This window comes from Rattus rattus, chromosome 9 (assembly GCF_011064425.1).
Source record: "Rattus rattus isolate New Zealand chromosome 9, Rrattus_CSIRO_v1, whole genome shotgun sequence".
Taxonomy (NCBI): domain Eukaryota; kingdom Metazoa; phylum Chordata; class Mammalia; order Rodentia; family Muridae; genus Rattus; species Rattus rattus.
This window is the reverse complement of record NC_046162.1, coordinates 43694280-43765896: the sequence shown is the minus strand read 5'-3', so window position 1 is coordinate 43765896 and position 71617 is coordinate 43694280. Positions and strand designations below refer to the sequence as shown.

The 71617-nt window shown below is 49.2% G+C and overlaps 1 protein-coding gene across 1 annotated transcript; it reads left to right on the top strand.

The window, feature by feature from the left end:
• The first annotated feature begins 25035 nt into the window (after nucleotides 1–25035).
• Wscd1 (WSC domain containing 1) lies at nucleotides 25036–55703 on the top strand. Its single transcript, XM_032911774.1, has 8 exons — nucleotides 25036–25609; nucleotides 31965–32079; nucleotides 33910–34094; nucleotides 37045–37166; nucleotides 48592–48751; nucleotides 49548–49712; nucleotides 52496–52696; nucleotides 53898–55703. The coding sequence occupies exons 1-8, from the start codon at nucleotides 25192–25194 to the stop codon at nucleotides 54248–54250; spliced, it is 1719 nt and encodes a 572-aa protein (XP_032767665.1). The 5' UTR covers nucleotides 25036–25191; the 3' UTR covers nucleotides 54251–55703.
• Nucleotides 55704–71617: the final 15914 nt, after the last annotated feature.

The window sequence follows — 71617 nt, the reverse complement described above, 5'->3', positions numbered from 1 at the left end:
AGGTCATCAGGAACCTCTCTGAAGAGGCTGAGGAACCAAGCACAGTCCTCCAGCATCCTTCTGGTGACCTGCTACCTCGGAGGCTTTTATTCCTGCACAGCCTCGTGCACTGCATTCCCACAAGAAGCACAATACCTAGGAGCTCAAGTTGTGTTCCAGGTTAGAAGTCAGGCCCTCCTCCATCATTAACGGCTTCCCATATTCGAAGCCAATTTATAGTCTAGGCATGGGGTGGATATTGTAGGAGGCAAAGATGAGGGTTTGTGGTTCTTTAGGCGAAGGTAGATTGGTGCGGAGAGCAGCAGGGAGAGTAGGATTGGCTGGCTGGCAACATTGGCAACACTGAGGTCTAAGCCAGGGGAATCCTTTAGACCTTTGCGGGAGACTGAATCAGGAGTGGCCCAGCTTTGCAGTGCCTAGAATCAGGAAGCAAAGCCAGAAGGCTGTGAAAAGGCAACTGACGGGAGGGGTAGGGACAGAGGAAGGAAGCCAAGAGGCCGAGGATAGGAGAGAAGAAGAGGGCAGAGGGGGAGGAGGAAGGGAGACAGGAAGAAGACTGAGTACAAGATTCTACACGCAAATAAAATTAGACAGAGGCAGATACATCCTGCACTTCTGGAGTCTTCCAGACTTTCATGTCAAGGCTCAGTAAGGCCAAACAATATTCTCACCCTGCCTTCTATGAGACGCCCTTCTTTCTAAGGAGGTTCTCTCTGCCCAAGTCTGAACGAGCTCCTGGCACTCACAAACAGAAATGATCTTAAGCTCTCCTGACAGACAGTAGTGACACAGCAGTGTAATTGTAGTTCTAACAGGAAAGGAGACTGGGGAACAGAAACAGGAGCCAGCTACCTGGAAGGGAAGGAGTCCAGACAGCTAAGAAAGGCCTCATAAAGAGTCAGTATGAAATCGGTCCTGAAGGGACAGTAACAGTGCCAGTCAGTGTCAGCCAGTCCTCCTGTGCCAGAGACGCTTCCATGCACTCTCTATTGTTCCTCAGACTTTGCAACAACTTAGCAAGTGGGGAGAAGATGTCTGTGTTACTTTTCAGGTGGACTTTTTGGTTGTCCATGCTTAAGTCGATGCTCTGGTCTCTGACGTCATTCAGGCCCTTCTCTCCTGTTCACCACTACATCCTTCCCAAAGTACCGTGTGAACTACAAACAATAGAGCTGGGCTTTGCCTATACAAATGGAGGAAAGTGGGCAGTGTGGAGAACCCTGAGCCTGGCCATGAGCAGCTACGTAATATGCAGAACCCAGTGTAGATTGAGAATGTGGGGCTTCATTCACTAACCCATGAGAGTTTGAAGATGGGAGCAGTTGTAGGCCTCTTGGTGCCACACAAGTCCCACTTTTAAAGACAGACCGGGGTTTGGAGCACTTTCAACACCACATCTTTCTCATCTGGAACTTGAGAGGTGCTGTAGTGAGAAGCATTGTCTAAGGAAAAAGAGGCCGGGGCTTTGTCCACGGGCTCAATGGCTTGGACATAAACCTATAGGGATGCTCAGCCAAGGGAATCCTATCTCACCTTGTACCGCCAGGTAGCAAAGCACAAACGGCTGTAACCAATAGAAAGAGGAGACAGTGGCCATCGCCCGTGCTCCAGGGATTTCCCATAGAAAGTGTTTTCACGTGGCCTGCTTGGTACTCTCTTATTACTGGAGACGATCTGTCCAAGAAAGTTCAGAGGCCACAGTGGGGAAATCCTCATTTAGGGAATGTTGAATCCATTAACACCATATATTTTTTAAAGTGTCTCAGCTGGAGGAAAATATTTAAATAGAAGTCATTAGCGAGCACACTTTTGAAGCCAACAGTGCCTAATAAGTCAAAACTGCTTTCCCTAAAAATGAAACCTATTGAAAATCTTCAATGCCCCCCCCTTCTGAAGTGCTCGATTAGGGTGAAAAAAAAAAAAAAAAACAATCCACAGAGCTGCCTGGATTGAAGCTGTTGAGAAGCCAGAGTGCTTTCTGGTTAGGCGCCATCCAACCACAGTGATACAAATCGGGCCTTTAAGGTAATTTATGTCAGGGGCAAGAGTTTGGAAGTGGGTCCGCGTGGAGCTAAAAGCATCGTAAATAAGCTGGGTCGGGAGACAGAGGTGTGCTGGCTGTGGGGAGAATTAGCGTGGTCTGTGACTGCCCCCTCCAGATGCACAGAGCCTACTCCCCATGGGATCTCAAGGGCTCAGAGATGGCAGCACCTGCCCTTGCTGGTTCACACCTACTGTGTTCTGGGGGATGCTGAGTTCCAGAGAGAAGCAGAGCCCCGGCCATGTCCTGTGGCTCAGCAGCGGCTGAGTCAGCATTAGGTCTTGCTTCCTCCCTGATTATAGAGCCCACTAGTGTTGCAACTAGGTGCTGTGACTGCCTCTACCCTGAGGGCCCAGGACTTGAGTTGAGGAGGGAAAGACCAAAACCAGAGGATCCCTAACCACTGTAGCAAGAAAAAAAAATGTTGCATACAGTAGCGTCAGGATGAAAATGAGCACATAAGCACAGGAGCATGTACACGCATGTGTGTCTTCATGCGTGCGAGCCTGTAGGGGTGCATGGTACCTTTATATACCATGCACATGGGTATGTGCATAGCTTGTGGGCTCCTGTTCAACCACCGAGCAGCTTCAACATGCATATGTGTGCGTTGTTTATACATGCATGTGTGCCCATGCTTGTGTGCATATACAGGGTGTGTCTGCACATGTATGCATGATACAGCATGTGCGCGTGCCTGTGTGTATATGCACTTACACCTCTATCTGATTAGATTGAAAATCTCATTCCAGTCTGAGGTTTTCAGCAAATTTAGTGCAGGGCTGAGAGTCATGTCTTGAGTAGAGGTAGCAAAAACATTGGGGATGAGTTGGGCTGTAGCAGGAAAGGACTATTGCAAATGCCTACACACAGGATGAAATTCTTTTTCTCCAATGTCTCCCTCTGGAACATTTCCTTCCCAGGTCTGTCATGTAACAAGCAGGGCACTGTCTAGCCAGTTTCAGAAAGCGACACAATGCTGTGTGGAGAGAGATGCTGCAGCCCGAAAACCTCTCAATCTGTCAGAGAAAATAAAAGGCAACAAAGACATCGAACACAGATGGAGTAATTCATTATTCCTGGGAGTCTGACCCTATAATTGTTAGATGTTATTATAAGCCAGCTCTGTAAAGGTTATCTTTTAAAAAAACACACTGAAGAGTTATTTATTCCTAGGAGACTGGTCCTCAAGATGGGTAAAAGGGTATTTGGGGTTTGCCACAGAAAATCCAGGTGTTTTTATGGACAATAAAAGGGTTCTGGTGGGATTTAAGGGATTTCTGAAGATATATAGGAGGCCATGACTGCACAGGGCAGCAGCGGCGGGGTGGGGGTGGGGTGTTCCGGGGAAACAGCTGAGCTGGTCGAGGACAGTACACAGGGACAGGTGAGAGGAGTGGGTGGCACAGAGACAGAGTAGGGACTTGAACCATAGTCTGGCTTGTCCTAGGCAGATCCTTTAGGGACGCAGAGTCTCTGAAGTGCCTTACTCACTAAGAGCAGTTCTGTCTGCCTGCAAATCGAGGTGACAGAGTCTTGGTGATTTCTGGCACCTTCTGTCACTCCCACTTCCCTGCTCCTTGCAGGGCAGATAGAACTGGGTAGAGGCTGGCCAGAGAGTCTGACCTTACACCAACCCCATCATTCCTGACCTATACCAGGTAGGGCCCTGTGCTTTGCCAATGGAATGTTGAAACTGCTCCTAACCCAAGGGACCCTTCAAGGGGGAAAGTGGGAACCTCAGACATTGGTCCCAAACTCAGTCTGAAACTGTGAGAATCACCCTCATACAAAAGCGAAAGGTATTTCTCCATGTGCCCCACAACTGGTTGTCATGGCAACAGTCAGACAGGCCCAGGAATGATAGTCAGGACCCACCATCCTTCCCTTCTTCAGATCATGGCTCCTGTCCACGAACAAAAGACGTGCTGAGACTCTGAGCTCGGGGAGAAACTCTAATTCCCTAGCATTTCCTAGTCTGTCGCCAGGCTGCCCCGTCCTCCCCTGAGAACACGGTAAATTTTTTCCCACTTCTAACGGACCCACACCTTCCTTGAATCATTCTAGAATGTTGTTCATGAGCCAGGGAGATGGTCAGCAGTAAGGACTCTTGCCACCAGCAGGATGACTCAACTCAATCCCCAGGACCCATGTGGCAGAGAGAATTGACTCCCACAAATCACACATTATCTTCTGACATACACACACACACACACACACACACACACACACACACACACACACACACACAAAGGGAGGGGGGGTACCCATATACACACACAATAAAAATGCAAAAATTTTGTTTTTCAGACAGTTTTTACTTTAAACGTTCTTCTCAAAAATCTGTTTTTCCTTTAAAACATGATTCTTTCTCTTCTGGGGCTGCCTGGGCCAATGAAAGCAAGACCAGAAGGCTCTCCTGAATTACACAGACACGTTCTGTGTCCCCAGGTCCCTTGCCTGCCACCAGCCGTCGCCCCACTGTCAGTTCAGAACCCAGCAGGTGCTCAAATCTCACAGCAGCACAGAGAACCCATCTCTGCCTCATACATAATCCTGTGTGGGCAGAAATATAGCGAGGAGAGATCCTTGCAGCACCAGCTATGGACAGACATGTTTTCCCTGTGTCCCATCTATGCAGATGCAGCCTTAGGTTGCAAGGGAGCAGGTGCTGTAAACCCAGCAAGCCTCTCCTGGGAAGGCAGCTTAAAGTCAAGTCGTAAGTAGATGTTAACTAGCAGGTTTCCGGATGCAAATAGAGCCATGAAGTCTGATAAAATGTCCACAAGAATAGAGATAAGCAAAGGCTGGTGACACAGTGAGTGCCAAGGACCCAACCAACCTCCTTCCATTTAATCTTCGTCTCCCCATCTCTCAGGTGAGGAGATCAAGTCTCTAGGAGAAGGGACTTGGAAGAGGACACACTGTCGTGTCGTGTCTGGAGTAGCAGAGTCACCAGGTCTACTGTAATCCTAGGGACTGCCTTCAGCCACCTCCTCTCCATTGGTCCTCACTGCCTTTCCCTCTTGTTCTAGGAAAAAGCAGGGAGAACACAGAGGAGTCACAGGGGAAAAGGAGGGGCAGGCTTTCCCTTGGGCGAGTATCTTGTGTCCAGCTGTGGGGTAGCTTCTGCTTGCCTGGGGTTAGGCACCTGATGCATATGAAGCAGGGGCTGCACGCATGCCTTCCTTCCACAGCTCCTGTCTCCTTCTTCCCAGAGAAAGAGCAGCTCAGTGACCTCTAAAAGACCCGTAGCTCCCTCCTCCAGGTCCCCTGTACTCAGGCAGTGACATTACCATGCCCTTGGTAAGTAAGAACTCAGCAGTCCTTTGCCCTTGAGGTTCTTTCCCAATCTGAGAGATTGGCGGGGGATGGGGAGGGATATATTTGTGTTGCCTGGAAGCTAACTACACAGAGAATGAGCCCGAGGCTTCTCTGGAGTTGCCACAAGGATTCCTTTGTGCCCCAGTGGTGATGGCATGGATGTAAGTGTGTGGATAAACATAGTGACTAAAGTTGAGCGCATAGGGAAGGGACCCCCTTGGATCCAAATACACAAACTCTCTAGCCCCAGCATTTGTAGTCATAAGGTTTTTGTGTCATTAAAAACTAGCTAGGTTTAAGAAAAACGGCCATTGTATTAATTTCTTGCATAAATTTATAATAACACTAATTGTTACACAGCATTTCTAGTTTCTAGTTGTGCGGTCTTGGCTTAGTCACTTAGCCCCTCTCCTGTGAGCTGCAATTTTCTGCACAAAGGAACTCAAAAAGCTTGCATTGCGTAAAGCTTTGGGGAGAGTCAAAACAAATGACGTGAAAACACCTCCCATAGAACCCCGGCAATCCACGGATTTGTCTTAAGTAATAATGCACCCCCTATCCTCATGATTGAGGAGGAATCAGTATTTCTAGATAGTAAAGACCAGCACCAAGTACTACAATACACACACACTCACACACTCACACACACACTCACACACACACTCACACTCACACACACACACTCACGCACACACACACACATGCACTCACACACATGTACTCACATACTGAATACATACACACACACACACACACACACACACACACACACACACACACACACACACACACACACCTCATTTCTCCTTGCTTTGATACCTGTGTCTCTCCATTTTGGATTTTAGCCTAAGCAGAAAACTATTGATAGAGAGGCAGAGGTTTAATTGCAGGTCCGGAGTCTTGGAGGGATGATATATAAGATGGAGATAGAAATTTGTCCCAGGACTCTGAAAGATGAAAGTCTCAGAGATCAAGACAGTGTAGAAATGGGGTTTCAGGCAGAAGGAACAGGGGGTTAGAGTATGAGAAACAGATCGCATGCATCATGAGCTGTTTGAAAGAAAATGAGAAAAAGAACACAGGATTCTGGGGTGTAGGGACTAAAGAGGATGAGTTAACTTTAATTTTTTCAAATCCTATTTTTAATGATGGTTCTTAAGTGCTTTAACCTCCTTTGTAGCCCACCACCCACCAGAGGTAGTGGAAAAGAAACAATATGGGGGAAGTGGACCTGTATAGAAAGGGTTGGGTTTTTTGTTTTGTTTTGTTTTGTTTTTTCTGTAGCATTTCCCATTTGTGTTGTTTGGTAATCATCAGTTCAGTTCACAGGTTAGCAGGCTGCAGCAGCTCAATCCACTTGCAAACACCTACACCTCACTGATACACTAGCAGTCCAGTTCAGTAGAGTCAAGTTAACAACAGCGGTGACACCACCTAGCCGAGACAGCCAGGCCTCAGCCTCGCTTGAGTCATCAGGAGGGACCAGCTAAACGCCAGAAGTTCTCTGCTGTGCCTCTCTCGGTGAAGCAAAAATCAGTGAAGACTGGAGACCCACAAGCATTACACAGCTAGCTGTCCGTACCAGCAAGCCTGGCTCTGTCTGTCACTCCGTGGAGTCTTAGTTATACCCTCCAATGTCCTCTGTGTGCATCATCTCACACACTTGATGTACCTGAACATCCTCTCTCCTGGGCCTGCTTCAGCATGTGTCTTGCCTCAGCTTGTGCATCCAATCAGTCGGAGTCTGTGGAAGCGGCAACAGACTGCAGCACGCCACCAGAAGGTTTTTGGTGCGTTTCTCTCTGTGGTGAACCAAACGACAAAGCAGCTCAACTACACAATGTGAAGAGTTCCAATACATGAGTATTGTTAGCAAAGCATCCTTCATCATGTGTCATTTCGTGTGCTTGCTTTAGCAGGACATCCTCTCCCCCTGTGTCTGCTTCAGCCAAATGTTTCTTCAAGAGTCTTCCTTAGCCTTTTGCACCTGTGTCCACTTTAATGAAACGTTCCTTCACGTGTTTGTCTCAGCAAAACATCATCCAACTGGAAAATATCATCCTGAGTGAGCTAACCCAATCACAGAAAGACATACATGGTATGCACTCACTGATAAGTGGGTATTAGCCCAAATGCTTGAATTACCCTAGATGCCTAGAACAAATGAAACTCAAGACGGATGATCAAAATGTGAAGGCTTCACTCCTTCTTTAAAAGGGGAACAAGAATACCCTTGGCAGGGAATAGAGAGGCAAAGATTAAAACAGAGACTGAAGGAACACCCATTCAGAGCCTGCCCCACATGTGGCCCATACATATACAGCCACCCAATTAGACAAGATGGATGAAGCAAAGAAGTGCAGACCGACAGGAGCCGGATGTAGATCGATCCTGAGAGACACAGCCAGAATACAGCAAATACAGAGGCGAATGCCAGCAGCAAACCACTGAACTGAGAACGGGACCCCCGTTGAAGGAATCAGAGAAAGAACTGGAAGAGCTTGAAGGGGCTCGAGACCCCATATGTACAACAATGCCAAGCAACCAGAGCTTCCAGGGACTAAGCCACTACCTAAAGACTATACATGGACTGACCCTGGACTCTGACCTCATAGGTAGCAATGAATATCCTAGTAAGAGCACCAGTGGAAGGGGAAGCCCTGGGTCCTGCTAAGACTGAACCCCCAGTGAACTAGACTGTCGGGGGGGGGGGGGCAATGGGGGGAGGGGGGGGAGGGGAACACCCATAAGGAAGGGGGGAGGAGGGATGTTTGCCGAAACCGGAAAGGGAATAACACTAAATGTACATAAGAAATACTCAAGTTAATAAAAAAAAAAAAAAAAAAAAAAAAAAAACATCATCCAAACAGCTTTCCAAAGAACCCTTAAGTTTCAAATTCAGATGACCTTGGGGCCCCGCCCTGGAAGCTGAGCTTAACTGTGCACATCATGAACACCACAAGGGTGCATGGGAATTGACAAGTCCCCATCCATGTTGAACAGGCAGCACTGAGAGAGGGTCTGAGAAGGTGACAGGCATCCAAACAGGATTTAGGAGTCTGGTATGGATGAGGGAATGGATGAGATGATGGGCAAAAGAGGAGGAAATGTGGACGCTAACACTCGGGAGTTTACTTCAGGTCATTGGAGGATGGTAGAATCATGATTCCAGGGAGGTATTCAGGGGATAGAAGAGACCTGGGGACAGGAAAGGGAGGCTCAGTGCAAGGTTAGGGATGAGAGGTATTAGAAGCCAATGAGCCTTCTAGAAGAGACCCTGGGTAGACAGCTGTGGCTGAGGGTAGAGTCGAAGTAGAGAAAAGAATAGGTCTAGTGTAGAGAAGCAAACAGAAAAGAGGATCAGGGACAGAACTTTCAGGGTCATCCTTAGGGATGAGAAAGAGAAGAGGAACCAGCGGATGAGACAGGGAACAAGTCAGTAGTGGAGGATATCAGAGCCTTATGTGACTGCAGTGAGGAGTGACCCCACTACAGAGTGTGGGAAGGGACTGGGAAGCCTCCCTGGACTGGCATCAGAAAGGAGTGGCCAGCCTCTGACTGGCATTAAAGAAGAAGGGGGCAATTTCTGTCATAGTCAATTAGATGTCTGAGGGAAGGAGAAAGTGGGGAAAACTCCCTGGTCTACTAGGAGAAGTCTTCCATGGAGAGGAGACTTCAGGAAGAAGTATGTATGAAGGGATGACTGGAGATATAAGTGGATACACAGAGAAAACAAGAGGCCCCATCACTGAGGAAATGGATGGATCTTTTCACAGGGAGTAAAGGGTCAGAGTTAGACATGGAGGTTGGGAAGAGTTGATCTTTCTATCAAAGGCCCCACCAGTACCCTTGGGTCACCTAAGATACAGAGAGACAGGGAGAGAATGAGCATCCCTACCTGTGCCCTGAAGATGCCTGGGATACAGGAGGCATGGGGAATGAAGACATGGCCTGTTTCCTGGCTATATCTCTTGATTATCTGCCAGCGGCACATTCTGAACTTGATATCTCCAGAATATTATTTCAACCTCCAGCCCCCTGACAGCCCTGATTCTGTTAGAACCTCTTCCATCGAAGCATTTCTCCCCTGCTTTTCCTCCAGACATTGCCCTGCGAGTCTCCCTTCCTGGAGCCTGGGAGTCAGTGTCTATGGAAACATGATGCCAGGGGCTTCAACCACCACCGTAGTTTGAGATACCCAGTGATTTGGAATAAGCTTGGAGGAAATTCTGCCTGAACAGTGTGCTCTTTTGGCTGTCAAGGTCATGTAAAGCCCAGGCAGCATGAGAAACCATCAACCGAGGACACTGGGCAGACAGGACTACTCTTAGCATTCGGCAAACCCTTCATGGCACTCTGGGGCAGAAGAAGGATGTTAATGGGGAAACTGGTAAGATCCAAATTAAGTTCAGAGTTTAGCTACCAGCCATGTACCAATGTCAGCCAAGGTCTTAGTTCTGACAAAAGTAACCATAGAAATATAAGACGCTGGCCCCCAGGAAAAATGAATGGGGGTGTGGGGGGAATTCCATTCTCTTTGCAACTTGACTGTGAGGTTTAACTTATTCGAAATTGAAACATGGCCTTTTATACCGGTGCTATATTCGAGAAGTATGCCAGTAGCTTAATTGAGATCATTTTGCAGGTTCAAGACCTTTGGTGACAGACTTACAGGGAGATCCATAAAAGTGGGACAAAGCTGAGCTGCTTTTTCTTTAAGCATCAGTGTCTGATGGGTGCAGATGGGACAGGCAGAGAGAATAAAACAGGGTGGAGGCACGTGCCCTATCCTCTTGTACCCAGGGCTTGCTTGCTAGCACTGCCCCTTCTGGCTGACAGCTGACACCGCGGACTTCATTCTGACTCCAGCCCACGCTGGCACGTTCTTCATGGTTTTCCGTTCCTCTGAGTCACCCAGTTTCTGCCTTTATACCAACGGAAGATGGAACCAAATGTCTGTAACCCCCATCTAAGGACTCTCATTCCAGTACATGCTGTGCTGTTAGGTTCAGTGCTGGGATGAGGACTTGGAAGAATCATCAGGGGTTTCCTACTTCTGTACTCTTCTAGAAGTACAACCTGGGCATCAAACATTCTCCCATTTTGCAGCCTGCACCACGATGCTATAGTGTTTCCTCCATAGGAGAATTTCCCTCCAAAGCAGAGCGAACCCTCTCTCATCCCACCTCTGCCTGTCAGCCAAGGTAATGTGACATTCTAGACCCCTGGTCATTTTGGCAGGGATCACCTCATGGTCACCAGAGCAGATTCCATCTGGAGAAACTGCTTTGTTCATCATGAGACTGGAGCAATTCTGCCTCATCCTCGAGCTCCTTGCCCAGTTCTTGTTGCCCATCTCTGGCTTTTCCCACCATCACCACAGCCACTGTTGTCTTGAACTCCTCAAAGTCATCCACGAGATGTAGAACAGCTCCTTCCAAACTCTAGCCAATGTTACTATCCTGACCTCTTCTGTGAATCATTAACATTCTCAGTGGGACCTAGAACCACGAAAACTTTCTAGTTCTTGGTTGACTTTCCCTGGGTCCATCAGAGACAACACAGCTGGAGCAACCATAGCCTCACAGAAAAGTATTCTTAAATAGTAAGACTGAAAGTTGAAATTGCTCCAGGATCTTTGAGCTGCAGCCTAGATACTGTGCTAATGGGAATGAAATTAAAACAAAACTAAACCCAAATATTACCTCTGAGAGAAGTAAAGTGCTTTCCTCAGCTAGACACCAGGATCCCGAGGCATGAGCTTATACCAGGCACCACAGCCTTCTCAGATCATGCCAACAAAGGAAGTCTTGTCCTGGGAATCCAGCTTCTCTGAAGTCAGACTAACATTTAGGGAGGCTGCCTGGTCCCGGGCAAGCCCAGACTTGCTGCCCTGTTGCACACCCCCACAGCCCTGCATTCTGCAGGCCCCTCTCAGCAGGGGGTGCAACTGCCATCTGTGTGTAGCTGGTATCTTCGCGGAGGCACATTTAAGTCACTGCTGCACTCACAGGAGAAAGCAAATAAATACTTACAGCCCAGCAAAGTGTCGAAGCCAGCCTTGAAGCTCACTGTACACACAGACAAGAAGCATTCACGGCACCGTGCGAAAAACTAGGAGGAACAAAGGAAACTGTGTCCTCTCTTCGGAGATGTTGTCAAAGGTTCTCTCCATCCTTGAAGGTCACATCCACAGAAAATGTACAGGCCTGAAAGGCAACCTTTCCAGATGACTTGAGGACTAACAGTTCCCACATGACCTTAAAGGCTAGGTCAATAGGTCAATGGAGCAACAGCTGCATGGGGAAAGGGGGAAGCCTCAGGCATCTCGAAGCGCTAATGGACACTGGCTTGCTCATTTTGGCACAGCCTCCTTCCCAACAGGTAGATACCATAGAGCGAGCCACTTCCTTTTCTCCAGAGTCTCACTGGTGGTTAGATGATCCTGGTAGCCAATCACAAGATGGCTGGGAGTTAGTTGATTCTGGTAGCCAATCGCGAGAAGGCTAGGGGCCAACAGAGATGTCTTCAGCCAGAACAAGAGTAAGCAGTCTCTTCAGTTCTTCAGAAGAAATACAACATCCGTTAAGGACCTATCAGGGTTCCTGGAAAATGTCGCGTTACACACATTGAACCTTAGAAATTGATTGCGCTTGAGTTGGGCATGGTGGATGATCTTGCTGCTAAAACAAAATGTGGAACAAGCAACTCGATGAAGAAGGGTTTGTTTTGGCTCACGGGTTGGAGGCAGACAGTTCTTCACAGTGGAGACGCTATGGCAGCAGGAACCCGAAGCGGGTGGAGACTCTGTATGAGTTTTAGTTAACAGAGAACACTGAATACGGTGCTCAGATCACCCTTTCTTTTTTTTTTTTTTTTTTTGAGCTGGGGACCGAACCCAGGGCCTTGCGCTTGCTAGGCAAGCGCTCTACCATTGAGCTAAATCCCCAACCCCTCAGATCACCCCTTTCTTTATAGCTGTTCTGTCCAGTAGAATGGCATCACTCATACTGAGAATGTGTCTTCTCATCGCAAGATCATCTTGACAGTTGTTCACAGCCAGGTCCAGAGGATTACTTTAAATAATTCCCCCAGAGACACTGATGGGTGATTCTAGGGCTTATCAAATTTACGGTGTTAACCATCAAACTGGTTCAAACCTGTCACCTTTGCATAGTGGTTTTCAACACTCCCAGGGCTGTGACCCTTTAATACAGTTCCTCACATTGTGGTGACACCCCCAACCATAAAATTATTTCATTGCTACTTCATAATTATAATTTCGCTCCTGTTATGAATTGTAATGCAAATATCTGGTAAATATTGAAAGGGTGGTTCAACCCTCAAAGGGGTTGTGACCCATAGGTTGAGAACACTGCTTTAGCACTTGGGAGGCTGAGGTGGGAGATTTACTGGTGGGTTCGAGACTAACTTGGATTATATGGGGTGAGTTCCAAGCAAGTTTGGAATATGAAGTAAAACTGTCTCACAAGCCAAATGAATGAATGAATGAATGAATGAACGAACAAATAAGTCTTAATGAATATTGAGTGAGTATATGTATGCACTAAGGATTATGTGTGGAATAGCTCTATACGAGAGAGATTCCCCCTGGCTGTCTGGTGGGTCAAATTTTAGCTGTGGGGCCTTTGAAGGTTAAAAAAAAAGGACTATGAGCCTGCAAAGCCTTAAAGTGAAGTTAGTGGTCAATCTTGTGAGGACTGGGGAGGGGACAGTGGGCGGGTGCTCTAGCTGGACTTCCCTTGGCCTCCTGGGCAATGTGCCATTCGGAGAAGGAGAAGACACTACAGATCTGGAGGGCTTGGGTAGCACTGAACAGCACGTGGCATTTCTGGTCCTCAGGAAAAACCCCTGCATGGAATACTTACAAAAATAGATTGCATGCTGTGTCCGGTGGTGTTTTATTTACACACATATTGGTCCAGATATGGGGTTTGTTTCCTTGTCCAGCTGCCCATGCCGGATGTTTCTTTAGTGGACTGGCTCAACAGTGTCCAGTACTCAACAGGAATCTAACACAGGATGGGCGTCTCTCAGTGAGAAAAAGAAAGCACAACATGAAAGGAGAAAGGAGGGGAGGGCAGCTAAAGGAAGGGGAGGGAAGGGAAGGGAGGGAAAAGGAGGGAAGGAGAGGGAAAGGAGGGAAGGAAGGGAAGAGGAGGGGAGGGGAGGAGGGAAGGGGAGGAGAGGGGCAGCGGAGGAGGGGAGGGGAGAGGAAACCCCTGGCAGCTGGCTTTAACTTAGGAGACAAGATATATATATATATATATATATATATATATATATATATATATGAATCTAATGATTAAACCCACAAACAAGAGCAGATGGAATAAACAGGCAGACACAGAGAGACAGGAGTAGCGCGAGCTGAGACTATTTTAATTCTCAGTCTTAGCCTTGCAGGGGAAGCAGGGGTGACTGTATTCCTCTGGAATACCTGGATCTGTGTCAACACTGTGGTGGGACCACCATAGAAGTCCCTGGGGCATTAGAATGCCTTTGGCATATGGGGACAGGTGATATGGTACAGACGACCAGTGGATCTGAGCTGTGAAGCAAGGAGATCTAAGCACAGGGAGGGGCTTGGCATGGTTGGAAAGGGACATTGCTATCAGGGATTTCCAAGGTGACTTCTTGAACCTTTATCTGCAGCCAGTGCTAAAGAGGAGAGCTTCATCTCAGCACAGAAATACTCCTGCCCACTTGGACGCCCAAACTGCCTTTCCCACGCCCTTCTCAACTAACTACTCTATGTGTCCCTCCGTGCACCTCCTTTCTTAGTGCGTCTTGTCAGAGTCCGCAGGCATACCTACTGGACTCCACACACGGAGACCAGAAGGTGCTGCGGATTGCAGGTGCAGTCAGATCTGGAACTCGTCCCGTAAGATCCCATCCACCCTTCACAAACTCCACACAGACAACTCAGCTCAGTGCCTCGGGTGGCTGCTGTGCTAGGTGACATCTCCTCCCAAGTAGCAGCAGCTGCAAGGGAATGCCCAGAACCCTTACCTGGGGGTCCCCAGGGCCGACCTCGCTGCAACCCTTGGGCAGCCATCTTGTTTTGTGCACCAAGAACAACATCTTTGAAGTGGATGCATGTGAAGGTAGTTTGGTGAAACTATTACATGGGACTACGGATATACAAGGGCCATGGGTGACTTCATGGACCTAAGGCCTGTGCAAGACACAAGACTCTTTGTTTCCCAGTGACCTTAAACGTTGTTTAAAAGCTACACCTTTGTGTCTTGAAGTTCTAACCATTTTTAAGCACATTTCCCTTTTGCACTGGGCCCTATAAATTATGCAGTTGGTCCTGAAGAGGGTTCAAACACAAGACAACATTGTAAGAGGGCGCAGTGAGTTGCAGCTGATAACAATTAAAGGCTGTGGAGAGGGTGGGCAGAGCTGGAATGCTGAGATAACACAGAACCCCTCCCTCCCTCTGTTCCTACCCCAAACTCCCAAGGCTCCAGAGAATTCAGCCTTCATCCCCAGACCCAAGACTCTGCTGTGTAAACTCCACCAAGCCCTTTGCCCACCAGGGTGCCTTGCCACTGCCTGCCAAAAGCCTCCTACTGGTCCCCTTCCAGTCCCACTGCTGCCCTGCACCTGTTGAAAGCCCACTTCTCTGAGTGGCTGAGCAGCTCTGCCCCTAGCGGAAGTTGGCAGTAAGAAACTTCCATTCAAGGAAGTCGGTTAGAGCCACTGCTACCTGCTCCTGATGCCTCCTCTCATCCTGTTCTCAGCGTCCAGGAGCATCTCGGCTGTCAGTCCTGGGTGAGAACTAGGTCTACTGCTGTTCCTGGAAGAGCAGGGTAGATGCTGTGACTTGGGGGCTTTGAGAGGGGGAGCAGGGCTTCTTAGTGGAGTAAGCCTTTATTTAAAGAGAGGGGTTATATTGTTCTCTCTCTCTCTCTCTCTCTCTCTCTCTCTCTCTCTCTCTCTCTCTCTGTGTGTGTGTGTGTGTGTGTGTGTGTGTGTGTGTATACTACGTACTGGTGAGGTAGTGTCCTTTACACAGGATATCAAGAAGGTGTCGATGTGGGCAGGGTGATAAGCTACTGGCAGAACCCCAGGTGTGTAAGGAGATGGTGTGAGTATCTTTGCCATTGAGGTTGTAATTCTGTGGTACTGTCTCAAATTGTGTGTGTGTGTGTGTGTGTGTGTGTGTGTGTGACAAAGAGGGTTAAGTGAATGTGCCTAGCTCCCCCAGTTTGGGACAGCAATCCAGTGTGTGTCTGGGTATTTACATTACAGTGGTACAAACTGCGTGGCTGTGTACGTGTTTGCACCTGTCGGTGTCCTAGCTTGTTTCTGAGTGAGTGGAACAGAGCCACAGAGTGTGTGAGTGTGGGTGTCTGGTGATTCAGTATGTATCTGTATCAGCCACCGTGCGTCTGCCACCACGTCTGCATCTGAGTGTGGCGGCGTGCTGCGAGTGGCGATGCCCAGAGTATTCCTGTGTGCGGCTGGTGTGAGCACCATGGTGCGTGCTGGAGCCAGCTAGGCTGCAGTGGTAGGCAGTGGCTGTGAGGGTGCAACAGAGTGGCGTCTGCGTCTTGTCTTGGCGGTGGCGAGTAGTGTGTGTCACCCGCGGTGTATGCGTTGTCTCGCAAGATCACCCACACACCTCCCGCAAAGAAGCCAAGCTGCGACCCTTCCTAGGAGCCTAGCAGAGGGGGTGCGCGGAAGCCTCTAGGACCCGGCGGAGGCCGGCCGCTGTCCCCGGGCCGCGCGAGTGAGCATGTGCAGACCGGGCGCCCGCTCGCCCGCTCCGCGCCCGCCACTCGCTGCACTCCGCGCCCGCGGCTCAGCTCGGCGCCCGCCCGCTCCGCCACTGCTCAGCGCGGAAGTCCGCAGCCTCGGGGAACTGGGCGACGTGGGCCTGGGATCGCGGGTGCGCTTGCCACGGGCACCGGGAGCGTGCGGGCGTCTGAGCTTTGGGCACTGCGGGGCTGCGGGCTTGGCGCCCTGGAAGGCGGGTGCCCCAGCCGGCCGTGATCCCGGGGTGAGTCCTGTCTTCGGGGTCTCCCAGCCAGGACCCTAGCACAGGCTGCGAGCCGGATCTACCCCCGCCGCGGGCAAACAAGTTTGTATAGATGCGACTGGGAGCGCGCGCGGTTGCACCTGCTAGGGCGCGGGGCGCGGGGCGCGCTGGCGAGGCACCTTCCTGGGGCCGGCGCGCCAGGACCGTGGCGGATGTGTGGGGAGCACCTCACTACGTCTGGTCTTGGCTGCATGTACACAGGCAGTTGCACCAGCCGCTTCTCCTCCAGGAGACCGGGGACGCCGAGTCCAAGTCACCGGCTAGGCTGAGGGCAGAATTTGGGGTGCGCACTGCCTTCCTCCTAGGTGGAGACATTCGCCAGAAGCTGCTCCCCCTTCTCTCGTTCCGTTCCTAAGCCAGGCTTCCGGTCAGCGAAGGGTTTTCTCTTGATGAACTTGAATACAGGCTGAGACAAAACCGAAACGTATGTATTTTGTTGGGAGAATTACCCGGTGTTGCGCTTTGCTTCTTCCTAAGGAGTGGATGAAGGAGACTCGTGTCTGGATGCTGTGTGTGGTGTTTTTCTTTGCTAGTCAGAAGCATCCCTGGCTGGGTCAGCTGCTTCAGGGTAGCTTGTCTTAACTGTCTTTCTGGGTATCTGTACTCCGCTGATGTTCTTAGTCCTACCAGCTAATCCATGGGAAGTCAGAACCGGAAGAGGACCTCTGCCCCAGCTGCTTGAAGGCAGACTGGCAGTTTCCAGCCCCCACCGCCCTATCTTGGGACCCGGCCCTCACTCACTGTAGCGGACTACTTTCCAGACAGAATGGACAAACTCGGGACTCCACTGTACTTTTGTCACCTCTTCTCTCCTGTTGCCGGGACAGCATACTTAAGTCTAGGGAGACACTTGGGGCCAGCTTCTGTAGGAACCCATAGGTGGGGATCAAGATCCCAGCATCAGATAGGGGGGAGTGAGGGGTGTGGGGAGTGTAAGAATTAGAGTGCTGGGCTGGGTGGCTCTTTAGTCTACAGTGTCCTCACTTGGTGGCTATCTAACTGAATGGCTACACGTGCTGGGCAGAGAGCTAGGGAGAGCTTTCTTGGTATAGGAGCAGGTTTCGTTTCTTCCAAGCATGACCTCCTACCACACACACAGTCTTAACTGAAATCCCCTCCAAAGATGTCTGTGAGGAGGGGCTGTCAAGCCCCCAGGTTCACTGAAGAGCCAGGCATCTCCTTAGTAGTGGTTGAGGGCAGCTTGGCCAGCTGCCCACCTGGGAGTAGTGAGGACAACTGTCCCTTTATCCCCCGACACCATGACCACCCCAGCCATCCCAAAAGTGTCCCCATAGATCTTTAGAAGAAACTTATCTAGGGGTGAGGGGATCCCTCTTTTCGATGGGCATTGGAGTCCTGGCATAGGCAGTACTGTCCTATGTTCTGACCAGAAGTGGAGAGAACAACTTGGATTTAGACAGAAGATGAGACCCCTGTCCTTTTCTCCTAGCTGCCTCCCCCAGCAGGTGGCACCTTCTGGGCCATCACTTGGCCTGCTGCTCAATGTGAGCCTCAGCCTGGCCAGTTCAACCCAAAGACCGCAGCACACATCAGTGAGTCTCACCGATGGTTCTTGTAGAGTCGCTGAGCAGAGCCTGGGAACCCACAGCCTCCAGGACCAGGCTAAGCCATATGTGAGCAAGGTCTAACGGGAGAGAGAGAGAGACTTCCCTTTCCAGACACTCCCAGCTTGGACTCCCATCTGCCTCCATCCTGGCCGGTCTCCCTGAGACCAGCTCTCTGTGAAATCAAGACCAAGTACTTGCTGGCAGCGCAGCACTTCAACCTTGGGGTTCTATGTCCACACAGCAGGAGTGGCAGCCATACTCACAGGCTGGCGTCCCAGAGGTCAGCACTGCTTATTTGGGGGGCATGACCTAATCTTTCTCTGGACCTCTTAATTTTGCTTTCTCCCTCTCTTCCCTAATTTCTCCACACCTTGACTTAATAACCTCCATGTCGACCTGTATCTAAAACACAATCCCCATGGTGCCCCTTGAGTGGCCATGGTTAGGGAGAAACTCTACACGTGTACTTCGTTCCAGAGGGGATAGAAGTGGGTGGCAGTTGGACAGGATTCATTTTGTAAATCTTGCAATGCTGTGTGCTTCTGTATCGAGGCTCCTCCTCTCCATTAGGATGGGAGCTCCCTCCCGGAAGGTGATTGCCTTGATATGAAGTGGCCAAGAGTAAGGAAGGACAGGGATGTACAAGGTGTCTTGGACCTTCTCCCATAGCTTGAGTCTCTGTCCTTCGGCAGGAAAGGAGTCAGAGAAAGATAGGGCTAACTGGCTCATGTGTCCAGATTTATCCAAGCCTGAAATGTGCTGTAACACCCATTTAACCTGTTGCACTCTGCACAAGGCCCAAGACCACCCTCAGGGACTCACTGTCAACAGAAGCATGGAGGGAGATGAACAAATTAGGGTGCTGATTTGAAGGGGTTGTGATTGGCTGTGCCATGTGGCCCTGGGTCAACCAAATAGAGAGGAGAAAATCCCAGCTGCCCATGGCACTCCAGCACAATGCACAGAAGGGTCTCCATCTGACGCCGTGGAGGTGAAGGCTGGAGTTCCAACTAGCGCTGCCCGTTCATCTCTGTTCGAGTTAATTAGCCCCCGGCGTTTTACCTTTTGCTTCTATGTAACAGGGATCATGACTCATAAATTAACGTCATGAGCCTATGGGAAGATCACTCATTCATTTGTTTATCTGCTTATTCATGACACACTTGGGAAACCACGGATAACCTCTAATGTGACATCTAAAACTTTACTGCTCATAAGGACTTCAGCCTTGAGTCCCCTGAAGGTTATATACCCCACTTGCATTAAATGGAGGTTTAATGTTTGTGATTGACAAGTCATAATGGTACATTTTAGCAGGCTACCCTGTGACATTGGACCTATGTATATAATATGAAATGATTGATCTAAGTAACTATCACGTTTCATACTTTTAGGGAAACTTTGTATGTGGGTGTGCCCATCTGTGTGCACAAGCACCTGCAGAGGCCAGAGGTCAATGTTGGGCGGTCTTCTCTGTTGTTCTCTGCAGCATTGGTTTGTTTTGGTTGAGACAGGGTTTGCTACAACCCTGGCTGGCTGGAACTCATTTGGCAGACCAGGCTAGCCTCTGCCTCCAGAATGCTGAGATGAAAGGCGTGTGCCACCACCTCTGGCCTCTGTCTTACTTTGCAGGCCAGGTTACCTCACCGAGCTTGTTGCTTCAGCTGTACTGTCCAGTCAGCAAGTCTCTGGGATCCACCTATCTCCCCCTGTCCACCACTGGGGTTATAGAAACACTACCATGCCTGGTTTTTCCCGGAACGCTGGGGATCTGAACTCAGGAACTTATGCTTCCCGAGAGAGCACTTTGCTCACTGAGCTATCTCCCCAAGCCTCAAGAAACATTTTTATTTGAAATTTTTCTTGAGTTCTGAAGTTCAAAGAATTTTCGCCTCTTCAAAAATGGAATCCCTACCCCGTTTCAGTAAGGGCCTGCAGGTTTGTGTTTTGTGGGTATCTCAATCCCCCTCCCCCTTTCCAGCCTCAGACCCTGGAGCGAGGGCAGTATTCCCAGGAGCAGTCAGAGATACTGACTATGCCTGGGAGTGACTCGCAGGCTGGGAGAGGATGTAGAGATATTTACCAACAGGCAGACTCAAAGTAGAACGCAAGCCCAGTCACAGGTCACCATGCATCTAGCGTCTGTGTCAGTACTGAAGAACCAATCTGCTTTAGGGGTTGAGAAGGTTTTGAGGAGGAAGTGTTATTGAGCTGAGCCTTGAGGGTGGGGAAGTATTTCAGGCCTGTGATTTGGGAAGAGCATCCCGGACTGGTTGAATAATATGCACCTTAAGGAAGCTCGAAACCTCTCCGGCTGACCAGGAGCACTGGTTTGGACATAGGATTCTGTAACGAGTAGTCTGAGGGAGGGGGCTGGGAGCGAGACCAAGACAACACACTGAGCGACAGTGGAGGAGTGTGGGCCAGTTCCTCCTCGTCCTGTGGCCCCTGCAAGCTGTAGCATAATTAGTGCTATGCAGTAGGGTAGATGCTTTCTTGGGATGCTGGGAGGACACAGCTCTGAGCAATGGGCTTCAGATGACAAGCATTGAAGAGAGCAGCAGAGGATGGAGAAGGTGAACTGAGGGGTGAGAGAACACTGCGGCCCAGCCCCACTTACACCTTCCCTGAGGCCCTAAAGCACAGAGCTGCTAGCTTCTAGTTGGTCAGTGACCTGGGACTCTGAGCAGTTGTGGCATAGGTCCTTATCTTGCCTGAGAAGCAGCCTGCTGGACCTGTGTTTTGTCATTAGGATGCTGCCCTATGTGCAGACAGCTTTGAGTCACCCTTTCTTGGTGGCCACAGTGGCTGGGATCCATGTGGGGGGCACTGGTCATTTTCTCTCTTATTAATGCTATTCGTCGATAGCCAGAAGGTAGAAGGGAGGTGGAGTCACATGACTGAACCCTAGAGACCAGTCCTAGGGTGATCCCTACTCCTCTCTTTTCCCTTCCTCTTTCTCCTAGCACTCCTAGGGCTCCCACCCCAACCTGGCCCTCAGGTAGGTGCTACTCACCCTTTTCCAAAGCCCAGGTTTTCTGAGTCCCCCTTGCACTGGGAACTTGCTTTTCCTCTCTGAGACTCCTCGAAGCCTTGGCTCAATTATTCGTCTCTCATTCCTGGGCTATCTCAGGGACTCTTTCCCTAAGCCCTAAAATAACTCCAAGGATGTATAGAACACTGAGCAAGGTGGCAGATGGACATTCATCCCATCTGGACAGAGCCTCAAGTGGAGGTTTTGGGACAGGGGATGTGCTCGGTAGTCCTTCCCCGAGGGTTCCAGATCAGGGAAAGCAGCTGTGAAGCAAGACTTGGGGGATGTGGAAGACTTCCAGAAGAGGGGAAAGAGCTCAAAGGCAGCCTCAGAGCCTGCCCTTGGCAGTGCCTCTTAGGTTTGACTGGAAAGGCCCGAACGGGAGGAGCTTCTGCCTGGCACAGTCTCAAACCTGTGATGGAGACACACTAAGTTTTTAAGAATAAATCTTACCACGTGCAGAGCCAGAACTCAAGTGGGGAAAGGGGTAGTGAGATTTTTGGCCACAGGATGGCTCCAGGTATGGGGACAGTTCTCAGCTGATAGGAAGCAAGCTGTCTGCCTCCCATGAGGATCCAGGGGCCCGTGAGGTACACAGGCCATCTAATCTATTTATTCACACCGCAAGAGCCTAATAAACGGTGTCACTGAACATTAAGCAGTTGCCAACAGCGGTTAGCTCAACGTCAAGCAAGAGAAGGCTGTCGGACCCTCTGGGAATAGGAGGTCCAGGAGGAAGGAGACAGGTTCTTGGGAGCACCTGCTGTGGGTTTGTCCTCCAGCGGCTCCGGTGTGCCTCTTTGGCATTCATAACCGGTATCAGTCACAGTCCAGGCAACCAGAGTATGGTTCTACAACCATTCGCTTTTACCTATGCACAGACAAGGGGCCTGAGGTCCTGCCCTGGGATTAGGTTTGCTATAATGAAGGCCCAGTGACTTTGGGATACAGTGGGCCAGCAATGGACATCCACGTCCACTGCAGACGAAAAGTGGCCAGATTTCTGCTGGGTCTCAGCTTTCTCTGCTGTCTTACACCTCTAAGCTTGTCTGTGAGCTCTGTGCTGCAAATCTCCCTGACCCTGACTCTACTGCTTTCAAGTTCTGCTAACAAATTCTTGCTGATGCTACTCAACTAGCTGTATGCTGGGATCTGGGGAGATGGAGATGGGCCAGGTAGGATCTGTGACCTGGAGGGACCTCATCTGCCTAACAGATAAGCAGGGGTGGGCACTACATAAAGTGTGGTGGAGGATCAGGACGAGGCAAGTTCTTGATGCTTTGAGTATGTGGCCCCCTGCCAACCTGGGAATCAGCTTTGCCATTTTGAGACCTGAGAGTGAAAATCTGGTTCTGGGGCCCTGGGATGTGGAACTCTGGCCTGTAAGTGATGGTCACCGCCGCCTCTATTAGAAAAACCACTTCAAGAATGGGTCCAGCAGGCTCTAAGAGGACTTGCAGGACCTTGAAAAGCTTGGGTGATTTTGAGTCCTGATGGATCCATCTCTGATGCCTGACATCTCTCTCTCACCCCCTACCCTACTTGTAGACAAGGAGGCTACCCCACTTGTCTCATGTATACAGATCCAAGCTCTTAGGTAAGAGGGAGGTCACAGCGCAGGGGTGCAGCCGATGTGCTACCTTTCGCCTATTACTTAGCTTATAGGGTTTTACACTAGTAGGATCTCTTGCATCCAGAACCCTTCCACAAACACACCTGAGAACCTCCTTATAGCACAGGAGAGATCCAAGGCTGAGGGCTCCCTGATAACCCACATGCACCTTACACAGCAGCTTTGTGATCCTGAGACCGATGGTTGCCCACAGGTTGCTCAGAATCTGTCTAATTCAGGCTTCCTCTCAGCCATGGATGAATGGAGTTTGAGGTTTCGCTGCTCTCAGACTCCTCCTCAGGAACATGCTTCTGCTGTCAAGAGTTCTTCTGTCTCATATATATATGACACACACACACACACATATACATATATATACATACATATCTTCACTGGCAAAGACAACTGAGGTGTCACTTTGTGCAGGCTTCAGGCTGTGTGACAGTGACAAAAGTAAATAGGGGAATGACATCTTCTCAAATTGATCAGAGTCCTTTGGGGATGACCGAAAAGTGGATAATTGCACCAAAGTGCTGCACTCTGGGATGGGCTTAGCACAGGCTGTTGGGAACCAGAGAGTTCTCTCCTTCTCTCTGGGTGGATGTGATCAGGGAAAGCTTGGAGAAAGTGACATTTATGCTAAGCCTTAGGGGTCACGCAGAGATTAACCAGACAGAGGGGGGGAAATAGAGGCTGAGACACTGTGTGCAGGAGGCCCTGCTGCAATCCTAGAGAATGCATATGAATGCACGGTGGAGCTACTGAGGCATAGAGAATGGACCTCAGTGGGTTGGACCACAAGGAGACCTCGTGTGCCATGCTAAGACGCTTGCAGTTTATCCCCAAGCTCCAGGGAGCTATTGAAAAGAGGTTTTAAGCAGAACACCAGTCATGATCAGATTCGCGTGTTAAGGAGGCTCACCCTGGCAGCCTGTGTGCTGTGGATTGGAGGAGCCCAAGCTGGGGACAGACAGATCAGTCCGGATTTCGCGGGATTTTCTCTGTGGTTTTACAAATCTGAGGCTGGCAGGGGCGGGTCTGGCGACATACCAGCTTAGACAGAAAGGAAAATCTCCAAGACCATCTGCAAAGGCTTCCCCACTCAGCTGGATCCCACTGTCCTTTGCTGATGAGGACCTGTGTAACCATACCCCTATCCTCCTGGAGGTCTCAGCCCCCTTAGCTCTCAGAACTTAATCCGGAAGGCTCTGGCTGGTCTGGGCCCCCCTCGGACAGTCTGCTGGGCCCCCAGCCTCCTTACAGCCTGAAATGCTGGGCCCCAGAGCCAAAACATTGCCTTTCTTCTCACACCCAGCAGGCCGTGTCAGTGCACAGAACAGCCATTGAAACACTGCCCTTGCCGTGTTAGTTACGGCCAGCGGCTTAGTCACGCTTCCAGGGTCCTTTCTTCTGGGACAAGCCTGCCCTTGTGCTCAGAGCCCTCCTCACACAGCAGCCCAGCTCGCGGCAGCTGCAGAGCCCCCACCAACCCTAATAGCTACTTTAGAGATGCCGCCAGCGGGAACCACAGCTTAATGTCAACATGAACACCGCGCAAGCCTGCCTCTGCCTCCTGTGAGAGTCAGCGACCAGCCTCTGTAAAGGTGCTCCTGGAATACGGATCACAGCTTCACAGCATCACAGGGAGGTAGCCCGCTGTGTGCATTTATTAAGCACCTTCAGTATGCACCTGCCTGTGTGGGGCACACTTGCGTTCTATAGTAAAACTATGTTTCAGGCTGTGCTGTGCAGTAGTTGAGGCACGGATCTGGAGAGAAACATTGGAATGTTGGCTCTTGTGTTTGCCAGCTGTGGTGTTTCAGGAAATCACTCCTCCTTTCTTTTCTTTTCTTTTCTTTTTTTTCCCATCAGTATAATTGGGATGTTACAATATCTATCCCATTAGATTGGTGAGAGTACAGTGGCATGACTTCATAACTCACTTTGCTGAGTGCGTGGGGTCACTGGGGACTCAATGGAAGCCATGGTTGATTCCTTCCTTATTGCTGTTATCATTCCTGGACCGTCATTGCCACTGTCCAAACCAGTATCATCCTCACATCACAGATGGAGCTGAAGCCCAGAGAGGTTCAGCAATTTCTCCTGGGTCACACAGCTGGCCAGCAGCAGAAGTGGGATCTGAACCCTTTGTCCAGTGTTCCTGACACAGAGCTTACCCCTTTGGTAAATCAGTCACAAGGCCAGGGAGGACCCTGTCCCAGGAAGAGGGTAATGGATCCTGTTGCATCTTAATGTTCTTTCTCCACTTTTCTAGGTTCCTGAGACTGACGAGGGCAAGGAGAGCTAAGGGATGGGGGAAATGGTGGCCCCTGGGCAGAAGCTACCAACAAGGGGCTTGCAGCTGCCGGAAAGAAGTGATGGTGACATTTGAAACCCACAGGGACAGAAGCCCACCAGTGTGCTGACAGGTGTCAAGAGCCAGGATGCTGGGATGATGCCCTTGGAGGCCCTGGTGTCCCCCCTGCCCAGGTGCTAGGAGCCGTCCCCAGGCTCCAACTGGGAGCCCTGCTGCCCAGGGGCATGGCCAAACCTTTCTTCAGACTCCAGAAGTTTCTCCGCAGAACACAGTTCCTGCTTCTCTTCCTCACGGCCGCCTACCTGATGACCGGCAGCCTGCTGCTCCTGCAGCGGGCCAGAGTGGCCCTCCCACAGGCCCTCCGGGCTCCCAGCAGCCTGCAGGCCTTACCAGTGGCCACTGTGGCACTGGGTGTGGGTCTGCTGGACAGCAGGAGCCTTCATGACCCCCACAGTAGCCCTGACCTACTACTTGATGTGGACACACTAAGGAGTCCTCTGGCCCGAGTGCCACCTGGAATCCGCTGGCCCCGGAGAAACCGCAGCTCACTGCGGCGGCGCTGGCTCCACCACCTGACCAGTGACCCGCAGGGGCCACCCACCCTGGGCCCAGAGGCCTCTGGACCAGCCAGCCATAACCAAGGTAGGTTTCCTGCTGCTGCGACAAGCCCTGCTCAGGGTTATGTGTGTCATCATATTCTTGACCCTGTGGTAAGCCGAGAGGTGTGATATTGTCCCCTCAGAGCTCTGACTTTGATCGTGGCTCAGTCGCAGCTTCCTGGGTGACTTCGATTATGTCACTTGTCTCTGGTCCTCTCAGTAGAGACAGAGACACTGACCCCAGGGTTATTGTGCAAATGTATTAAAGTAGCTTGGAGCAGTGTGTCACGGGGTGTCAAGGGTGGTCCCAGAGCAGCAGCAGCTGCTGCCTGTGGGAGCTGGTGACAGTACAGTCCCAGGTTTTATACATTGAACAGAGCACAATCTCCTACTTTGGGTGCCACCAGCAATCCCTGGATCTGCTCTTCTCAACCTTCCTACTGCTGTGACCTTTAAAACAGTTCCTCACGGTGTGGTGACCCCTAGCCACAAAATTACCTCATTGCTACTTCCTGACTGTAATTTTAATACTCTTGTCAAGAGTAATGCTCATATCTGATAGGCAGGATATCTGGTATGTGACCCCTGTGAAAGGGTCATTCAAAAGGGTCTCGCCCCACACGTTGCAAACATGGCTCAAGGTCATCCTGGTGTACTCATAAACCAAGAACCACTAGGCAAGGGAACATCATGTATGACTTGGCCTCTGATATCACTGGGGTAAAGATGGCTTGTCTATACAGTGCTGCTCTGCTGTGAAGCTGCTGTGTCTGACCCAGTCACTGCCTCAGTTCACAAGGAAGACACTGAGGCATGGGAAGGCTAAGTGAAGGTCATTCTCACAGTTTGGGGTCTCTAGAACCTAACCCTGCAGCCAGAACTCAGGCAGAGTAGATCTGGGCGGTGACCCCAGGAAACCCTGGCTGGGGAGTAGCCGGGAGACCAGGAAGGAAGGCAGCCAGGAGAGGCGTACTATGGAGCAGGAGCAGGCGGAGGGAGCCTGCTTGAGTGGGAGGTGGGTGGAGCCAAAGCCGAACGCACCCAGGGCAGGAGTGGGGGGCCTGAGAGCGGGTGGTGATGGGAGCCATCATCATCCTGCTGGGACTCCCAAGTCAAGATGGCCTTCTCTGGCCTAGTGCTCTTTGCACTGAGTTCTGTAGATTCTCTCTACCAGGACCCGGGGAACATGCTGGGTGCCTGGGGAGCACACAGTAAGTGTTAAAGTTGTGCCTGGGTGGCAGCTGATCTCAGTCATCTCTGATCGTCCTCTTACCAACTTATTTGGTCCTGTGCCCTAAGTCATTAGAGGAGGTGGTGCTCCTGTCCCTAAAATAAAGTGCATGAATTGCTAAACAGAGTATCAAGCGTAGTCTATAGGGCACCTATCATAAGTAATAAGTATAGTGCATAGTGTACTTAGCATAGAGAACTAAACATAGCACACAGAATACTAAGCATAGCACACAGAGTACTGAGCATAGCACATAGAGTACTGAGCATAGCACACAGAGTACTAAGCATAGCACACAGAGTACTAAGCATAGCACACAGAGTACTAAGCATAGCACACAGAGTACTAAGCATAGCACATAGAGTACTGAGCATAGCACACAGAGTACTAAGTATAGAGTACAGAATACAGAGTTCGTAGCCCAGAGGACTAAGTGGAAGACTGTAGGAGATGAGGCAAGTAGAACATCAGACTTATGGTAGGGAAGGCATAAGAGAAAATGCCAGGCCTAAGATTTGGGATTGATTGGTTGGTTGATTGATTGACTGACTGATTGATCCGTGTGCTGCTGGAACTCAGATCTCAGACCTTAAGATACTAGGCACATCCTCCATGGCTGAATCACATCCCGAATCCTTGATTTATTCTGAGAATAATAAACTCAAGCTTCTCTTGCCTCAGGGAAATGCCTTAGTAGGTCCATCAAAGGAAAGACTAGAAGGCTGTGGTTTCTTTCCCCCAGGGAAGGATGCATTTCAGACCAGACACCATCTAGCTGATGTTCTTCACGCCGATTCTTTAGCATGGCCTATATGTAACGAGACAGAGGGATTGGTGATATAGCTCACTTTATATGTGTGCCTTCTGCAATCTCTCCAACACACCAAGAAACTGGGTCTCTAAGCAGACATTACCAGGGTAATTAATTTAGACTAAAGTACCAATGACCAGGAGAGGGCCCGTGGGTTTCCTGAGAGGAAGTTTTGTGACGTGCATCCTTGCTGAAGACAGAGCTGAGTTCCTTTCTTGTTATTGCCACTTCATGGCTCTATGACCTTGGACCAATTGACCTGGAGTCTTCTCTTCATTTCTGTCATTATTTATTGAAGGCCATTAGTCTTCAAGATGTCTTCACTATGCATTAGTTCCCATATGTGTTTTGCATTGGACCCTTGAGTGCTCTGTCTGGGGTGGAGTCAGTTATGTTTCTAAATAACTACTGTACAGGAGTTCCTGTGCAGACTTCCTGAAGGAGGATCAAGGCATGGCATGGAACCTGAGGTAGAGAAGGCCTTATAGCTTGTCTTCAGAGAGGGAACTAAGTGGCCTGGCAATCTGGTTCTGGCCATACATATATTACGTCCAAGAGAACCGTTTAGTTATCTCCAAAGACACAGTATTGATGGAAGAGGTCCTATAAAAGCAGGAGAAAACACAGTTAGATGTAAGCAGGACAGGAATCACCTGCTGTATAACAACATGGTTTCGGCTATGAATAAAAATACCTGTTGATTCTCCTTACCTGTTGATAGCCTCTGTCCGTGATTCCTGCAGTACCCCAATTACCAAACAAATAAAGGGTTAACTCTGGCCGCACTGTTGTACAAAGCAGCATCCAACGTCCAGGGCCAGGGCTTGGCAGTGAGGACTTCGAATGGTCAATGGGCACTATCACTCCATGAGAGATTAAATATTTTTAATCTTCTTCAGGATTTTAAAGGCAAAGTTGGTCTCCCAACAGACTCTAAAAGAGCAGCATCCGAGGGAGATGTGTTGACATGCTGGACATCTTCAGAGAACCCAGAGGAAGGCAGAACACTGGCCTTGGAACCCCTGAGCCTTTCTCTTAGGGAACTCTCTGAGCTTGCATGGCCAAGCAACCTCCTTGGTCTAGAGAGTGCCCCACAGTGTAGCCCTAGACCAGCTGCTAGGACTGCAGACAAAGCAAGCATCTCTTTGCAGCCCGGGCATCCCGCCATCCCCTGAAAGGAATCCTGCAAGCCACGGAAGCTGCAGGAGTCTCCATCAATCACAGCGCATTTCATTATACCTTGGACAACATCCATAATGGAATAAAATGTCAGTAAGTTTACTAGGGGAAAAATAGTAACTTCTCCATAGCCAGTTTGTTTTTTATTGATAGTAATTTCCAAAGGCATTCCAATATCTCGAAAGCCATCGTTAATAGCCTCCCGACTTGTCCGTTCTGATGTGCAAATGAACAGATGCAGAGTCACAGGCGGTAATGCGTCTACGTCGCCCTTCGTTTCAGCCCACAGTAATAAATCCGCCTCAGGAGCGTCCCAGCGCGTCCCTCCAAAGTTCTTGCTTTTCTGCACATTCTTGCCTCTGTCAGGGGTTTGGAAAAGTCATTTGTTATGTTAAGTGACAAAGACTCCTCTGCTCCCCCACAACCCAGAGGGGCCATCTGTGTCTCAAGCCTTGGCTGTACCCCAAGATGGGGGCTGCGGGATGCCTGGGGGTGGGGTGGGGGCTTCCTCTGCATGCCCATCAGACACAGATGCTGGGTACTCAGCCATTTCTTTCAGCCTGGTTCTTGAATCCGTTCGCTTTCCTCTCTTCTATTAATGTGCTAATTATTCAGCTAATATTTACTGATCCATTGTCCCACTAGGTCCCAGGTTAGAATATAGGATCAGAATGATAATAGATGTTATTTATTTGAACATCTGTTATGTATGGAGCGTCACTGTGTGTAGATGTCCATCTGTCGTCTTGTTTAATTCAATCTTCAAAGAGCCCTACTGATGTAAGCCACTTTAACAATGAAGGGTGTGAGCGACAGGGACTGTAAAGTAACCGAGAGTTCTTCATTATTAAAAATGAACTGTTAAACATAAAACAGTAGCTCCTGGTACCTGGCACTCCTAGCCTTGGGTTCGATGTTGGACATTCGTTATCTTGTGGAATTGGTACCGTGTCCCCCATTTTGTAGATGAGGAAAGAGCCTGCATCTTAGAGAGGGAGATCTGAACGTCTCAGGTCATACAGCCCTGTCCTGGCGGAGCAGGAATTGGAACCTCCACCATCTGATTCAAAGACATAGGGATGCTCAGTCCCAGCTTGGGCAAGTCTTGACCAGGTGCCGGCTGAGCTTGGTGCCTCCTTGTGTTTGGAATGCTTAATTGAATGCTTATGATGGTTTTTTGGTTTTTTGGTTTTTGTTTTTCTGTATCAACCAACACTTTGGAAATTTCTCAGACGCTGCTTTTCTTTTGCAAAGTAGACAGGCAAAGAATAATTCATGCCCACTGCTCTGGGTGAGTTTTTCCTGCAGCCATATATAATGGATCCAGGGGTTCTGAGGCTCATGAGAGAGAGAGTTTACGGAGATCCTCTGTGCCAGGGAAACAGGCCCCCATCTGGGAGCAGGTGCCTGTGCTTAGCACACATGTGTTGATGCTCAACCCTCCATAGAGGTGACGTCAGGAGGCATAAGATTTAGGAGGGACCATGGGGAAGAAGGTGACTGTTGGCTTCCTTCTTACTGGCATCTTCTGACCTGAGATTCCCAGAGACCTGGGTGGTGAAAGTGCAGCTTCCTGCTCTCATGGTTGCCATCTGCTCTAGGAATTCAGACCCCTGAGACTCAGATCGGGCTGTGGTCAGCTGGCACACCCTCCTTGTGCGGGGGACTTCCAGCATGGTTTGTAGGAGCTGACCCGTTGTTTCCAACAGGGAGGGGCTCTTCTGTCTGGGAGTGCTTCTACAGTAAAGGCTGCTTTGGACTCTGCTGAATCATCTCAATTGTCATGCCTCAGTCTCCCCAACTGTCAGGTGAATGCATTCGCACCTTTGCTCTGGATCAGTTCCCTCCTCCTATCTTGCCAGAGCTTTTCACCTGTCCTTAGGATCCCAGAATCCTTCCCCTGCTTCAGGAACGAATGGTGTGGCACCCTTCCCCTTGCTATGCAGCAGAAGCCACTATTCCTTCGGAGGAATCGTGACCTCCCTCTTCTCTAGCCAGTGTGAGGCTGCTAGAGAGCCTGGTACGCGTAGCTGGTGCACACTCCAGGTACCATTTCAGAGGCACTGAGCCGCAGAGCCCACTCTCAGGCTGTGTGCAGCTTCAGCGCAGGTGTCCTATCCAGTTCCCAACATAGCGGCTGTGGATGCGCCTTCCCGGCTTGCAGACCATGTGAGAGTGTGTTTGCAAATTCCCAAATGCCATCTCTTCAAAACAGTGATGCGTGTGACATTTACACGCTTGGGGCTGCGCTTGCCTTCTCCAAGTTTCTCCGAAAGTCTGGGAGGCATCTCGTTCCTGTCCATGACAGGGTAGGGCTACCAGCAACTCCCACTGGTGTCGGCATGCTTGGATCAATGGTGACACTACCCTCTGGAATCATCCCCAAGTGTCTCTGACTGAAGAACTGATAAGGGTATGGCAGAGGGCGTCTCGGTCACCAGGCTGTATCAGTTCCACGTGGACACCTGCCTCACAACCGACAGACTCTGTTTGCCCCTATGCTAGGAAAACACAGCCGATTTGTTTTAAAGAGTCCTCTGCTTATGGAAACTCTTAGGTTAACTAATTCCAGACTTTCCCTGGGTTCCAAGCTCCCTGTGGCTCATGTGCAGGTGGTAAAACCTTGTCTTGGGACCCGAGTAGAGGCAGAAGGCCTCTCTGTGCCTAGCAAGGGAAGGGAGGGTGAGCTCATTAAGTCAATGTTACACGGACTCAAGTGTGTAACAGCGCTAACTACCTTGATCTGGCCATTTTACATATGTATTGAATCATGACTCTGTATCCACCGATACATACAGTGAATAATCCTTTCTTTCGAAAACTCAGATCCAAGCACAGGGAAGAGGGGTGGTGGAGAAAAGCTGCAGTCAGCCTGACTATGGGTTCCTGGCACTCCCTTTGGGTGCACAGTAGGCTGTTAACTATGTACACAGTAGGCTATTAACTGAGCAAAGGAGCAGAAAGCTGCCCAGCTGCCCACTTGGCTCTTGTGCTGAGGGGAAGGAAGTAGAAGAGGATCCTTTATCCCCTCTCCTTTCTGGGGCAGTGCATGGGCCAGCCATGGCTAGAGACCCCAGCTTTTCCCCACTGGCGGGTGGGCAGACTTCCCCAGGGATGGTCGCCCCTGGCTGGGGCCTTCCCTGGGCCTATCATCTCAGCTGTGCTTCCTCCTTGCAGGCAATTACCTGGGATGCTTCAGTGAAGAGGGCCAGGAGAGAACCCTGAAGGGGGCAGTGTTTTACGACTTGAGAAAGATGACTGTGTCCCACTGCCAGGATGCTTGTGCTGAGAGGTGAGTGTTGATCGGGCTTTTGACTGTGCTGGAATGAGGTTAGAAGGCAGTCTCGGGACCAAGGGACATCACGGCTGTCGCTTGGCCATCCCGACGCCATTACACGTCCACTCATCAGATTCTAATCTCCAGGAGAAAGTGCATATCTATGCTAGCAGCTTTCTTGGCTTCCATGCCTGCTGTGGTAGGGACATGCCCCGTGACCCGTGGGAGTTCTTTGAGCAGGCTATAGCTGAGGATGAGGAGCCATCGAAAACTAGTTTACTCATCTGTTTAAAATTAAATAAAGGGACAAATGGGCCTCAATTAAAATAAAGTTGAGGGCCAGTCCAGCGGTTAGAAAATCCATTTCTACTTGTATTACAGCACAATTTACTTTTCTAGATACTGTCAGCTTTCCTTGTGGTTATTAGCCATCTCTCTGTCCCTATTAACGGGACAATCACAGCTGGTGTGCGCGCGTGTGCGCGTGTGCATGTGCATCTGTGCATGTGTGTGTGCATGTGTGCTCATGCATATGTGTGTGTGCATGTGTGTGTGCATGTGTACTCGTGCATGTGTGTATGCGTGTATGCACGTGTATGTGTGTGCGTGTGTGTGTGTGTGTGTGTGTGTGTTCACGTCAGAAGACAGGCAGAGAGCATGAACACACAGCATTCTTCACCTATGTCTATCACCTTAGATTCGTTTATGATTTTCTGTAAGTCAAGTCCCACCCCTATTCTTTTAGGTAGTCATGAATTGTTTTCCACGTTATACCTGGAGAAAGCAATGATAGGGCCACCTTCCCCATGCTTGGTAGCCCAGAGAAAGGTAAGGCTGAACATGAGGATGCCAGCGTCTCATTTTAGCCTCTTTCTATTTACGAAAACTGAGGCTCAGAGGGAGCAAGTGATGACATCTTCCATCACTCTATAGAGAGACAGCAGCCGGATGGGACTTCATTACTCTGTGATCTTTCACTCCGGGCTCTCCCATGGTCCACTTTCTGTAGCTGTGGCCCTGTATGATACTCTATAGATTCTGTTTCCTATGCTGTTCTTATGCTGTAGTGGTGCCTATGAGTAAGGATGAGGAGAAGGGGGCTGCCAACAGGGCCCCATAGTCTCATCTGTTGTGTGGGCTTCAGGCCAGTGCTGTGCTGGCACTGAGCACGCTTAAATCTGCACCTGTGATCTGCGTTTAGGCAGCTTGAGGTCATCTGTGTGTTTATACCATAGCAAGGGGCAAATGCTTCAGAGCTCTGCACACCTACTGAGGACCACGTTCCCACACATCCTTTATACTGGGTAATCCTTTATAACGTGAGGCCATGGATGAGACTGAAATTCATTCTCCAAGCTGATGAGCTCAATAGTTTATTCCAAAGAAAACATTATCCCTACACTTCCATGACCTATAACTCTAGATGGAGCCTGATTCCCTAGGCCAGTGGTTCTCAACCTTCCTAAGGCTGCAAACCTTTAATACAGTTCCTCTTGTTGTGGTGACCCCTCCCCCAACCATAAAATTACTTCATTGCTACTTCATAACTGTAATTTTGCCGTTATGAATTGTGATATAAATATCTGATATGTAGGATACCTGATATGCACCCCCTGTAAAAGGGTTGTTTGACTCCCCAAAAGGACTGCATGCCTCAGGTTGAGAACCACTGCTCTAGGCCATGCTGATGACTGTGCCCCTGTCTGCTCACCCAAACCTCATCTCAACTTCAAGTCCATCCCTGAGATCCAACAGCCATCACCTGACTCTGACCTCTCCATAGTTTGGACTCCAGTCTTAGCTCTGGGCCCAGCTTGGATTCACCCACACTCTGTGCCCCTGCAGGTCCTATGTCTATGCTGGCTTGGAGGCTGGAGCAGAGTGCTACTGTGGGAACAGGCTGCCGGCCACACGTGTCAGCCTGAAGGAGTGCAACCAGGAGTGCAAGGGGGAGAAAGGCTCCATGTGTGGGGCTCTCCACCGACTGTCCGTGTATAGTGTGGGGCTGCAGCAGTCAGGAGCCAAGAAGCGTGAGTGTGCCAACCTCATGTCCATGTCCCATTCACCTAACCCACATCCTGTAAGCCAGAATCTATTCCCTCTTTCCCTGTCACCCATCCCTGACTGTCCCCTTGCATGCTGCAGACAGAGAGTGAGGGCTGTCCAGACCTAACTGCCTGGCTTCATGACCAGGCACCTTCCCTTGTCCTTTGACGAGCTGCATAGGAAGACTGGGTGTGCTTTGTGGCTGCAGAAGGCTCGTTTCACTTCTCTCTTTGCTAACTTCTCTCAGTAGAGCTAGACCTCTAGCAGCAGGGTGGTGGACTGGACCATCTGAAACTGGTTCAAGGAGACAGAAGACTTGAGACCGTATAACTACAGCTGTGCACTTGTGAATAATTGGGGGTTCATCTGCCGGGGTCTGCAAGCTCAACACAAAAGTTGGTTCTGGGGTTTGGGAGGTTCTTAAGGGAACAAATACAAAATCTCTCAGGAGAGCTGTGCCAGCAAACCTGAGCATCGAGGGCTCTCCAGACAAATTCTCACCAAAGATGAGCATACAATTCAAGATTATACAGCTTGAGAAGAACTAGCCCAGTCCTGAGGACCATGGTGGGGCACAGCCACTGTGAATAGGGCCAGAGTACGGGGAGAGTGACTCATGCCTGACCGCTGTTCAGGTGCTTCCTGCCTCAGGCAGATGTGCCTGGGTGCTGAGAGGGCTTAGATGAGGGAGTGGCCTGATGTGAAGACACGGACTATATAAACACGAGCTCAAGGATTTGCTAGTGCGTATATTAACTCAACAAAAACCTACCAGTACCCAACATGTGCCAGACATGAAGTTTACCCTGTCACTTGGACCCCCGCACAGACCCTCTGAGGACTGGACTACCTTATGCTAGCTTCTCATATCTTTTATTTCTTTGGCCTGATTCTTTATCCCTCTTACCCGAGCCCCAGCAGGATCAGGCCTGAGGTAGACTCTGGTACCCACCCTACCAGCTTCCTACTGTGCTCAGTCACTAACTTGGAGACAGCTCTTTTCACCTCTGCTTCTGATTGGCTGAGGGACAGACGGTCTGGTCATTTGGGCCAGCCGTTGCCTTGAGTGGGCGGGAACTGCTGTCATGGTTCATGTTGGCAGTGGTGTAGATGCCGTTTCTGCAGTCAACTGTGTGGCTGACCTTTGTGCTCTGCTTCCCCCTCCAAGGGGGCTCTACTAACAGGCTGCCAGGGGTGATCAGGTGACCGCCTTCTGTAAAGTGCAGCTTTGTGGCTGCTAGGACATGCTCAAACATTCCATTACCTTCCAGTTGGGATCAGGCTCAGTGCCGACACCTTAGCAGTGTCTTCCTTGGACAGTGTTCTTCTGCCCCAAATGGTCCCAAGGCTCTCACCTGAGGACACAGAGCTGAGCTACAGAATAGTTTGCACTTAATGCCAGTATCCACTAACCGTTATGTCAGTGGTGCACACAGACCACTTCTGTGACTGCCAAGCCTCCCAGTTTGCTGAACCCCCTCGTTCCATTCATTCACTCACTCAGCACCCTTTGATGCTGGCTGTGTCTCAGTGTTCAGGCTACATGCAGGGAACCAAAGAGGACCACTACACCTTCCTTCTGAAGTGCTCCATTCCAGAGTCCCATGGTCTCCGTTCCCGCCATGGCCTAGACTCCCTGGGTCACTGGTTACTGTCCTCCTCCATGCTCTGTCTGCCCTGATGGCCCTCCCTTCCCACGTGCCCCTCAGCCTGTACTCTCAGTGTCTGTCCCATGCCAGTGGTTTAGGTCCCTGGCCTGAATGAAATCTTTGTTCTTTGTGGCCTGACCTTGGCACAGGGTGGCACAGAGCCTTGGGGGCAGGATGCTGTTGCCCTTGGCTGGGGCACCAGTCCTGAGCAGATGTGTGACTATGAGATGATACCATTGTTAGCATCTGGAACTGGGATACACAGTGTCTCCGTAACAGTCCTCAGATTTGAGGATGTAGGTGAGGAAGGGTGTCTTAGTCTGTGACACAGGGCTAGTGATGGGCTGGACAGCCCAGGTTCTGAAGACTCAAAGCTAGCTGTTGTCTCTGCAACAAGTGGCCTTCCTAATTCTATGCACTGATTCCCAAACCCCTGATTCTGTGGTCAATCAGGATGGGCTTCTACATCCAGATCTTACCTGCACTTGACTGTTTATAAGGAAAAGTTATTCCCACACTGACCAAGGCTGGGAAGTTTGTGCTGCTGGCTAGGAGATGTGACAGGTAGAACGAGTTTGAAAGAAGATGTCAAGCCTCAGGAGACCTTATTATGAAGAGGAGCGTGGGATGAGAAACTTATCCCCAAGCAGTTGGTGCTGGAACATTCCAGAAGGTTTGCTCAGTACCAAGGGAACCAAAGAGCGAACTGAGCTTTTCCACCAGAAGGTTGAAGAACAACTTGGCAAGAAGGTTCCTTTGTGACACAGGATTGCAGAGTATTCCTAGAATCCAAGCAGGAGTTCGAGGTGGGAGTGAAGGCAGTTACATTGGGAGGCCCCGGAGTGCTCTGTCTGCCGCAGCACAACAAGAGACAGTGGGCAGTCCACATACGCAGCTCCACTTCCTCCTTCAGGCATATTCTCATGAGTCGTAGAACTTTCCAGACTATCAGCCTGTCAGATCACCTACTGTGGGAGCTAACATGAAGAAAAAAATGTAAAGTGAAGGAAAGAAAGACAGCCACTCACCCCCTCACCCCTGCAACCAGAGCTGTGGTAGGAAAAGTGATCCCTTAATACAGCATTACAGCCACATAACCTTTGTCAGAGTCCCTGGTGATCATGGTCCCCATGTGGGTTTCTCTCAGATGTTTGATTCAATCCCATCTGGACCCTTTGCTCTCCTCTCTCTCCCTGCCCCTCCTTAGTACAGTCACATGGGTCTCAAGACCCAAAGCCAAGCACAGATGCCACTGTTCATCAATACCCCATTTCCTTCCCCGCAGGGCGGACTGCCACCTACCGAGGGTGCTTCCCGCTGCCCGAGAACATCACCCGCACCTTCTCCTCCTCCATGACACAGGCCAACGTGACTGTGGAGACGTGTTCTGGATTCTGTTCCCAGAAAGTAAGAACTGTTACCGTTGTATGATGCTTCCGTCATACCGTGTGATGGTGGTCTTCAGAGCAGGGTCGGGGTCCATGCTGGACCACACACATCCACTCTGATAGCCCAGGTGGGAGCCAAGGAGTAGACGGCAGGGCCAAGCCATGGATCTAGTGTCACACAGGGTGTGTTGGACAGTTCTCAGGTAGCACCTGCTGTGGTCTGAGGCTGGATAGGGAAGGTCCTAAAGCTGGAAAGAATGTGTCTGTGTGGCTCTCTGCATGGGAGCTCTTGGCACGTGTCACATGTTAAGTTGACCTTATTCCAACAAAGGGAGAAGCCAGTTCAACCCTTAAGGACAGCTAATGGATTTTCTATTGTCTGTGCTGAGGGCTGTGGCTGACTGCAGGGGCCATACCACTCTGGTGGCTCAATCCAGGCTTTAGAAGGGAAGTAGAACTCGGCTAGGTCTGTCTGGGCTGGGGAGGACACTGCGCCCCCCCCCACTCTATGTGCTCACTCTGTGGTAGGATGAGGAGTTGTCAAAGGCAGGTGGGGATTTCGAAGTTCAAAGTCAGGAGTGTGTGAGGTGCAGTAGGGAGTTCTGTGTCCACAGAGCCCAGGGGTATTAGGCTGGGATTCAGCCATCACCAAACTATGGGTGGATGGTGTGGTTTTTTAGGTGTAGGTGATGGTAGGCTGGGAGCTGGGGCTGATTCCGTTGTGCTGGGGCCCAGGAGCCTCGGTGCTCTGTGGGTTTTGACAGCGTGACAGAACAGAACTAAGAGGGGGAGAGGGCATTGCCTGTGGAGACGATGACAGTGATCGGACAGAAACAGCCATTTACAAATTGCACGTACCATGCACGGTGCTACTTCAAGCATTTTACCTGCGTTGACTCATTCCATCTTCTTAAGGCCTAATGGGAGGTAAGGAAACTAAGGCAGCTAAGGCAGAGCACCCAAGCTGTCTGCACAGGCTCAGGTAGTAGTGGTGGAGCTGGGAACTTGCAGCTGCGTGGCCCGTTGTATGTGGTGGGGGGTTTGTGTTGGGGGTGGGGGAGATGGAGCAGGGGCAGCTGCGGTAAACTGATCACATCCTCTCAACACCCCCCTCCCCCTCGGAACCACACTGGGTGCCGCCCTCTTCCTGCTTCCTCAGCTCTCTGGAAGTGCTTCTCTTGCCAGGTAGACAAGAACAAAGCTCTTACAGGCATTTTCCTCTACTTCTGCTTTCTCACCAGCATTTTCAAAGCCACTGCCATCAGGGTCCGTAGGTCACACAGTACAGTCCCTCCAGAAGTCAGTTTATGCATGTAGCCTGGGAAACCACTTTCTCCTCTCGTATTCATGGTGGGAGCGAAATTCGGCAGGGGCGGGAATAAGGACACCCAAATAACCGCCAGCCCCGCCTGTGGCTAAAAAGAAATAATGCAGGGGATGGGGATTTAGCTCAGTGGTAGAGCGCTTGCCTAGGAAGCGCAAGGCCCTGGGTTCGGTCCCCAGCTCCGGAAAAGAAAAAAAAAAGAAGAAAGAAAGAAAGAATGCAGCTGAAATTTTGAGCCATTCCCCCAGAGGATCCCTAACCCCAGCTTCCCAGAATGTGGAATGTCTGGGGTTTAGAGCAGGAGAAAAGCCAGGCATTAGCAGCTTAGAGGGGCCAGGAGTTCTCCAAAGACTATCTGCTTTAATCTTCTCAGCAGGGGACCTCCTCACCTCCGGGGTTGCTGTGGGAGGCAGCTCAGGTTTGCAGAGGGATAAGCTTGGACACAGGCACCGCTAGGACTCCTGAATCCGCCATCTGTGCTTTTACACACTGCAACCTCTCCTCGTGACAGAAGGTGAGGGAGAGATGACAAAAAGAACAGGGAACATCCAGTCACCATGACTGCAGGCTTGGACACGCCCGGGGTAGCTTTGAGTAATATGTTTGTGTAGGACACAGGAAAGAGATAACCAAGGCTCATGGCTGTCTCCTGCCTCTCTTCCTCCCAGCCTTCTCCCTGGGAGGCGGCTCTTTGCCCCGGCTTCCCACAGCCACTTCCAGAAACTGAATATTCAAACAGTTGCCTCCTAGACTCGTCTTATTACTAACCCCAGGGCTGCTGGTACCACGATGCCTGCACTTTGCTGAACTGACCCAGTTCTGCCACCACCATCCCTCAGAGATCGCTCCATATGGGTGTAAGAAAGTGAACTCCAGTCTTTCCCAGCCTCACAGATGTCCTATAATTTATTTAACCAAATCCCCTACTGTTCAGCTTTTAGATTGTGTCTAGTCGTTTGCTTTTACAAACAGTGCTGCAAAGACTGCGTTTAGGTCATTTTGTATGAGTGAATCTGTAAGAAAAAACAAAAAAACCAAGAACCAAAACCAAAACACTCTCCCAGGCAAGGCTGGGTTCAGGAGTTGGCTTTGTTATTCAGTCTCTGCTGCCAGATTGCCCTTGGCAAAGGTTGTACTAACTTTACACCTCTTTCTGAGATGTGGGCGGGGACGCAGCCACTCTTAGAGGGTTCCCCTCCTTTGGGGAGGGGACAGACGTCCTGGGGAAATGTTTCAGTGTTGTGGATGTGTCTCCCCCTGGGCAGCCCTCTAGAACCCAGAGAGCTCTGCGCGGTGGTTACAGACAATAATTTAAAGATGAGAAGCTCCTTGCTATTTTCAGCTCTCCTTCATATTTACTGGCACAAATCCACACCACTACACTTTCACAGTGATGTGTGCCAGAAGATCCCCGCAGGCTCCCGGTATCATAAGCCGTTTTGCACCTTAGCACCTTGTCTGACTCCCCTGCAGATGCATCTCAAGGGCGAGTTACTGGCTTGGCGTTAGCGTTTGCAGCAGGCATGGCTCGCCAGAGCCCTATGGAAAAGGTGCCTGAGGTGCTCGGACGTGGCTGTGTCCTCCCAACATCAAGCGTGGGAATCGGCCCATTCATCTCCTGCCCCAGCCCCCGAGTCAGATGGAGCAGGAAGGGACATTTCCTCGAGTCTCATTGTCGAGAGCTGCAGGGGTTTGCAGCTGTGGTAGAGGCACCTTTTATAGCATTTCAAGTTGGAAATGGCTTTTAGCAACCCACGAGGAGCAGGGTTTGGCCAAATTGCGGGGGCTGACGTTTACAGAGGTAAAATCGTGCGCTGGGTGCCAGGAGAGCCTAGCAATGAGTGTAGCACAGCACACGGTTAGGAAGAGAGAGCTCATGGCTGGGGAAGAGCCAAGCTGCATGACTGAGAGGCTGGTGGCTGAAGGAGATGGAGATACCTTCAAGGGGAGGAGGACCACAACTTCTGGGAGGATCTGGAGCAGAGTGAGCAGATAGAAGGATAAGGGAAGTGGACAGTCCACTGGGAGAAGAGGGCATCTGGGAATCGGTGAGAAAGATAGGGTGGAGACAAGTTATGAAGAGCCTTGGATGTCTAGTGTCATGTTCCCTGGGTTGTTTGGTTTCCTTTGGTTTTGCTTTTAATTTTCCACAATGGAAAACAGGAAGTCGCCGCTGCTATAGAAGGGGGTGAGGTGCTAGGAGTCGCTTGACACTCGATCTGTAAACAGGATGTTTTGGACCCGAGAGGCAAGTGGCGTTGATGGAGGAGGGGTAAGAGGTGCTATGTCAGCCAAATTCCCTTGAGAGGATGTGGGACCCACCTGGAGGTATGATGAATTCTATGTGGGTGGAGAGTTGATCTGACCAGAGTCCGCCATAGATCCTCCTGGAGGCAGCTCCTTCAGGGTGAGCCTCAGAGACGCTCGGCAAAGCTGCCACTGAGGTCAACTTATGATAGGGCTCGGCTAGCCTCAGGAGTGAAGGATTTTCCAGCTGTGGCCATAGCAGAGCCTGTAAAACACCACTGATGGATGTATCAGAGTTAACACCCCTGGTCCCCAGGATGCTGGCCTGTCTCCTTTCTCTCCCTCTGACAAGCCTTAGATCTTGAGGTTTGGAGAATTCATTGTGTTCAAGAGCTCTGCATTATAAGATATTAGCAAGGACCCCAACTTCCGGCCATGACGTGCCAATAGCAGCTCTCCCCTCAAGGGTCACGACTCAGACTACGCATTCTGACCAAGGTCTGTGGAGGTTAAGACCCACAGCCCTGAAGAGCCAACTTAAATGTACAGCAGTGTCTTGCCTTCCCCACAGCACTGAATCCCACTTTCAGCATGAAGGCCTGGGGTAGGGAATGCACTGGAAATTGACCTGAGCATTTCCTGGAGCCATTTCCTGACTTCTGTCCTGTACAAGGTGAGTGGTGGTGGCACAGCAGTAGTGAAACACTTGGCCGTCCGCAGTTCTTCCTTCCCTAGACAGCCCAGTGGCAGTGGCACGGCAGGACTGTCCAGCACCAACCTCATTACCTCTTCACTGATCCAGAAAATCAGTTCAGATGCCACACGCAGTGGGAATGGCCAAACTCTTACCAGAACCATGCAGTACACTGTGTTACAGACAGTGAAAATGTGTCCAGACTTCTGTGGGAGCGAGTTGTGCTGGGGATGCTCTCAGCGGAATGCTCAACGGGGCAGCGTTAAGCCTGAGCGTGTGCCCAGAGTAGTAGATGTGTGAGGGAGGGTGCTCTGAGGCAGAGGAGCAAGGTCCTCCCTGCCGTGCCCCCACTTCTGAGCTACCCGATAAAGCTTCTTTGTGGGTTCATAGATAAAGATCCCTAGTTTTGCAGTAGATAGCTAACATGGATTTAAGAAGCTTCCGGAAGATGACCAAAGGATGGAGAACATTTGAGAGCAAAGTCTGCCTCTCTTAATGATCTGTTTTTACTAGCATATATTAATTATGTATAATAATGGATTTCATCCTCCATCTTCCCAGTACAAATAGTGTGTTTTAATCAAACGCACCCCGTCACCACCTCCTGTTTCCCTCCTGGTTCTGTTGATCCCTTTTCTCTTGACACCCAGCATCTCTAATGCCTTCCCATCTTTATTTATGTTGATGACCCAGTGGATTTCATTAGGGCTGTTTATAGGGTCCTGAGCAAGGCATTGTTTATAGTAGCCAGGGCTCCTTACCAGTGACTACACAGAACAAAGGGTTTTTTGGTTTTTTGTTTTTTTTTAATTCTATGTGTCTGAGTCAGGTCTGTGCAATGAGTGCAGTACCTACAGAGGCCAGAAGAGGGCATCAGATTCCCCTGCTGTACTTCACTGTCCGTTGTGAGCCACCCACTGTGGATGCCGGGAACTGAACTTGGGACCTCTGGAACAACAGCTAGGGATCTAAGCTACTCAACCATCTCTCCACCCTCCCCCAAATAATGCATTTTTAAAGCCCTGCTACGCGGTCTTGTCTAATTTGTGATGTTCATGTTGGATATAAGGAAACCTGCTCCTTTTCAGGATCCTGATGCCGCCTTCGCTCCACACAAGGAAGCAGCCGGGGTGGGGGAGGTTAGATGGCTTGCCGTGCACTGGTTCCGTCTAGGGTAATTAATTTGAAGACTGATATTTGCGTGCGGGAGCAGAGACTGTAGTGGGAGTGAGAATTCTAAAGTGGGAAGCAGTGAAGTCTGACACCGTCTGCAGCAGGTTACTAAGGTGTGGCTGTCCCCAAGTCATAATGCCTGGGGAACTGGAAAGGAAGGCAGACATGACTCTGCACCTGTTTCCACTCAGTTTACCTGCTCTGACTAAATCCCCCTGAGTCTCAGTAGCTGGGAGGGGTCTGCCCCAGGGAGATTCCCCCCAGCAACCGGGCAGCATTCATGTCTTTGTCAATGGCTGCATCCGTGGGAGCCTGGGATCTGTGAGCCTTGACAGGAAGGGAGTTACTTTTGCTGCGTTTTTATATGTGCTTTCCAGTAGCAGCTTGGGTATGGTGCTCCAGGCCAGTCAGGGTGATGCACACCTGCCATCTGAGCACTCAGGTGACACAGGGACCGGTTGGTTGTAAGTGTAATTCTAGCCTGAGTTACACAGTAATCTGTAAAGAGCGAGCTTTGAAGATGTGACTCACTTAGCCCTTATAGCGTGTATAAGACCCTGGCTCCATCCCTAGTGTTGCGCATAGCAGAGTCACCTAAAAGTCTGTACAAAACCGGTGATCTTGAACCACGTATGTGATTTTAAAACATGCATTGTTTAAGAGGGTTGCAAAGGTAAAAGGGTATCGGTTACAGAAGAAGTTGAAGGTGCAAAAGATAGAAATAAATCTTATTTATAACTTTATTGCATTAGAAAAACACAGCTAAAACCATAAGCAGTCTTTTGACCTTACTCTAGGTGTGCGTGCAAGTGCTTTGTTTCCTAATGTACACTTTGGGCGGTTGTATCTTGCATCCATCCCCTTCTTTAATAAGGCTTATGCATTTCTGTCGCCATGCTGTGATTTTTCTGGCTGTGTGGCTTTCAATCCTTCTTTCCCTCCCCTTCCCATCCTTTCAGCTCTTCTCTCTCTGCCTCCCTCATTTATTCCTTTATTTCTCCCCCTCCCTCCTCCATTCTCTCCTTTCTTTTGTCTTGTGTATATGACTGTGTACATGTGCACACACACGCACACACAAACACACACACACACACAAGAGCTCATGTGTGCATATATGACCTGGAGGCCAGTGAACAACCTTGGTATCATCCTTGAGGAGTCATCTACCTTGGGTTTTTATTAAGACAGGGTCCTCGCTAGCCTGGAACTTGCTAAGTAGGCTAAGTTTGCTGGCCTTAGCCACGGGGATCAAGCTGACTCTCCTTCCCCATCCTGGAATCATGAGTGTGCACCACCCCATTTACCCTTTTGAAGTGTGGGTTCTGGAACTCCTGTCCGCAGACTTGCCAGGCAAGCACTTTAGGGAGGGCTCCATCTCAGACCCACTTCCTCGCTTCGTTTGTATTCTTTATTTTCTTTCCTTCCCTAGGAGCGCATTCGCAATTGTTTCCTGGAGCTCCGCTGACAAGGGAGCTGAGGATTTGTGGTCTCACATGTACATGTGGAAGACTTTCGATATGTTTTCCAACTGTGCTTTGTCCTTCTCAAATTGATCCAGAGAAGACTTGAGCTTGTGATCATTTGAGTCCTAGGCCCTGCCAGCTACGGCTACCTCCTCATCTGTGATGCTGGATGGTCCTGTCACCCACATCCTCCACCTTTTGTGCTGGATAGGGTGAGAATGCCTACTCTAAGACGACACGGATCCAGTGATGTCGTGGCTGATGTTTGCGGTGCAGACAGTGATTGTGTCAATAGCGATTCCTCTGCTTGCCCTGGCTCCTTAGATGGTGGGACATTTGAGAGGCTGACTTGGGAGAAGCCGGTTCTTGCCTTGGTGGATGGATAGCAGGCCCCTGTGCTCCTGGTGGGCAGGTGGGTCTTCACCAGCGCTCTATTTGGAAGGTATTCTCTGGGAGGTGGTCTAATTTGTCTACCTCTTGTGGACCCAGGCCTTCCCAAAGCCATGGCACCCTACTGATACCCATAGGTCCCCTGGGGACACTCTGACTTCTCCCCCAAGCCATCAGGCTCAGACTTACCTGTGTGCATAGGAGGGAGTTTAGTGTGAGCTGGCAACATCTTGAGGTTGGATGTGTGGGAAGGGCCTGCACTGAGAAAGTGCTGGAGGTCTTGCAGATGAAGCCCCTGGCACTCTTCTTTGAGTCTTCCCTAACACTCCTACCATCACAGCTGTTAAGTACTCTCTGAAAGGCACCTTGAGATCAGTTCAGACCCTAGACCCCACGTGAATGAAGAGTCCTACAGCCAGAGGCCAGGCCTTTGCTCATGGCTCCTTGCAAGCCACAGAGCTCTCTTCTGTCTCAAGACCTGGTCCTTGCCTGATGCAAGGACCCACTTCCAGTGGGAGTGGTCCCACTGAGTCCCCATCCCAGGTACCTTAGCTCATGCCCAGAGGTGCAGAATCATCCTGTGTCCCAGGATGCAGGCCTAGCTAGCTCTCCCAGCTCTGCCTGATTCCAAAAGCCCCACACTGCGCTCTGGCTTTTCTGCTTGCTTTTTCTGCTTGGCTTTTTTCAACTCCCACCCCCCACCCCATCCCTCTGTCTTTTTCTCTCATTGAAGGTTGGAGTGGGGGCAGGGGCATGGTAGAGTTAGGAAGTTGGCAGAAAGATAAGATTCATCAATATTTAATTTTTATGGAAATCGTGTCCTCGAAATCCCACGGGGCTGAAAATTGTTCTGTGTTTTCAGAATCCAGTGATGTCGCCGAGGCGGTTGTGTTGTAAATAAAACTGCATTACTGTCTGCAGCTCTCCCGTTGCTCTGAAAACACCCGGAAAGTTGACAGTTTAATCCACTCGGGGAAGCAGAAAGGTTCGGGTCACTGGTAGGGGGGCAGCGATGGGCATATAAGATGGGCAGCCCCGGGATATGAGAATGGAAGTGAACGGCAACACCAGTGTCACTGGAGAGGCCCAGGAGCCCATGGGCCTCAGCAGAATACTTAGGCTAGGAGACTGCTGGCCTCAGCAAGAATCTCAGATAGCAGGGCTTGGGAGGGCTTGCTCTGATATAATCGCTTTCTCCTCCCCCATACCCTCTGATGCTCTTGACCTTGAAAGAGTATGGCATGGTTGGTTGCCAAGAGCTTTCGATTTATTCATTCATTCATTCATTCATTCATTCATTCACACACTCATATTTAAAACATTTTTATTAAAATTCCTGCCACATACTAGATACCGTTTCAGAACCTCATGTGGTCACACACAGGACATAGAAATCTCTTCCCTGTTTACATTCTCAGACAAGAAACCGGGACAAGAAATAAAGTATGCATATGCTGTGTGGTAGTGAGCACATCGGTGAAGAGCCAGGCAGGTTCGTACCTGAGATAAATATTCATCCTTAGATGTCTCATAGCAGCTTAATTCACAGCGACTAAGAATGGGAAACAGCTCAGATAGCCACCAAAAAGTGAGTCGGTCAACACACAGTCCGTCAGTACGTGGAATTCTATGGTCTGGGGAGAAGGAATGAGCTACCAACATGTAAAGCAACAAGGACAGACTAGACAAATGTTTTTCTGAATGAAAGAAGCCAGGCTCAAAAAAATTCACGCACCCGGTGGTTCTATTTATACGGCACTCAGGAATAGACGCCACTGATCTGCGGTGATCGAAAGCAGGAGAGCGGCTGCTTAGCTCGAGGGAGAGAAAGATGCTGGAGAAAGGACAGTAGAACCTCGAAGTGTTGCCTGTCTCCAGGTCTCTTCGTCAAGGCTGACCAAGCTGTGCATTTGGGGTGAAAGTGTTTCGTCAGGAATTCTTGCATAGCAATGGAGAAGGGGGGGAACTGTAGTTTGGGAAGGAGTAGGCAGAGGAGGCCTCTCTGAGATGGTGGCTGGAAGAAAACAAGAGAGGGTGTGCGAGGTGGAACGTTCCAGTTGGGATAGCAGGTGCAGTGGCCTGAGATGGGAGCCTGACCCAGTAACCAAGGAAGGGAGTCTTAGCTGATACCGGTTGCTGCATCAGCACCACTTGCAATGCACCCATTAACCTTGACCTAGGCTGGACCCGAAAACTAGAACCACAAGGTGGAGGTGCCCACAACCTTGGTTTCTCCTAAGTCTCTCTCCCTGGCCTGTTATCTCCTACCATCCTTAGACACTTGTCTTTAGGTGTTTGTCTTTCCTGAACTTGGGCCTGTGAGGACACCCATCACAATGAAGGGCCATCCCAACTGAAATGGCTTCATTTTGATTTACTCTATAAGGAGTCTCGCCCTGAAACTCCACCCTCACAGCCTGTGTGTGCTGGAAGGAGCCAGACACCAACACACTACTGCGTGCTCCCGAAAGGCATCATGAGGGCCTGGGAGCCCCTGCTAGGACGAAGGCACTACCGAGGGATGAGGCAGGACACTGGTGTGCTGGAGGGGGACGGTGGGAACTTCAGAGGTCACACCACTTTAGTCAGTTCACACCTACAGGGAGGCTTGCTTCCAGAAAAGCTGGCTGAGTTGTGGTGAGAGTCAGCCCAGCCAGGGCCACCGAAGGGGCTTATCTGTGAAGCAGTGTGGAGGCTCCATGTGGAATCTACATAAAGAGACATGATTGGATCTGTCAGCCCCTTATGCCAGCAAGCATGGTGTCATGCTGGTATGAAGAAGGATGGGGGTGAGGGTCAGAGGTTACTGGGTTCAGAGGAGAGGGGCTGCTGGACCATGAGGGTCAGCAATCAGCATTTCTTCCTGGTCGTATCCCCTAGGCTCTGCTTCACCTCCCCTGGCTGCAACACTATCTCTTGTCTAACACGAGTGCATAGCTCCCCAGCTTTACCAAGCCACGCACGGAAAACGCTATTGATTTTCCTTATTTATTTATGAGATTTCTTGCTGTGGGCAAAAAATAAAAAGGTTTGTGCAGCGCCAGCTCCCGTCTCAGCAAACACCATCGTCCACCCACTGCCCCCCTCCGTTATGCAGTCAGCCTACGAGGCCTGCCACTCCCCTTGGGATACTAGGGGGTGGGGCTGAGTGTCCCACCTGCTTCCTGGCACATAGTGGGTGCTCACAGACGTGTGTGAGGGAAGTGGGTGCATCTTTTTTAATAAGCTGTGGTTACCACTCAAATGGATAAGGAGCAGAAAATGCCCCAGGCCTATGTGGAATGCCTACCGGGTGCCAGCCACTGGGGTCCCTCTCCTCAAGCCTTCAAGCCTGTTGCATTTTATTACCTTTTATCTTCAGTGAGATTCTGAGTGGTTAAGCGTCTTGTCCACTGTGGCACATGAAGTGAGCCAGAATTCCCATCCAGGTCCTCAGAATGTTCTCTCTGCTGTATGATGTGGACACTCCAGAGAGGACTCAGAACCCACTTGAGAGCTGGCTGGGGCCTCAAAAGGAGGCATTCCAGTCTCTTCACTGGTGGAGCCTTTCCATTTTCAGAGCATGTCAGGAAGGTGTGGCTTGTGTTTCTCTAATCTTCCACCTTTGGAAAAAAGACTACAGGGACCTGTCCCCAACTTGGCTGTGGGACCTCCAGGCCAAGGATTGGGGTTTGTCCCTTTCCTGGAGACATAGCTGACCAAGGTAGTTGGGCCCACAATAGGGGCTCAAGGTCTGTTTAATGATGTGACACAACACACCCTGAGCTGCCCTGTGGCAGCAGAGCTGGCTTCCTGTCCTCACAAGTTCACTCATGCATGCAAGTCTCTTCCCTGACGTCCTCGCCCACCATGCTGCTCCTGACAGATGCCTAGCCACATCCGGGACCCAGTCCTAGGACCTGCCCAGCTTCCTGCGCTTTGCTCGCCTCCTCCCATGGTGTCTCACACAGTGTGGTGACTGTTGGCTTGTCACTGTCCACTCTGGGCTCCTGCAGGGTAGAAGTCACATCTCACTTCTCTGACTGTCCCTGGTTTGAACACAGAGCCTAGCGGTCGTCTCTGTTATGAGTGGCAGCGCCCCCACAGGGTCCAGCTCACACCAGAGCTACAGGCACAAGCCACTCCTTCACACGCTTCCTCTCTTTCTCCACAGGAGTTTCCTCTAGCCATCCTCCGGGGCTGGGATTGCTACTGTGCCTACCCTACCCCCCAATTCAGCCTGCGGGACACTGTGGATGGAGCACTGTGCAGCCAAGCCCCGGAGGCACAAGGGCTACCTGGCTACTGTGAGGTCTACCAGACACCTGTGCAAGGTGAGCTCTGGGTACTTCCTGGGCTGTGCCATTGGGTATGGGGCCATAGAGCTGTGCAGCTAGAAAGGATAGGTACGCCTGACTGTGCAGCCACAGGGCATAGGGTATGTAGAGTTTCCAGTGTCTCTTCTCAGTGGATGAGGGAGAGAAAAGCTAGGGTGAGACCAGGCTCCTTTTGGAAATATGAGTGTAAGAGGCAGAGAGGAAAAGCAGAGAGAGGGAGGCTCCAGGGGATAATGCAAAGGCTAAGATTCAGAGACATTGGAGGGATGCTTAGGCCTCAGAAGCCCCCGTGCACTGGCAGTCCCCGAGGCGAGCATCATCACATCACCTGTGCTGGTCTTGGACTAGGGGCTGATAGGAAGGACTATCTCATAGGGAGGAGCATCCCCACTGTCATTCAGTACCTCCAGGGATCATCCCCCAACAACTTGTATTTCTCCCAGAAGCCACATATGTTGGCCTTAAATTAGCCCAGCTATGGAACATGGAACTGCAATGGCTGGGTCCAGACACAGCCCTGTCCACCTCCCCTAGCAGAACCTGGAGTCCTCCAGTCCTCGGAGTTCTATCAAGAGGCTTTGGCTGTCCCATAGAGACAGAGTGGGGCAAGGATCCCTGGAGCACCCAATTCCTAGCCATCAGGGACGGGAGGTCTTATCAATCAGCAGCCACTGACCTGCAGAGCAAGGTATAGGTGGCAGGTCCCTTAATGATCAGTCCCTGTCCAGAGGACTCCAACAATCGATCTGAGATCACAGTGCTGGGGACTTCATGGTGACTTGTGGACTTTCAGACACCCGGTGTACAGACAGGAAGTTCCTGCCCAACAAGTCTAAGGTGTTTGTGGCTCTGTCAAGCTTCCCGGGAGCTGGGAACACCTGGGCAAGGCACCTGATCGAACATGCCACTGGCTTCTACACAGGAAGCTACTACTTCGATGGAACCCTGTACAACAAAGGTAAGCCAGGCTTGTGGTGTTGGGGCCGGAGGACAATCCATGCCCCTCTCACAAGTCAGCCCTCCTTGGAGCACTAGAATTTTGCCATAGCCCCCCAGTCATTAAGGGCGAAAGTTCATCTGTTCATTCCTCTTTTTTCGTAGGCAAAGGGGTAGCTCATCATCATTAAAAAACAAACAACCACCACCAAAAACCATTTATTTAAATAGGTCCAGAAATGGTCAAGAACTGTATGTTTTCTAATCTTTCCTTGGAGAAATAAGAGGCCTCGTTATACTGAGTAAATTAACTTAAATGGCCCAAGTCTGCATGCTGCTGGAGAAGGAAGACCCTTAGACAAGTCAAGTGGCATCTAAATTTGGCAAAATGTGTTTCTCAATTGTCAAGTGGCACAGTATTTGCTCTGGGTTTCTTAGCCAGAGTTTGGTTTGCTAAACCGCCAACACCGTCAGAAACAAAAACAACCTAGAGGGATGGATGTGTCTGTGTTTGCAGCGAGTTCTCAAACTGGTTGTGCGTATGTGTAACCCAGCCGCATCTTCTAGAGATGCGAAGGGTACCTGCTGATGGGGCGAGGGTGGGGGCAGTTGCCAAATGAACACATGGTCCTGCCTTCTCTAGCTGGCCCCCGTGTCCAGACTGCAGTGACTAGTGTTTGCCTTCTAGTTGGCCCATACCAACTAGCTGCCTGGTTATACAAGTAGATGGGGGAGGGGGGCTGCGAAGAGTGGAATAGTCAGCTTCAATGCTTCCAGGAGGCACCCGGGCTGTAGGCTCTCAGACAACAACCTGCCATTGATAGTCCTAGCTGCCCTCCTAGCCTGTTTGGTAGTAGCGAGTTTTGGTGGGTAGTCCCCACTTCTGGTTTGGGAGTTGCATTTTCCCATGGCAGTAGCAAGTTTTGGTGGGTAGTCCCCACTTCTGGTTTGGGAGTTGCATTTTCCCATGGCAGTAGCGAGTTTTGGTGGGTAGTCCCCACTTCTGGTTTGGGAGTTGCATTTTCCAGGAAGCCCCGATGCCATTGTAAAAATGGGTGTTTTGCGACCACCGCCAAAGGGAAGCATCTGAACTCTTGTTTCTAAAACTCCCAAGACAAGCTTGTGGAGATTTATGGAGCCTGTCTTCTGAGCTGGGTGTCCTGGGTGAGGCTAACCTATGGGGTAGGGACTCCAGGCAACATCTCTCCAATGAGACCTTCCATAGTATCCCACTCTCCAGTCTCTCCTGCTCTTATCCCTTGAGCCCCTGTGCTCTGCATGTGAACCACACCACCTTCTAGGCCATAGCCTCTAAGTTGGGGTCTGCTTTTATTCCTTTATTGCTTCTGTATTTACCCTCGCTGTTGTTGGCTTCTGTATTTACCCTTGCTGTTGTTGAAACGATGCATCCTGGCAAAGGCTACTCAAGAGAACAAGAGCTTATTTGGCTGACAGTTTGAGATGGAGTCCATCAGGGTAGTCAAGGGAGCAGAAGACTGACGTGACTGGTCACCCTGTGTCCATCTGTGGTCAGGAAGAACTGAAGTAACCAAGGCTTGTACTCAGCCAGTTTCCTCCTCTTATGGGGTTTAGGATCCCACTTCAGGGAATGGTGTCACCTTCTTTTAGGGTTTTCCTCCCTCGATTAACCCAATCAAAATGATCCCCCACAGGCATGGGCTAAATAATCCCTCATAGGTGTTCCTCTCCCGCCACCCCCAGGTTTGTCCCCTAGCCAAGTCCAAGCTTATTGAGTTGACAGTATCAGCCATCAAATGATCCAAAGTCCAATACAACTTATGGAATCCTGTGTCACTGGGGACCAATGAGTACACTCTGGTCTTTTCAACCAGTTGTCACTCAGGTTCTGAGTGCACAGTGCTTTCTCAAGGAGCCAAGGGAGGGCGCATGGGGGTAGCAGAGATGTTGATCTGGGGGACAACTCCCCATTCATGGTAACTGGGTCGTGGGTCCTCAAATGCTGCAGGTAAGGCCTTCAACAGAACTGCCCTGGAGCCCATAGTAGGGAATCTCTAATTATATGATAATTCAGGGGCCTGTGGTAGGATATGGCACGAGGTCAGCCACTGATTGATGATGGCTGTCTTGTCTCCAGTGAGAGTTGGCTATAGATAGGGGCTTTACAGGAACACCCAAGGGCATAGGAACAGAGCTCTACAGTTGTCAGGCTGCTGTGTGACATTGTGCAGGTCACACACCAACTCTAAGCCTCAGTCTTCCTCTTGGACGGCATTCTTTTTTTTAAAGACATCTTTTTATGTATAATTTACTTTTATTTTATGTTCATTGATGTTTGTCTGTACTTGTATCTATGTGAGGGTGTCAGAAGCCCTGGAACTGGAATTACAGACAGTTGTGAGCTGCCATGTGGGTGCTCATCCGAGTCCTCTGGAAGAGCAGAGCTCTTAACTGCTGAGCCATCTTTCCAACCCCAAGACAAAATTCTCTACAATACTCTAAAACTGTCTCCCTGGAGAGTTGGGCATCTGTGTCACCTTCTGAGTCTATGGTCAGGACCCTGCCCCTAAGGACTTCCTGCTCCTGGGGACTGCAGGAAGTAATTTGCCTCATGCTGATATGACCTCATTCTCGCTGGTAGACACCTCCTGAGCATACATTCACTGAGACAAGAGTCACTCCCATGGAGGCCTCTCCTGTCCCCATCCTGTCCCCCAGAACCTCTTCAGTTGTCACCAGATACTGTGTTACTGTGGAAGTAGGATCACCCCACATGAGAGTGAGGGTTCTCTCCTCCACAGAGGTCCTCTCACTCCTCCCGAGCAGGGTTCAAGGGTGAGAAGGACCACTGGCGGAGCCGGCGCACCATCTGCGTGAAGACGCACGAGAGTGGCCGGAGGGAGATTGAGATGTTTGACTCAGCCATCCTGCTGATCCGGAACCCTTACCGGTCCCTGGTTGCTGAATTCAACAGGAAATGCGCTGGACACCTAGGCTACGCCCCTGACCGCAACTGGAAGAGCAAAGGTGAGGGATGGGTGGCCTGAGCAGGGGACTGGCATGTGGCAGAGTGATGCAGGATCAGAATACACATTCCTGGCTGTGGAGGCCTGGCTGCTCTCACCTCCTCCCCATCTCCTCCAAGCTTGCTCTGTCCACACGGTGTGATGGTTTTTATGAAGGCTATGCAGATGGGAGGCCAAAAAATTTCCTCTATCCACCCTCAGGTGTGTGATAAGGTCGTGTATACCTAGAGCTCACACAGAGCTGAGCCCGCTCTAGATGCACATGGCCCTGACTGCCCCTCTGTCTGAATCAACTAGACCCTCCTTTAGAAAACAAGGCCTTACCCACATGCCATTCAGAAATGGGAAGATGATGCGCGTGCCTGCTCTGTGATCAGGGTCCTGTCTAGGCTGCCCTCACTGACTCTACTGCATCTGAAGGAAAAAAATCACTGTAAATCCACATAACTTTCCAGATAAGCCCAGAATAGCTGGGTGGTAGTTGGCAGTGCTGGGTCTCAAGCTCTGCTTCCTAGTCAGCTTGGGCTACTATAACAAGGCACCACAGGTAGGAATGCTTAAATAATAATTTATTCTTCATGGTTCTAGAAGCAGCATGATTGAGTGTTTAGTGAGGCCTTTCTCCACCTTTCACTCCATGGCCTCGTGGCAGAGGTCCTCTCCTTGTAGGGACACTAATACCATCTCAAGGTCCCCACCCTCATGACCTCATCTAACCCTTCCCCAAAGTCTCTTCTATACTTACAATCATACTGGGGTCTAGGGACTTCGATGTGTGCTGCAAACATTCAGTTACACCACCTTAGTTTCCTGATTTGAGATGGATTGCCTGGGTTCGCATCGAATTTTGATCCTGCTATGTCAGCAGGCTCTGGGTCGTGCAGGCTCACTCAGACTCCCCACTGTCCAGGAAAGTCCCAAAGGGCAAAGAACTCACAGCATACAGGAGAAAGCCAGTTCTCGCTTGTCAAGTGGCAGGCTGTATTTATCTGAACTTGGCACCCACGTTCGGTTTTCCAGGCAGACCTAGGACTCTTCCAAGTCTAACCTGATAGGAACCCTGGATTCACACTGGGTTCCCAAATAGGTCAGTTGTGGGCAGTGAGAAGTCTAAACCTGGAGGCACCCTGCTCCTAGTCAGGCCCTCTAGAGAGAGTAGCCAGGAGAGGCAATCCTGACTCATACTTCTCTCCCATCTCCAGAATGGCCGGACTTTGTGAATAGCTATGCCTCCTGGTGGTCCTCACACGTCCTAGACTGGCTCAAGTATGGGAAGCGGCTGCTGGTCGTGCACTATGAGGAGCTGCGGCACAGCCTGGTGCCCACGCTTCGGGAGATGGTAGCCTTCCTCAATGTGTCCGTGAGCGAGGAGCGGCTTCTCTGTGTGGAGAACAACAAAGAGGGCAGCTTCAGGAGGCGTGGCCGGCACCCTCACGACCAGGAGCCCTTCACCCCTGAGATGAAGGACTTGATCAATGGCTATATCAGGACAGTGGACCAGGCCTTGCGTGACCACAACTGGGCTGGACTGCCCAGGGAGTATGTGCCCAGATGATAGGCCCATCCTGGTTTCCTGCTCCTGCTGAGATGCGGTTACACTTATGGGCTGGACACTGCTCTAGTGCGTTGATCTGTGGACCCCTGGGATGCATGGGGGCTGACACACAGTCAGCAGCGTGTTCTTGCAGGGACTGCTATGTGTGCGGGGGATCCTGAGCAGAACGAGGCTGACCCAGAGAGATGCGCATCACAGGACACTCCTTGCCGGACACTTACGCATCCTCAGACACACGTAGACATCACCCCATTCTCACAGTGACCATTTTAATGTGCCTAAGCCACTTGAGTGGGGTGGGTCAGACACTCCCAGCTTTGCACACACAGCCAGAAATGGACAGACACACATACACATGTGCCAGGGTGTATACCTGCAAAGACTGGCTATCTGCTTTCACACATACACATGTGCACACACTCAAGGCTGCAGGAGGCCCTGGGTTTCCTGGGTTCATTTGGGCACAGACTGGCTTTTGGGGGCCCTTGGCTCTGGAATACTGTACTGGGGAGGCACCGCTGATACGTGTAGTACTCTGGGGGCTGGAGGTGCACAGACAGACTGTTGCTGATGGGTACCATATGACCCTGGCTGCTTGTCTGACATCCCATAAATGTGTGTGCTGTGACATCCTGGGCACTGCAAACACTGTCTCTGCCTCTCTCTTCTCCGTGGATGGTGACTGGCCACACTATGGCAGTATGGAGCCCAGTACTGCCCCCCAAGCCCCAACAAGCCCACATGCTGACTTTAAGACACCCACTACTATTCATTCAGCTTAGCCTAGTTACTCTTTTTCAACTAACATCAGGGCAGCTCAGAGAAGGCCACGTGCTTCTTTGTCCAACTGTTTTGGGAAACTAGAGTATCAAAACCCTGCCCATAAGGGGGGGAAGGGCAGAGAAAAGGATCGGGACTTGGCCTCTGGGGGATCTCCAGAGTCACAGGAGGCTATATGCAGCAGGAGGGGTTTGTGGTGGATGTGGGAGACCCTAGATCTCAGGGACCACTAGGACCAGTTGCCCCACATGTTAGCAGGCCCCTACTATGTGAAGGTCACACAGAATTTCTATGAAAACCAAGCATAGAGACATCCTCCCACATGCTCAGCACTTAAGAGGTGGAAGCAATAGGATTGAGTGATCACGGTCATCTTCAACTACATAGTGGATTTGAGGCTAGCTGAACTACACACACACACACACACACACACACACACACACACACACACACACACACACACACGTGCTAGGATCCATTGGCGAGCCTTGGCATACTGCTGCCTCTCCCCAGGTAGCAGAGCTCTCCTTGATACTGCATCCACTCTGACATCGCCACCATGTCACTGCCTCTGCCACACTCTCGGTCTTTATCTTTGTAGCCAACCTTGCTTCCTCTCCTTGGTCCTTTTCTATCACTGAAGGATGGTAAAATACTGATACAGTCTTACTCAGTTGCTTCCACTCTGCCCTCTGTGCTACTCAAAGGGAAGAAGATGGATGTGACAACTCCCTACTGCCCCTTCCTACCCGTCTCACCAGCTGTGGGGTTGTCCCAGTGGAAACCAGTCACAGAGGGACGTGTGTGTTGTGTGGTTTCAGAAGGACTGAGAGAAGAAAATGCCCTGTAGACAGTTAGGAGGATGGTCATGGGAAGGCCCAGTCCTTCTCCTTGGATAGACCATGGGGGCTGGAATCTTGGGCATTACCACAGAACTGCCTCCCCAAGCTGCATATCTACTCCTAAGCCTCCATGTCCTTCCTGCAGAATCTACTCTTTTGAAATCACTCCCCACCGCCTGCCTGGTAGCCCTGTTCCCACATCTGTCTCCTTTTATTTTGTTTTGTACCCCACTAAGTTTAATCAGGGCTATCTGTGAAACCACAGGCTTGAAACTATTTGTTGGGACCTGGAAAGCTCATCAGTGAGTACACAATGAAAAGCAGTATCTGACCTATCCTCAGAACCCATCAGTAGCCCATTGTTCATCATAAAGGAGTAGAGCTGTTTGGGACACACACCCATCTATGATTGACTGACTAACAAGCCTAGTCTTGTACACAACCACTGAGCCATGAGATCATGACTCCATTGTCTGTGGCATGGCCAGAGGACAGCATTTCATAGCTCTATAGTTCTTCTACCCAACTTGCAGTTCCTGTAGTCTTACCACCTCCTCTTCTGAATTGTTCTCTGATGCTTAGAGAGGGCAGGTAGCTTGAACATCTTCCTTAGGGCTGAGTACATGGCCGTCACTTATTCTCAATGTCCTGAGCAGCCCCAAGTCTCTTTATTCATCACCTTTCAAAGTACTTTTCCCAATTAAAACTGAGTAGCATTTACCTATGAGTATAAACACATTTAGAAGGCAGTCCGATTCTGCATCAACCTAATTAAATAACACTAGTAAGTTCTCCCTACAGCCTCAGACCTTTCTAGTCATGGGTTTTGGCTTTTTCATGTACCAGGCCTGGATCCCCTTTTCTAGAGTGGGCATCAGAACTAAGTTTAGAGTGACTGGTTGCCCCCATAACAACCATGCTGTTACTGCACCAGTAGGCATGTATCGTCTGGTAGGTTGATACCATAGTTTGTGGAGTTCTCAGGTAAAGTCATCAATGTCTGTCCTAGTTAGCTTTCCCGTCACTATGGTAAACACCATGACCAAAAGCAACTTGAGGTAGAAAGAGTTTCTTTAGCCTTATAGATTGCAGTCCATCCTTGAGGGAAATCCAAGCAGGAACTGATGTAGAGACCATTAAAGAATGCTGTTTACTGGCTTACTCACCCAATGTTGCCGCTCTTAAACCGCCCAAGCCTACCTGCCTAGGGTTAGTACCACCCACCATGGCCTGAGCCCTTCCACATCAAATCAGTGATCAAGAAAATAGATGTGGCCATAGATATGACCACAGGCTAATCTTACGGGGGAAACTCAACTGAAGTTCCCTCTTCCTAGGAGTGTCAAGCTGACAACTGAAGTAAACTGTGACAAAGTCTAGTTCAAAATCTAGTGTTGTCCCTAAGTGAAGGACTTACAAATTGAAAGGTGGCATAAACCCTTTCCTCCCTCCAAGATGCTTTTGTCATTCTGTGTTATCAAACCAATAGAAACCCTAACTAAGAAGGCCAACAATTCATGAGGAGGTATCTCATACCTGGCACTAGAATTTTTGTTTAAGAAATCCTGGATATTAGACTCAGCATTGTTCGGCCAAGCAGGCTGTCACCCTTCAACCTGACTTCCGATGCCCAGGGCACACTGCAATAATATAATCAATATAAGAGTTAAGACAATCTGCCCCCCACAAGAACTGCCAAGTTCATAATTATCGCCCCTAATGAGAACAACCTAGGGAGGGGGGGAACACAAGACATGGAGCTCACAAAAGTCACATGTTCAAAAATTTTAAACTAGACACAGATAAACACCTGAGTGGACTCAAAGAACCTAAGAGTAAAACATTTGAAGTGTGGGACAAGAACAAGCCGCTGAATGAAATGACAACTTAGGATATGAAAGTAGAATTCAGTGAATAGGAGGAAATTCTAAAGAAAATCCAAACTGAAATCAAACTGGAAATGAAAGGAAAAAAAAATCAATAAATCAAATAAGAAGCTCTGTGGAAAGCTTTGTCAGCAAAATGGACACACGCAAGACAGTTTTGGGGATTTGAAGACAAAGTAGAGAAAGAAATTACTCGAAATACCTTTTTTTAAAATCACGCAAATGGGATGTGCAGGATCTTTGAGGCACCATGCAAAGACCAAATCTGAGAAACCTATGGGTGACCCTCCCTCAGGATCACTCAGTTCAACATAAATTTGGGAAGGTTAGAGTCTCCATCAATATGCACTGGCTCAGGATAGCTCCGTGGTGCACTTTGGAGAAGCAGTTAAGGCCTGCCCTAGGAGTGTCTATGATACCTTGAAGGGGAGTCAGGAAACACCTGCATTTCAGAGTCTCAAATAAGTAGCAGACATGATGGCAGACTTCAGAAAGCAAGTAGTTAGCTTCCTCCCAAGATGACACAGGGCCTGCTGCTAGCACCCAATAGATCCCCAAAGGAAAGCTGAGAAGAGCAAAGTGTGGAGGGAGACCTGACAGTGTCTGCAGCCAGGTATGACAGCCAGGACTTCCCCTACCGCCCCAGGAGTCCTAGAGAGTTTAGCTGGGTAATTGGGGTGATGTGCCTCACAGTGCCCCCAGCTCACCCAGCCTTGAGGTACCCTGTGTTGGATGAATAAAAGTAGTGACTGACCTTCAGCAGTACCCCCGATAAGCGGGAATATCTGCCCCCCCTTTTGGAGAAGTCCATTTGACTCATCTGCAGCTCTCAGCTTCTCTGTAGAGGATGGTGCCATACCCACCAGCCAAATCATAAAAGCCAATCTGTCTGGGAGGCAGGCATTGTGACAACTGCATCAGGACCCAATTAGAACAAAACCCTAAGCAACTACGGATTCCAACTCTCGTAGCAAGGCTAGGAAGTGGCACAAACCTGTGTTTAAAACATGTAATTTTCATGGATTTTATCTCCTGTTGTGGATCAATTTGGAAAAACCAAAATATATAATTTTAAAGAACTAAAACACATTCTGATAATCTCAGTGATGTGTAAATGAGGGAGAAGAATAGACAGGCTCCCGGGCCCTGGGAAGAAAACTGCTTAATTATGTGAACATCTTATAATGAAGCTTCTTGCAGCTAAAATTAGATTTTGAGTGCATGAATATGCGAGCGTGTTTGCACATCAGAATGCAGTTTTTCCTCTTAAAAGTAGCAAGAGATCTTTGGTTCTCATGGAGGAGGCCCCAAGAGCAAGGAGAGGAAGAAGCGAAGGTTATCCTTATGGCTGCAAAAGTCTTTAAAGCTCAACTTTCCCTTAGACTCAGAAACGGGGGATGTTAAAATCCAATCTATCCAAAGCTGTCCATAGAGAGCTAGGGAGGAACTGATGGCTCTGACCCCATGTTGCTTGTCACTGGTTGCTGGGTGTGTTGGTCTTAACAAGGCATGGGTAGATAGATATTTGAATAACAGGGAGTATGATGGTCAGGATGATCTGTGCACTTTTCCATCTCTCCAAAAAATGAGAGGTGTGGTGCCGGTTGACTTCATTCCCAATGTCTGCTCACCTCTTCTTCTGTCCCCAAACCCCTTCATTTTTTTCTGGACTATCATATAATCTGACTCTTGCTGTACTCGCTGGTTGTGTCTGTCAACTTGACACAAGCCAGAGTCATCACAGAGAAGGGAGAATGCCTCCATGAGATCCAAGTAGGATGTTTTCTCAATTAGTGAACAATGGGGGAGGGCCCAGCTCATAGTAGTTGTGCCATCCCTGGGCTGGTAGTCCTCGAGTCTATAAGAAGGCAGGTTGAGCAAGCCAGGGAAAGCAAGCCAGTAAACAGTACCCCTCCATGGCCTCTGCTTCAGCTCCTGCCTCTGGGTTCCAGTCCTGCTTGAGTTCCTGACATGACTTCCTCCAATGATGGATTGTGGTCTGGAAGTGTAATCCAAATAAAACCTTTCCTCCCCAACTCTCTTTTTAGTCAGGCGTTTCACGGCAGCAATAAAACCCCAACAAAGACGCTCACCATCGTCAAGTAGAACTCTTGGCCTGAGTTTTAATCAACAATATAGTCCACGTCTCTGGCTACAGTGACTGGTCCTTGTGCAACCATATGAGCTAAGTTCATAGGCTTCTGGGAATATTGGGCAGCACTTATCAGCCTTGACTAGATGTGTAAGAGGAGGCAGTTGGCCAGGTGACTTGAGACCCTGATAGACTCACTCTCCCTAAGGGAAGGAAGAAAATTGCTAGGATTGGAAGATTGCTTTTTTCTACATGAGGCCAGGTGTGAAAGACTTAGTAGGAAGCTGTGCCAAGATGGATGGCATGTATAAGGCAGTGCATGGAGGTGACCTGAATATCCTTAGGAGAGAATTCCCCTGGACACTTAGCCTAGACTGTCCATTGTCTCAGTTAGTCTTCACAAACCCTTTGATGTTACTACTTGATTACTGTCTCCGCTTGACAGGTAAGAAGACCAGGATAACAACTATAATGACTGTAAAAGCTTGGCCCTGTTGTGTTTCCCATAATACTTTGGTGGAGAAAATCATGTGGTATTAGAGCGTGTTCTTGGTAATCAACTTAGATTGCAGGTGAAGCCCACTTCAAGAAATAGCAGATGACAGTGACGTCATGGGCCATAAACTGCCTTCCAAAGAGAGGTAGGTATGATGGATAATACTGACTGTGAAGTTGACAGGATCTAGAATCACTGTGGAGACAAATTTTAGGGCGTGTCTAAGAGGAAGTTCTAGGTTGGGGTCATTGGGAAGGGAAAACCTGGCCTGACTCCCATGGCCTGGGATCACAGACTGGGTGAAGGGGAAGGGCAAACCGAGCACCAACGCTCGTCTTTCTGTGCATCCTAACTGCTGTGCAATGAGACCAGCTGCCTCACACTCCAGCCACTACACTTTCAGTGATGACCTGTGTCCTCAAACTGTGAGCCAAAATGCACAGTCCCTCCCCTAAATTACCTTTGACAGGTATGTTGTCACAGTAAATGGACAATGCAGCATGTGGTGGAGCCGAAGTGCTGTCATTGAAGGAGAGCTGAGGTGAAGCCACTGGAGCCCTCTCTTCTGCCCTGCCTCCTGTAACCCCATTGTGGACAAATGAAGTGATATCTTGCCCCTTCCTTTGAGCTCTGAATGTCTACAGTATGCCAGGGTAGAGGTCTTTTGGATGTGTAGAGGAAGAGCAAAGATCAGGAGGTCGATGTGAGTATGCTTGTTCAGTTACCCCTTTGTCATTAAAGCTAGATTTCCCAGGCCCTCCTGAGACTACTGACAGTGAAGAAACATCATAGGAACCCCAGCTTCTAACATGGGAATATGAGCAAATCTACCCTAAATTGCGAATGTGTTTGCTTTTATAAAATAAAGATTCTTGGTGTCAAACACCAATGACAGTAACTCCAGTTGAGCCTGTAAGCACGACATGAGCTGAATGAATTATCCCCTTAGTACCTGAGATCTCTTGTATTCAGGTTCAGACATCAGTGATGACATTCTTGGCTTGAAAGTAGAGTTACAGATAGTAATGACATCAGTGGTCTTATGGGTCACCAAGTTCTCACTGTGACTGAGAGAGGTAGACATTGTGTCCATGTGGGGAAAGAGAAACTCTTGCTTCTGAGCTTGACCAAAGTTTAGCCCATTTACCTTACAGATGAAAAAAAATGAGGTTAAGAATGGGTGCTATATAAGGTGAAGTTGTGAGGATGGGGGGACTGGAAGGTAGTTCTGTCCCTAGACCACCCCACAACCTCCACACTACATCTTTGACACCTTTTCAAGAAGTTAATGGAGGTCCAGCGAGATGGTTTCATGGGCGAAGGCACTCACTGGCAAGCCTGACGATCTGGGTTCAGTCCCTGGAACTCACATGGCAGAAGGAGAAAAACAACTCCCAAGGGTTGTCCCCTGTCACACATGTGCACACACGCAAATACAAAACATAGTAACTCAACAAAAATTAAATAAATGTGCCTATAGGCTCATTTGGAAGTGACACTTTTTTTTTCCCACTGCTAATCCATTGCCAAGATACTTTACATTGAGTCCTTGAGTTCCCTTCTTAAGGCCATTTCCTACTACTTGGAAAGCTGCTCAAGGAAAGTGTTCTGGGCCACATCCAGACACATGCTAGACGTGTGCCCTTCCTTCCAAAGTGGGAGTGAACCACTGTATCACATGGGGATGGCAGCTCTGTCTGCTGGAGGAAGAATGGTCAAGTAAGCCAATGCCAAAGCCCCAGTGACTCTTGGAATGAAGCATGTGCTTTCTTGGCCTAGTATCATAACATATATTTTGTCATATATATATACATATATATATATACATAATATATATACATATATATATATATTAATTCAGTGACTAATCTATTGCCAAGCCTACGATATCAGGTCTTTGAAGCTCTCAGAAATGCTAGGAGCCTCATACAGATGCTGACTCAGACTGAGAAGACCTCGGCTCCTATCTGGGAGGAGGGTCTTGGGCAAGTATCTCCCCTCACTGAATTTCTTCTTTTAAAAACAATTAAAGTTTAAGAATCATGTAAATCATCATCCAGTTTGTGGATTCTAAATTGATTTGGCTTAACCCATCAACATAATCATGTGAAGAAGAGTGATTCTTGTAGCCCTTCAAAACACAGGACCCCACCAGTGACTCTGCAGCAGATAAACTGCAAACTTCTTCTTATTTGCTTGGCTTCTAAATTTTGATCAGGTTTCCCCAAATGAAGAGTGTCTGGGCAAAACAAAATACTAATGATAATTTTTCTTTATTCCTTCCACTTTTTTTCCTGCTTGTTTTAATTCAATAAGTATATTCTCCAACACTTCTCATTCACTCGAAGGGCTGTATCCATATATTTTCATCATTAGAGTTTTAAGCCACCAGAGACAAGGGCGGTGTGGTATTTCTGTATTTATCTTTGTAACCTCAGCCACCAGCACAAAACCTGGTTTACACAGGAGGTCAAGACAATACAGGTAGAATAAAAAGAGAAATTAATGGAAAGTCAATATCATCTGAGTGTTAGGAGTTTTTAAGATAACAATACTATCCTGAGGAATACAGCCAGGCGTTTGCTGTTCAGGAGATGCTGTGGACAAGAGTTGATGAGTTGTCACCATCAATGGTTGGTTAAATCGTTCAAAGACGGATCAATGCTGTAACTGCTCAGAGCAGCAGGTGTGAGTAGAAGAGAAATATGGCATACACCAAATTGTGTTGGAACACGGTTTTGAGCCACCACACTAGTTTGTGGCCAACCATCTGTTCCTAACTCTTGGAAAAGAACAGGACACAAATTGGCAAAATCCCTGTCCATGGATGTCCAGACAGTCTAACGACAGCCTATTTGCCTTGGCTCTACACCAGAGCTTTGCTGTGGTTGTTTGCCTGGGGACAGGTGAGGATCTGCAACTTCCCTACCTCTTATGGTTCTACAGTTCCTTACCTAAAACCAGTCACTAAGTTTGCAGCAGAACATTTTTCTTTCAATAAAAGTCTCCCTTCTGGGGCTTGGGATGTAGTTAGTTGGTTAAAACTGTTTGCTTAGCATGCACAAATCCCTGGGTTCAATCCGTAACACTTAGAGGCAGCGAGCAAGCCACAAACTTCTGTCTTTTGCAGCCAGCTCTTGGAAATGGCATCACATCGCTTAGATTATTACTGTACCCATCAGAAGCAAATTGTCCAGCCCAGTCCAGGAGTACAGAGGAACACAGACTCCAGGGGCATTCAACATCAAAACCTACTGCTTGCCCACTGACGGTGCCTGAAGTCCTGTCCCAACCCGAGGCTTCTTGCACTGGACCTCACCTTACCCTTATACACCCTTCAGCATCTTTGGCTAAGTTTTTACATACAAGTAATGTGGCTGGGTGCCTGCCTTTAATCATTATTGAAAATGAGGGATGGTTTTCTATAGCCTCATTTCTTACAACCTTGGGGGGGGGGACTCATATACAGGCATTACATGTCAAAGCAATGCACAAAGATCAGAAGAGAGCTTCGAGTTTCAGTCTCCACCTTCAACCTATTTCAGGCATAACCTCTTTTCACACTTGCTACTGCAAAGCCGACTGCCTCTGCCTCCCTTCTCACAGTCAAGAATGGTGGGATTACAAATATGCTACTATGCTAGTCATTACAGAGGTTCTGAGGGTCTAAACTCAGGTCCTCATACTTGTACAGCAATCACTTTCTCCACTAGCTATCCACCCAGCACTGTCATCACTTCTTCCATAGTCTCCACCTTAACGTGTCAGGGAACCAACAAGCAAGAATCACTCTGGCTAGACACTCTAGTGGATGGCCCATGCTACTTGCCCACCATGAAACCCATTCTTAACAAAATCCATTAGTCCCTTTTATGCCGAGATTTCTCCCATACCATAGACACATTAACCTCTGTCAGATAATTAAGGGCTTGGCTTACCATGAGAGACCTGAAATGTCACCTTTCTGCCACCCAATACATCTTTAAATGACACGGACTCTAATGGGATATTCAAATATAGAAAACTGAATGACTCCCTGCTTTCATGTGACATTTATTCAGCCAGAGTGATTGGACTCCATCACTACATTACTTCCGATTTCTACCTGACCTTGGGTAGTAAAGGGTAATCTTTAAGGAAACTATCCATTTAATCTCCCTCGCCTTATTAGCATTTAACTGTTCTGACAAATTTCCAAATGTACAAAGGATGTTAAGATTATAATTCAATTTTCCTCTCAAACAGCCCAGTAACCAAGGGCAGTAGGGCCATCTCTGGCTGACTTCTGATTAGGGGAGCATCCTGGGCCTGGTGCTGGCTTCTGCTCCTCTGAGTACCCTGAGCAATGATACCGCTATTCACTCCACAGGTACGACCAGGGGTCCCTCCATGCTCACCTTCCTCCTTTCTCAGTTGACTGACTTGGCGATGCACTTCAGAGTGACAAGCTACATGAAGATCCATGTGATGCTATATAGAACAAATTGTACTTGGGATGGCAGAGAGCAAACCTTCTAGCTTGGAAGCTACCTTGGCCCAGAGATGCCATATGCAAATTTTCAGTTTTGAACAGTAGAAATGAGCCAGTGACATCATGCATTGGCCCATCCTCCTGTGCTGGTATGGCTACGGCTGTATGTGGCTACTTTACTTGCGAGGGCAGAGGCAACACCTTCACCCATACTTGCTCCTACTCTTATACTCAGCAGAGGGCCCCATCTCAGGAAGCCCTTTGTCCTGTCAAGACAGCATAGCTCGGCTATATGAGAAAAGATTCCCCTCCTTATATCAGTTTCTGTCCTTGTTTGTTTGCCCTTGCTCTGATAAACACCATCACTCAAAGCAACTTATACACCCCACTAACAGTCCATCATTGAGGGAAGTCAGGGCAGGAACTGAAGTGTGAGCAGAGGCGGGAACCGTGGAGGGATGCTGCTTACTGGCTTGCTTTCGGTGCATTGCTCGGCTTACTTCTTATGTGGCCTAAGACCACCCATGAGCAAGTAGACTCCACTTGCTTCAGCCGAAGTTATAAGGCTCCAGTGGTCCAAAGAACCCTGGGCAGGGAGATAAGTCATGGGGTTAAATCCAGGGTCCATTCAAAACCATCTGAGGGTTCAGCCAGAGTGATCAGGCGTTTGCACTACATTACTTCCAATTTCTACCTGACCATGGGTGGTAGAGGGTAATCTTTAAGGAAATTATTTAATCTCCTTCTTATTAATATTTAATTGCTCTGAAAATTTTCAAAATTTCCCAGAGGTGGCCCCACCCTGAGCCTCCCCATATCTGTAATTAATTAAAATGTCCCACAGACATGACCACAGTCTAATCTGATAGGGTCTGTTCCTCAACTGAATGTCCCTCTTCCCAGATGATTTTTGGTATGGAGTTGAGAAAACTGGCAAGCAGGGACACCATCGTTATCCTTATTAGTTAAAAACTACATTTGCCCTGTGGGTTAATCTTTCACTTTCCCAGAGATGCCTCATGACAATTCCTCTTGTTTACCCTGACCTTGTCAATCAATGAGCAAGCTATTCTTGGACTGACCAGTCCTGGGAAGTAGAAAATGAAACATCTCCAATGAGTGGAAGAATCCCCCACTTAGGGTTTAGAACTGATTTTACCACTAATTATCTGGACACCTTTGGAAGACACCCTCTCCTTCCCTTAGGACAAGTCTAACATGGTCATGAGCAGACATTGGATTTAACCTCATGGCAATGTCTCCCTAGCCAGCACTCATTGGGCCATTTGGAGTCCTATAACCTAGGCTGAAGCAACTGGAGTCTACTTTTGTTGACTTGGCTTGGACATGAGGGACCCTGGCCTGTTCTCTAGCTGTGTGAAATGAACACATGGGAATCTCGGGCCCACGGAGCCCATCACATGGTCTTTCTGAGTGCTCTGTGGGATAAGTGCTGAGAGGAGATATTTCCTATAATTCTAAAAGGACCATCTAGAAACAAGACAAACACTGTCACCTCACCAGGTCAGGTTTCTCATTAATTCATTTTGTTTTTGATCTCTTTTCATGCTAACTTATTGTAGGGCTCTGGCACCAGGGAGCTAGGGGGGATCTTCACAAAGATCTCTTGCCCGGCTAGGTGCGTGGCTTCAGGCAAGGGGGAGAGAACTCAGGAGGGAGTGGGGACTGCTTCCACTACTCCCACTGCCAGTCCTTCTCTTTTCTGCCACTGCTGTTTGGATTTCTCGACCAGGATGAGCCAGCAGGAACTGACCAGCCAGAGAGGGTTGCAGGGGAGCTTCTGGCTGCAATGATTTCGGGAGAGCAGATCTCTTCCCCAAGTGGTGATGTCACAGCTCTTATAACAGAAACTCTCAGACAATGGAATGATCCCTGCACACCTTTAATTCTGAACACAACACTAAATACAGTTTTTTGGATAGGTCAGTGTCTGACAGCAGGTACTTCCTATTGGTTTGGCCTGAGAGCTTAGGAAGACCTCATCTACATATTTGGAGGTTATGTAACCTGTGGTCACATCCTCACCTGTGGAGGAGGGGCTTGGGGCATTGCCCTTTGTGACTGCTGTGTCTCAAACCTCTCTACAGGGGTCCTGGGTGGGAGGCACAGCTAAGTGAGGCCCTGATATCCTGGGAGACTGGGAATGCACCTGCCGTCCCTTTTAGGGTCTCCTGGGGATTCGACCTATCTTGAACAGGAATCAAGGTACCTCTCACAGCCCACCACCCCACAACTTATTTTTACTTAGATGAGCTAAAATGACTCATAGATGTTTCGTTTTGTTTTGTTTTGTTTTGTTTTGTTTTGTGACATGGTCAAAGTCTGAACATCAGGCTGGTCTTGGATTCACTTTATGTGTAGCCCAGGTTGGTCTCGACCATGGTAATCATACTGCCCCTGCCTCCCAAGGGCTGGGATTATTGGCATGAGCCTGTCTATTTATAGCTTCTAATTCTTTTCATTTAGCATCTTTTCATTAATATTTCTCACTGTTAATAACCTTTTGAAACCTATTCCCCAAATCTGTCTTCCCACTTTCCTATTTAGCTCGTTAGAGTAAGCAGTAATAACATTCACTCCATTCTCTGCACTCATATAAACTCACATATCACACAAGTGGTAACCAGCTTCCCACAGTCTGCTTCTACCTCTAGCTACAAATACAGACAGAACTTAGGGAGACAGCATTTATTTTCAAAATAAAACTATGATCATACAAAGCACATTTATCTTTTCTGCTGAATCATGTGTTCTCAGTCCTTTACCATGCAGCCTGATCTCCTGCAGGTGAAGCTTCTGATACGGTGACTCCACCCCACCGGCACGAGGAGAAACAAAGTCAAACTCTGACCCCTATTTATTTTTAACTCAACTCTTTAAAATTTATGTGTGCGTTTGTTCATCCTGCCAGTAAGAGAGAATATGTGCAAGTAAATATCTGTATTTTGGAGGTGTGCACTCTCATCGAATAGCAGTCAAACGTGCTGGCTTGAGACCACTAGTCTGCAGAATCGGCGGATGATTTAGTCACCCATCCCGTCTGTCTGGGTGCACATCCAGGCTACTTCTTGATGTTGAAATGAGACCCTTTACAACAGAGGCCACGGCCAGCCTTACTCCACGGGGCTGTTGTACGCTGGAGTCTTCAAAGTAAACTGCACATTCAAAGGGCATATGCTATTTTCATATTAATCAAAATGTGGCCTCTTACCCTGAATGTCTGTAACAATTCACATTTCTGCCATCAGTAGAGATATGGATTCCACTGACTTTCAGAGCCTCACACAGACCTCAATGCCTTTAACCTTGGCCTGTGCAGCAGGAGCGCGGTGAAGCATATCCTATTTGAGAGAGTCTTTAAAAGCATCCTCACCTGTGCGGATGGGCACTGGACAAGATAACTTTCAAAACCCTTCTAGCCCTGGTGGAGGGGATCTCACCAGCAAGTGCCAGGGATCACCTGTTAGGGGTGTGCGTTCCGTCTCCCCTTTACCAGCTGTTGTGAGTCCCGGAGACATCTTGAGGAAAACGGACAGAAACTAACAAACCAGAGACCAGAATAAAAAGTCGAACTTGATCCAGATAATGATTTCGCCCATACTGTTCGACTTGTAAAAAAAAAAAAAACCATCCAGGCCAAGTCCCTGTGATTTTTACCCAGAACAAATAAGAAAAAGCAGGGTGTCATATTTCAAGTGCAAGTGCATTCGTAGAAAATATTTTAAGATCAATGGCTGCAAAAGAAGCAGTTTTCCTCCGAGGTTCACTTTTCAAATGGTTCTGTATTAAAAGTGCTATCTCAATAAATATTCATGAAGAGAGTAGTTGATGTGTTTTTACCCATTTATAGCTCATACTTCAAAGGCCAAAGGAGGAAAAAGACACATGATATGCTTCTTGGCCTCTTATCGGAAGTGCTGAAGGATACGCGATATGCTGTGGTCTCCTCGGGCTATAAGCTCCTGGTAGGGGGCTGCCCTCTTCACTGCAGCACATCCTACAGTCAGACACATCCTGCTCAGAGTACAGCTGAGGGAGAATGAGTTCATCGGGATTGGAAGGCCTGTGTGACCAGCCTTTGTAATAGCTGCTGTTTGACTGAGGATTTGTTGTATGCCCAGCATCCAGATGGAACCATCCTGTAGCTCTGTGAAACTTCTGCCAACGTTAGTCTCTTTTGACAGATGAGGAAATTGGGCTTCAAAAAAAGTGAAGTTGTTTGTCCCCAGTGTGACAAAAGGAGCTGGACCGCAGGAAAAGAACTGAGGCTTTGGCTGTAACTTCTATGATTCCCCTTGTGTGCCTCAATTTCCTACCTGTAATTCCCCCTCAGAGGCCCTCAGGGGTGCAGAAATCAGAAAAAAAATAAATCTCAAATAGTGCTAAATTCTTTCCTCTTTATGGTCCTTGGTAAGCTCAAGTTGGCTGTGTGCTCAGGACATGAGAGTCCCACTGCCCCTAAAATGTCATCCTTCTTGACCCTTGGCAGAAAACAACCCACATGTTCAAAGAACCAAAAAGCTGACCTCTTAATCCTGCAAATACTTCTCAGTATTAAGTAAATGTATTTATTTTTACAATGACAGATTTCACCGTGGGCAGTGACCACCACTCCTCGCTTAAGATGTTAGAACCAATCCCATGACCTGTGGAAGAAAACACAAGAGACCCACTTGTTTTGACACTGGAGACCTGCACCACGCACACATAGCGCTCCTTTCCGTGAGTGCAATTTCTCATGTTTGCCTCAGTCAGTCTAGATGGCCGCTCTCCCATCTGCTTCAAACATCTTCCTTTTCCCTCTCGGACCATTCAACTCTTAAACATCCTTCAGGGCCTGAGCTGAATGGACCTGCCTCTCCTGGGAGACTCCTCTCTCAGGCGGAATGGAAGGCGCTCTCCTGTGGCGTCCCCTCAGGCTCATTTCCATCATTCTGCCTCTGGCTCCGTGTCTGCCTTGGCAACTGGGCTGTGAATTCCTCATGGGCAGGACCCATGCTGTGTAACCCCCACCGCCACTCAGTAACAGTGACAACATTAAAGGCAGTAATAACGGAAGGCATTTTTGGAGTAAGGATGTGATTGTCCTCAGTCCCTCAGCACAATACCACGAGGAAGATAGTATGATGACTTGGATTTAACTGGTAAGCAATGGAGTTCCCCAACGCAAATGGCAACCAGTGGCTTCATTTGGTGCCATTAGTGAATAAAGACAAATAAGTAATGAGACAAAAGTAACCCACTAGAGAAGCTTCCATTCCACTGACTATAGTGAGGTATTTTCTAGAATCCAAGCAGTGAAAGCAAGTGGGCCTTCTGTTTGACTAGTAGCAGTTCCATCAAGGCACTTATTGAAACAGCCACAACAATGGTTGTCACTTCGAAGACATGCCAAGGGATTTCATCCTTTATGGCCCAGAAGAAACTGACTATCCTCAGGAAGCTGGACTACAGAGTTGTACCCATCTCCAGCACAGGTGGGTTACCTGGGCTCCTTCATGTTATGCTACACCATCCTCCAGGACAAACTTCTCCCAAAGCTGCTATACAATGTCATAGGATGGATAGTGCAGTCAGCAAGCCAATAGCATGCAGAGCGTAAGAGAAAGGGTGGATGCTGAGCAGGCCTCCTCCTGCAGTAGAGACCATAGATGCCGCAGGAAGCATTAATACAACAATTAGGGAGACAAAACTCTGACAGTAGTCATAGAACTGTAAGTCCCACAGAAAACTATGGCAGACGCAGATCCTGAAGAGGACACAGGATCTTATGTGTGGCTCATCCGGAGGCAGCACAAAGACAAAGGCCAGGCTCCTGATACAGAGGAAGGGCTCGAGAGCATTCCCTATGTGACCTCTGCCTCACTTGCTCTGCACAGGGAGAATTCTGGTGACATGGCAATGAAGAAATACACCTTTGCACACACACACACACACACACACACACACACACACACATACATATAAGACCTTTAGTCTCACACACAAACTTACAAAGCTCACACATAGTCACATACAAATACAGACCGTGCATATACACTAGTATGTGAACATGTGCACACATACAGAGATACATGCACACAATTTCTGCCTCACTTAGACAAGTACTCACGTACATACATTTACATATAAGACACATCTTCATATGCACACACATGTTCGCAGGTGCCTGCACACATACCTTTATGTCACAGAGAGAGGGGAGGGGAGGGAGAAAGAGCAGAAGAGGAGGCATTTAAGCGCTTCAGAGCCCTGGTTAATGGACAGATACCATTTCTAGAAAGAAGTCGCGTGCTGCCAAGGCAATGAGTTGGGCTCTTCCCTCCGAAGGGCCACCAATTAGCAACTCCATCCCCTTACCTCAATGGTTCAATGGCCTTGTACATGATGGACAAGTATATCTTGAGTCTAGCAGTCCTCCCTCTCTCTATGTCTGTCTGTCATCTGTCTGTCTCCCTCTCTCACACATACACACAGTTCATGTGCAGAATCTAATTTTTAGCTAGTGATATAGAAATAATTTTTGAAGTGTTTTTGGAAACACATGAAAGCATGTTCTTCTTGCTGTTGTTCTGAACATAAGAGGCTGTCAACTAGTCCCCAGGGTGCTCAACCATTGGGCTCTCTTTCTACATAAGTTAGAAGCAGTGGTTAGTTCTGAAGTCTCTGCCAGAATCTCAAAGGATAGGATTGGCGGTGGCTCACCCAGACCAACTGGGCCATGAGCCTATCATGCAACTTCATTCATTCACTCGTCAGTCCTTTGCTCTTCAGTCACA

Bases quoted from the DNA above. Each gene is read 5' to 3' on its own strand.
- Wscd1 (XM_032911774.1), top strand. From the start codon at position 25,192: ATGGCCAAACCTTTCTTCAGACTCCAGAAGTTTCTCCGCAGAACACAG. The intron at 32,080-33,909 runs GTGAGTGTTGAT...GTGCCCCTGCAG, and splicing joins CAGGATGCTTGTGCTGAGAG to GTCCTATGTCTATGCTGGCT. The intron at 48,752-49,547 runs GTGAGCTCTGGG...GTGGACTTTCAG, and splicing joins CTACCAGACACCTGTGCAAG to ACACCCGGTGTACAGACAGG.